At 43.6% G+C, this 72,089-nt stretch overlaps 2 protein-coding genes across 3 annotated transcripts in view; one reads left to right on the plus strand and one right to left on the minus strand.

Moving 5' to 3' along the window:
* LOC311233321 (uncharacterized protein) overlaps nucleotides 1–4,172 on the plus strand; it is a gene marked incomplete at both ends in the record, with an annotated part of 62,777 nt that extends 58,605 nt beyond the window's left edge. Inside the window, one exon of the mRNA XM_084320283.1 lies at nucleotides 4,094–4,172. Coding sequence (XP_084176409.1) covers nucleotides 4,094–4,172 — 79 coding nt within the window. The remainder of the gene's footprint in view (nucleotides 1–4,093) is intronic.
* A 21,210-nt stretch (nucleotides 4,173–25,382) lies between these two features.
* On the minus strand, nucleotides 25,383–53,485 carry LOC311234990 (putative nuclease HARBI1). Of its 2 annotated transcripts, XM_084322300.1 has the most exons (5): nucleotides 53,278–53,485; nucleotides 49,678–49,791; nucleotides 40,016–40,129; nucleotides 36,215–36,321; nucleotides 33,761–35,336 (listed from the first exon to the last, which is right to left on the minus strand). In XM_084322300.1, the coding sequence occupies exons 1-5, from the start codon at nucleotides 53,300–53,302 to the stop codon at nucleotides 34,302–34,304; spliced, it is 1,395 nt and encodes a 464-aa protein (XP_084178426.1). In that variant the 5' UTR covers nucleotides 53,303–53,485; the 3' UTR covers nucleotides 33,761–34,301. The 2 variants fall into 2 exon arrangements, with proteins under 2 accessions (XP_084178427.1, XP_084178426.1); XM_084322301.1 differs by lacking the exons at nucleotides 33,761–35,336; nucleotides 36,215–36,321 and adding an exon at nucleotides 25,383–26,208.
* Nucleotides 53,486–72,089: the final 18,604 nt, after the last annotated feature.

Below are 72,089 nucleotides of genomic sequence, written 5' to 3' on the forward strand. Positions count from 1 at the left end.
GACTGCCATGCCACCGTCTGCTTTACTTCTCTGTGCGGTGGATCTTTTTATGCGAGGCGGTTTGTTATTCCAAATAAATTTGTATGTGGAGGTTTGTAATCTTTTCCAGTAGCCCTCTGGAGGAGGTAACGGAAGCATTGAGCTGAAGAAATTGATTCTTGGTAATACATCCATCTTAACTATTGATACCCTTGCCTGTACTGAGTTTTTAAGTTTTGCCCACCTGTCCAGGTCGTCCTTGATTTTGTTCTGTATTTTTGTGTAATTGTGCTTCACCGTTTGTCTTATGGTGGGGAATATTTCCACTCCCAAGCATCTGAAATGTTTTACCATCGGTATCGCACCTGGGAGGGTTATACCTTTTTTTGCAGGGGTGTTAAGTGGAAGGAAAGCCGACTTCGGCCAATTTATCTTAAATCCCGATAGATCACCAAAGTTCTCAATCAACTTGAGCAGATGAGGCAATGTGGTGTTGGGGTTTTGCATGAACAATATTACGTCGTCCGCATATAAACTAATTTTTTGTTGTGTGCCCTTGATTACGATTGGTTCTATGGATTGGGATTGTCTTATATATTGTGCTAAAGGCTCTAATGATAAATTGAATAGTCCGGGACTAAGAGGGCAACCCTGTCTGGCAGAGCGTGATACCGGAAAGATTTTGGAGATGATTGTGCCTGTTGTAATCATGGCCGATGGGTCCTTGTATAGTACTTTAATCATATCAATGAAACCTTTTCCTAACCCCATCCTTTCCAATACTGCCCATAGAAACGACCATTCCAACCTGTCAAATGCTTTCATAGCATCCAGGGATAGTATCGCCTTAGGTGTGATGTCCTCTTTGTCTGTATCTAGTACGTGCAGTATTCGCCTTATGTTATCATTGATCAGGCGACCTTTTATGAAGCCTGTTTGGTCCGTATGAACTAAAGACGTCATATGCTTTTGCAATCTGATGGCTAATATCTTAGAGTACAGTTTGACATCGGTTGATTCACATTCCTTTACAGCTTTGGGTAGGGCGTTCCACATTGATGTGGCATAATTGCGAAACGTGTTTAGTCCCTTGTTTGAGCCGAATATGGGTTTAACATGATTTGTGGAGCTCCCTCTGGTGTTGTGATCGTGGTATTCACTGACCTTTGGGAAGTATTTTGACATGTACATGGGTACCTTGGTCGTGTAGTGTATCTTGTAGACCAGGCACATTGCAAGTTGGTGTACTCTGTCGTCTACTCTAAGCCATCCTAGGTTGTCAAAGTGGGCAGGGGTGAGGTGGGTTCTAGGAGTAAGGTCAAGCAGTAGTCTGACCAGTTTGTTTTGAGAGAGTTACTAACGTAAATAACGGATACCTCTCATTTATATAACTTTGTGAAGGAAACCCCCCTTTTTACCTTGTTTAGCACCTAGCTGGAAGGCGAAGAGGTATGTGTTTATTTATGGATTGTGTTATTTGTGTTATATTGGCAATCTTCATATTTTATGTATTGAGCTGAACTAGCTAAGATGCTAACCAGTGCTACACCTTTCACTGCAAACGTGGTTTGGATAAACGAATGACTGTATGTCTGTTTCCACTTTCAGCTCTTACGTTGTCTAATGGTGAACTAGTGTCAATAAATGGTTGGCATACCACACCATGGCCATCAGTCTCACGGAGTTCATTTTGTCTGAAGTAAAGTCCAGCTTGGAAATGCTACAGTAAGAGCTCTGGCCCCTCATCATCCCTGCCGCGCCGCTGCACCGAGGAAGCCTGGTCTACGACGACGTACCACAAGGCTGAGTTGCTACTCACGACGGACAACGGACAATTCATCAAGCAACTCGGCGCCATTCCATGGGTCTTGTAGACAAAAGGACTTCACGTGATGATAGCTGGCTAAAGGTTTAATGCGATGGTCAGACAAAGGAAAAGGAACACTTATTTCATTAAAAGGGTACAATTCATCTTCAACAAGAACATTCATAGCTGGCTGGAGGTTTGATGCGACGGTCAGACAGAGGTATGGAACAATTACTTCATTAAAAAGGAACAATTCATCTTCAATAAGAACAATTGATGCTCACATTGACAGTTTGAAGAAGAAATCGAAGTCAACAATTAAGAACCTTTCTTAATTTAATGCAGAATTCTAAGGTACCCTCCACACTAAAGGTATTTGTATAGAAACCTTGTTTTTGCACTGTGATTATAACTACTGTTGGTTACCTGATCGACTTTGATTGTAAAATGCTTCTATGGATAACTATGTGCAGTCTAAATTGTAACATAACTGGGTATTCACGGGAATGAAAGGAAATGTTTATAATATTCATCATTCAGCACATGTGTTAGGTTTTGGTTCTCTCTGAGTGGTATACATAATTAGGATTCTTTGTGCAGTAAAAAATAGTAAGGTATTGTAAAAAAGGTAGCAGACAGGGGTAGGTGGAAGGTGCAATATGGTTGTACAAATAATCAAACACACAGTCAAACAGCTTTAGCTCCCCGCTGGACAATGGCCAGGGGCATTTATTTAAACAAAACAGAAAATTAAGAAACAAACAAAAATCAAGTTCAAGTTCAAGTTCAAGTTCTTTAATAGTTGTCATACAGAAGTACAGAATACTTTCATACAAAATGCTTCTTACTGTTACGCTCCAGAGACTGTGCTAGACAAGATAGTATCAAATAACATAATAACATAATATAGCATGAATTTAGAAGAAGAAAATGAGGTCACAGTGTTCGGTATAGACATATGTACAATGTTCTGAGTTACCATATAATATACAATACACAATACTATGCAGTGTACTAATGTACAGTACTATCTAGTGCAAAGCAGAAATGGGATGAGGTACAATTTTAGGTACAATTTACAGTAAGGTGTACGAGTTGTAGTGCAATCCTTCATCCATAAATATAAAGTGTGGGGAGTGGGTGCTACAGTGTGTTTGTTTAAAGTGGGTGTGTGCTATAAGTGTGTGGAGTGGGTGCTACAGTGTGTTTGTTTAAAGTGAGTGTGTGCGTGTGGATGTGTGTGCTATGTGCGTTTGGTGGTTGTTGTTGTGTAGTGTTCATTCATTGTTCGTTTAGCAGCCTGATGGCCTGGGGATAGAAGCTTCTTCTGAGTCTTTCTGTGCTCGCCTTGAGACTCCTGTATCGCTTGCCTGACCGCAGCAGTTCAAAGAGGCAGTTGTTCGGGTGACTGGAGTCTTTAATGATTCTCTTAGCCTTGCCCTTGCAACGCTTGTAGTAAATGTTCTGGAGGGTGGGGAGCCCCCCTCCAATTGTGCGTTCGGCTGAACGTGTCACTCTTTGTAGTCTGCTTTGGTCTTGTGCAGTGCTATTCCCAAACCAGGAGGTGATGTTGCCGGTCAAGATGCTCTCTATTGTACATGAGTAGAAGTTCTTAAGGATCTTCTGGCTGACTTGGAACTTCCTTAGGCGCCTGAGGAAGTAGAGGCGTTGTCGTGCCTTCTTCACAACACTGTTAATGTGTGTGGTCCATGTCAAGTCCTCGGATATGTAGGCTCCGAGGTACTTAAAGCTGTTGACTCTCTCAACCGGTGCCCCGTCGATGCTGAGGGGGCTGTAGTCCTTGACCCCCGACCTCCTGAAGTCCACAATCATCTCCTTTGTTTTGCTGACGTTCAGGGAGAGGCTGTTTTCCTGGCACCATCCCGCCAGGACCTTGACCTCTTCCAGGTAGGCCCTCTCGTCGTTGGCAGAGATCAGGCCCACCACCACTGTGTCGTCAGCAAATTTGACGATTGTATTGCTACTCCGCTGAGCCACACAGTCGTGTGTGTACAGGGAGTAGAGGAGGGGACTCAGAACACAGCCCTGGGGGGCCCCTATGTTGAGGGTGATGGATGAGGAGGTGCAGTTGCCTGCTCTCACCACCTGGGGTCTGCCAGTCAGGAAGTCCAAGACCCACTGGCAGAGGTCATAGCCCAAGCCCAGGTCCCTGAGCTTGGCTATGAGTATCATACTGGCTCCCAGTGAATCACCGAATTGTCTTTGCTATAGTCCAGTCTTTAACTAGGCCGGGCCGCTGTCCGGCTTACCGGCTGTTTAACTCACAGTTTGGTTGTCTCCCCACAGCTCTCCCACTCTCCATTCCAAGACACCCTCTGATGTTCTTGGTCTGTCCTCTTTGAGAGGCATGCTGATTGCTAATTGAAAGACAGCTGTGTGTGTGTCTGCATGTGTGCAGCTGTCAGTCTTCCTCTCTCCATTGGGGGGAGCCAACAGGCAGGAACATAGCATCCATTGATCACCATTCCCCTCAGCCAATTACATACCCCCCCCTTCAGTCCCTGCTTGGGAGAGGCAAATAAGGTCCAGAGGGCATCCCTCTGGGACAGGGCGTCTGCGTTCCCGTGTTTGGCTCCCGACCTGTGGATCACAGAGAAGTCAAACTCTTGCAAGGAAAGAAACCATCTACCGACTCGAGCATTAGTCTCCTTCTTTTTGGACATCCAGACTAGGGGTGCATGGTCAGTTACGAGAGAGAAATGTCGGCCCACCAGATAATATCTGAGACGCTCCAGTGCCCACTTGATAGCCAGTCCTTCCTTCTCTACCGTAGCATATCCTTGCTCCCTTTGGTTCAGCTTCCTACTGATGTAGAGTACTGGATGTTCCTCACCTCGTATCTCTTGAGAGAGTACAGCTCCTACTCCCACCTCTGACGCATCCGTTTGCACGATCATCTCCTGCGTGAAATCCGGGGTGACCAGAACGGGCCGTGCACAAAGTGCCTCTCTGAGACCCTGGAACGCCTTCTCTGCCCCTTCCGTCCATTCCACCATGAGGGGCTTGGTGGCTTTGGTTAGGTCTGTGAGGGGAGCAGCTATAGAGGAGTAGTTAGGGATGAAACGAGAGTAATAGGAGGTAAGTCCCAGGAATGTCTTTACCTGTCTCTTAGTTGCTGGTCGGGGCCACTCTTCAATAGACTGAACCTTACGCTCCTGTGGTTTCACATTTCCTCGTCCGATGGTGAAACCAAGGTATTCAGCCTCCTCCAAACCAAGCTTGCACTTCTTTGGATTGGCTGTTAAACCTGCTTTGCGGAGAGCCTCCAATACCGCAGCTAGCCTGTCCAAGTGGCTCTCCCAGTCCTCACTGTGGATTACCACATCATCCAGATATGCAGCTGCATACTCACGGTGAGGTCTCAACACTTTGTCCATTAGCCTTTGGAAGGTGGCTGGGGCTCCATGCAGGCCAAAGGGCAACACAGTGTATTGGTACAGCCCTGTGGGGGTAGCAAACGCAGTCTTCTCCCTGGAGTCAGCTGCTAGAGGCACCTGCCAATACCCCTTGGTTAGATCCAGGGTGCTGATGTACCGGGCCTCCCCCAGCCGGTCAATCAGCTCGTCAACCCTAGGCATGGGATAGGCATCAAATTTAGATATTTCATTAAGCTTCCGAAAATCATTACAGAACCTTTTTGTGTTGTCTGGCTTAGGGACCAGGACGATCGGGCTAGCCCATTCACTATAGGACTCCTCTATGACGCCCAGTCTCAGCATCTTCTTGACCTCTTCTTCAATGATGACCCTCGTGGCTTCTGGGGTTCTGTAAGGCCGCATTTTCACCTTCCGACCCGGCTCTGTCTGGATGTGGTGTTCCACCAGGGTGGTCTGGCCTGGTACACTGGAGAACACACCTGAGGCTCTCTGCACCAATTCCTTCATCTGCTGCAGCTGCATTTTTGAGAGCCTTGGCCCATACGTCACCTCGACACCTTCATCCCTTGGTGAGGAGTAAGGGAAGACACAAGGAGAAACACAAGATACCAGCACATCTCTGGCATACCACATCTTAAGCAGGTTGACATGATAGATTTGAATAGGCTTTCGGCGTCCTGGCTGGCGCACTTTGTAGTTAACTGGGCCTACCCTTTCGGCCACCTCATATGGTCCGTGCCAGGAGGCCAGAAACTTGTGGTCAGTGGTGGGTACCAGTACCAACACTTTGTCCCCAGGTTGGAACTCACGTGGCTGTGCACCCCTATTATAGACCCGTCTTTGGGCTTCCTGGGCTTGTGACATATGTTCCCTTACCATTGGCCACAGTACCTTCATGCGGTCCTGCATCACCTCCACATGTTCCACTAGGCTGCGATGTGGGCTGGGCTGCTCTTCCCAGGCCTCTCTAGCCACATCAAGTAGGCCCCTTGGTTGCCTGCCATACAGGAGTTCAAATGGTGAGAATCCTGTAGATGCCTGTGGTACTTCTCTAATGGAAAACATGAGGTAAGGCAGCAACTGATCCCAGTCCCTGCCATCCTTATCAACCACTTTCCGGAGCATGGACTTCAGGGTCTTGTTAAATCTTTCGACCAAACCATCCGTTTGTGGGTGGTATATTGAAGTTCTAATTTGTTTTACCTTGAGGAGCCGACACATGTCCTTCATGATCCTAGACATAAAGGGGGTCCCTTGGTCCGTAAGTATCTCTCCGGGTATCCCAACTCTGCTGAACATCTGGAGCAGCTCTCGTGCAATGCCCTTCGTTGTCATGTTCCGGAGAGGAATGGCCTCCGGATACCTGGTGGCATAGTCAAGGACAACAAGGATATATTGGTGTCCCCTTGCAGATTTCACTAGCGGTCCCACTAGGTCCATGGCAATCCTATCAAAGGGCACCTCAATAATCGGCAATGGTATCAGTGGATTTTTGAAGTGGGGTTTTGGTGCCATCTTTTGACATTCTGGGCATGTGCGACAGTAGTCTGTTACCGCTCTTACCACTCCTGGCCAATAGAACCGTCCCCTGATACGGTCTCTGGTCTTCTCGACCCCCAGATGGGCCCTGAGGACATGGCTGTGGGCCAGGTGTAAAACTGTGGACACATACTGTTTGGGCACCACTAGCAAACATCTTTTTTGACGGTCCACCATCTGAGCATAGTAGAGAAGTTGATTTTTTATCAGAAAATGGGGATATGAGAGTTTACTCACCCCGGGAGCCAGTTTCCCTTCTATCTCTTGCACATTGCTCCGAGCATTCAGCAGATTGGGATCCCCCAACTGGGCCGTACCAAACTGTCCTCTCAACCAGGGTAAGGGCTGGGCTCCCTGCTCGGCTTCCCCCGAGCTCACTTCATCTGGAAAGGAAGCAAATGGGTTCTCCAACTCCTCTTCTGAGCTGGGCCCTGTGGAGCTCTGGTCATCGTTCTCCGGAGCAACACACACCAGCTTGGAGGCCTCTCCTCCTGGGGAATACACCTTTGGGGAAGTTAGTATACGTTTGCGTCCTTTTGAGGTTACATTACATCGAGTATATTGAGTTCTCTCGCTCACCTTTTTCCTCCGGTATAGTTTCTCATAGAGGGGGCAGTCTCGGCCAACCAGCACCGGGACGGGGAGACAGGGAACCACTCCCACCTTCAGTTCACAGGTACCCTGAGGTGTGGTGAGCTGAACCTTACCCACAGGATATTCCCTGGTATCCCCATGAACACAGGACACAGGTATCGACTCACCAGGTTCCAGCTGGTCAAGGAGATGGGGTTGGACCAGTGAGACTGAACTACCTGAATCCACCAGTGCTCCTGCATCCTTTCCATTTATTTTTACTGGCACCATGTGGGGAGGGGAGCATTCGGTGGCCCAACAGGAGTCCAGTAGGTGGCAAGGCCTCCCTGAGCCTCCACTAGCCGAGGCGGCAGTAGGCATGGATTCATCCCTTGTGGGGCAGTCCCAGACGAGGTGTCCCACCTCTCCACACTCAAAGCACCTCCTCCTATCCTCAAGCACTGGGAACCGTCTGCGTCTCAGCACCTGGTCTTCTTGCTCTGGTTCTTTTTCCCACACTCGGGCCTTCTCTGGGACTTTCCTGTTTTTCCCAGCCTCTGGTCGCTCAGTCCTTCCTGACTTTAGCAGTTCAATTGTGACCTGGTGGCTTTCAACAAGATTGACCAGATGATCAATCCCGGTTGGGTTACCATGGCTCACCATTTTCTTGGCATCATAGGGTAATGTATGGATACATTTGTCCATAACCACTCTCTCCAACACACTCACCCCCTCTGGGTCATTAATCAGCCAGGATTTGCCCAAACGAGCTAGGTCATACAGCTGGGCTCTGGCAGACATCTCTGGGGTGTATTTCCACTCATGAAATCTTTGAGCTCGAGCATGCAGGCTGTAACCATACCTAGCCAAAGTCTCTTTTTTTAGACGGGTATATACCTTAGCTTGTTCAGGGGAGAGGTCAAGATAGGCATGCTGCGCAGGCCCGGTGAGAAAAGGTCCAATGAGATCTGCCCAGGTGTCCTCAGCCCACCCCTCCCTGGTGGCTGTTCGTTCAAATGCCAGAAAATAGGCTTCCACATCATCATTTTCAGTCATCTTGGGGATAAACCTGCTCGGGTTGGGTTGACCCCCAGCTCCACTGTGATGGGTAGGGCCTGGCGCCATACCTTTCTTCATCTCTGCATACATGAGAGCATTCTGCTGCCTTTGTTCTGCCAGGATCTCCCGGTGCATAGTCTTCTGCTCCTCATTGGCCTTTAACAGCTGTATCACCAGGTTCTCCATGCTGTTTTTTTTTTTTTTTTTTTTTTTCAAAAATCAAGTCTGTTTACTATTTGTCCATGCAGCTTTTAACAGTGTTTGATTATTGTACAAACATATTGCAATGCCTGCATTCTCCACCAATGTAACAAAGGTAGCAGACAGGGGTAGGTGGAAGGTGCAATATGGTTGTACAAAATAATCAAACACACAGTCAAACAGCTTTAGCTCCCCGCTGGACAATGGCCAGGGGCATTTATTTAAACAAAACAGAAAATTAAGAAACAAACAAAAATCATACTGGCTCCCAGTGAAGCACCGAATTGTCTTTGCTATAGTCCAGTCTTTAACTAGGCCGGGCCGCTCTCTGGCTTACCGGCTGTTTAACTCACAGTTTGGTTGTCTCCCCACAGCTCTCCCACTCTCCATTCCAAGACACCCTCTGATGTTCTTGGTCTGTCCTCTTTGAGAGGCATGCTGATTGCTAATTGAAAGACAGCTGTGTGTGTGTCTGCATGTGTGCAGCTGTCAGTCTTCCTCTCTCCATTGGGGGGAGCCAACAGGCAGGAACATAGCATCCATTGATCACCATTCCCCTCAGCCCCTTACAGTATATTTGATCTTTTATAGTAATAGTAAAAACAACGGTTTATTATTCAGATCAGATTTAATTTTGCATATTTAAAAATGGAGCAAGCTGAGACTGAGCACCTTTCTCCACAATTAGAGCTGGAAAATCAAATAGATAGCCTACAGCTTAAAATTTGTAAGCTTGAGGTGGCTTTCGAACAAACGCTAGAGACTACTGAGATGGAACGTATAGAGAAGGAAATTCTAAACAAAAAAGAAATCCTAAATAGCCTCAACGGTCAAAGTCAGGAAGACGGCGAGGAGCACCTCCGACGCTCAGGCCGAATAAGGTATCCAACCCCTAAAATGCTTGAAAAGCAACAAGAAGAGGCACAGAGGAAGGAAAGAAAACTCGCCTCAGCGTATGAAAGGTGGAAAATTGGAGTCCATGAGTCAAGAAAGCAGCTCAAGTCGGACCTTAATGAAAGGGAATTGGCATTAATGTCCGAAGCTCTGGAGGAAGAAAAAGAGGCTGTGTTGAGCGCCTACCTTGAAATACGAGGTCACAACACACCATCAGTTGAACTAAGAAGCCTCATCAATACATGTGAGGCAGTTACAACAGAGATTAAGAAAGTCGTCTATGAGAGGATTTTTGACATTGACGAAGAATTTGATGGAGAACAAGTACAATGTCGTCTCAAAGAACTGCTTAAAGGCAGCTATACTCTGTCCATCTATGGATCCACTGTCTCGAGAGTGAGTCACAAATCATTCATCACTCATGACAGCGCCACTTTGACAGTCAAACTGGTGGACGCTGTGGCAGATCTTGCCGCTAAGGAGGTGGAGTATGAAGGGTTGCTGGAAGAAAGGAAGCAAACAGAGAAAATAGAAGATTTAGAGGGGCAACAAAGAAAGCAGCTTGCAGTTGAGAAGCGCGAGCTAGAAGATTTAGAGGGGCAACAAAGAAAGCAGCTTGCAGTTGAGAAGCGCAAGCTTTTACGCCTCCAGGCAGAGAAGGACGTGAAGACAGCCCGGGCCAGGCTGCAAGTTTACACACAGGAAGGCAGCGTCCACTCAAATAGTCCCGAAGGAATTCACTATGCCTCCTCGGCGGCAAGCAGACAACCCCCCAACGTCGCAACCTTGTCGACTGATGTAAATGTATCATCCCTAGCCAAGGCCTTCCAAGATAGCATAGCTCTAAATAGACTTCCAGTTCCAGAGCCATCTGTATTTAATGGCGATCCTATCCAGTTCCTTGAGTGGAAAGCCTCATTTATGTCACTCATTGACACAAGAGCCGTCTCATCTGCTGATAAACTTTATTATTTGAGGAAGTATGTAGGGGGCCCTGCTCGTAAAATCCTGGAAGGAACCTTCTATAGAAATGACAGCGAAGCCTACAAGGACGCGTGGGACAAACTAAACCACAGATATGGCCAGACCTTCGTTGTACAGAGAGCCTTTAGAGACAGGCTCGCAGATTGGCCAAGAATACAACTAAAGGATGCAGAGGGACTAAGAGACTTTTCAGACTTCTTAAACGCCTGTCAAGACGCAATGAGGCATGTGAAGAGTCTCGAAATATTGAATGACTGTGAAGAAAATAGAAGGCTAATCCAAAAGATGCCAGACTGGGCAATGTCAAGCTGGAACAGAAAGACTACCGAAGCCTTGAACAGGACTCAAGAGTTCCCCAGCTTCAAGGACTTCGCCACATTCGTGGCGATGGAGGCAGAAATCGCTTGCAATCCGATCACCTCATTCCATGCTTTCCGCACCCTTGAGTCCAGCACAGAAAAACGAAACAACAGGGACCCCAACAGGAACAAAGCGTGTGTTCTCAGCACTCAAACTGAGGCCGACAGTGACAGGCAAAGACCAGCCAAGGGAAACGTAAAGCCCCCTTGTGTGTTCTGTCAAGACAATCAACACAGTCTACATGGATGTCCCAAGTTCATCGCAAGGACTCTGGCGGAGCTACGGGAATTTGTGAAGGAAAATAAGCTCTGCTATGGCTGCACAAAATTCGGTCATAGTGCCAAGGACTGCCGTCATCGACATTCCTGCAACACCTGCGAAGGTAAACATCCCACTTGTCTTCATGATGACAGCTATGTGAGAAAGGAAAGGCCTGCACCACGGGAAAACATTTCCCAAAGCAAAGCTGTTCAAACGGAGGCTGCCGCAACGTCACTGGCAGTCACTACTGCTGGAGCAGGACAAGCCACCAACACGTCGATGATTGTGCCCGTGTGGGTGTCCTCAAGGAACACGTCAGGAACGGAAAAACTGGTCTACGCCCTGCTGGACACACAAAGTGACACCACTTTCGTCGACCAGAAAGTCAGTAACACTCTAAAGGCAGACTCCTGTCCAATTAAACTGAAGTTAACTACCATGATAGAACGAGACACAATAGTCAAAAGCCAAAGAGTTTCAGGGCTTCGTGTACGAGGCTACAGCTCCTCCCTGCACATCGATCTTCATCCTGCCTATACCAAGGATTGCATACCGGTGAACCGCACCCACATTCCAACAAAGGAAACGGCCAAGAAATGGAATCATCTCTCCACAGTTGTAGACGAGATTCCACCGCTACAGGATTGTGAGGTTGGTCTTTTGATAGGATATGACTGTTCAAGGGCCATGGCACCAAGACAAGTAATATCAGGAGGAAATGATGAACCTTATGCAGTTCGAACCGATTTAGGATGGAGCATTGTGGGGTGCTCTTCACCGCGCCTTGACACTCCAAGCCAGGCGAGAGAATGCTTCCGGATCGCGGTCAAAGAGCTCCCACCAGTCACCCCTGCAGATGCCATTCGCGTTCTGGAGTCCGACTTCAAGGATGCCAAGGAGGATGGAAAAACAGTCTCCCAGGATGACATCCTGTTCCTAGACAAACTAAAGAACGGCATCAACAAAGAGAAGTCAAATGGTCTCTCCACAGTAATGGAGCGAGAGGACGTGGAGTGCCTCATAATCAAAGACCTACAGAGACAAACATATCCAGAGGAACTGAAGTTACTGAAGAAAGGCTCTCGGCTGCCACTAAATAACAAGTTGCATCGCCTTAACCCCTTTCTAGACAAGGATGGTGTAATCAAGGTGGGAGGAAGGCTCTGTGACTCCAATATCCCCATGCAGTCAAACACCCTGCAATCAAGTATGGTGTAATCAAGGTGGGAGGAAGGCTCTGTGACTCCAATCTCCCCCATGCAGTCAAACACCCTGCAATCAAGGATGGTGTAATCAAGGTGGGAGGAAGGCTCTGTGACTCCAATCTCCCCCATGCAGTCAAACACCCTGCAATCAAGGATGGTGTAATCAAGGTGGGAGGAATGCTCTGTGACTCCAATCTTCCCCATGCAGTCAAACACCCTGCGATTATTCCGAAGGAACATCACATCACGAAGATGATCATCACACACTGCCATGAAAAGGCTAAACATCACGGTAAAGGCATAACCATAAACAAGATCAGATCAAAGGGCTACTGGATCTTAGGGTTTGGTTGGGTCGTGGCATCTCATCTCCATCAATGTGTGACCTGCAGAAGGCTCAGGAGAGACACAGAAGAACAAAGAATGGCCGATCTCCCTCCAGAGCGTGTGGATCTATCTCCCCCATTTACCTACTATCGCCATCAGGCAATGCTGGCACACGCCAAAGAGAAACCTCCAGATAGGTGATATAGTGATGATGAAAGATGATGATCTGCTGAGAAATGAATGGAGATTAGGTAGAGTTTCTAAAACTATAGTGGATAGAGATGGTCTGGTTAGGAGAGTGACAATATGTCTAAGTGACTAGATGTTTACTAAGTAAGGCACCCTTGCATCTCTTAAAGATGTATTTGACTTGATTTTGTTTGAAGTGTTTGACAACTTTAATACCATAATTTTTGGTTATTGCTTATGGTTTATTGAGAAATCATTGTGTTTGCTTATGCATGGTTTCCTACAATATTTGAAACAACAATGATTTGATGGGAGTGTAAAGAACCAAATTCCTCTGTTTATAACGTTAGACTTGATTTTACGTGGAATTGTTTTTTTGCTGTCTTTTATTTTGAAAATACTGGTGGTCCCCCTCGGAGTAGCCTCCAGCTGCATCCCCGGAGAAATCCGCTCACTGGCAACTTCCGCCAGCCACAGGACACGCCTGCCGCTGACAGGACACTGAGATTAATGCACAAGAGCTGTACTGGCCGCGTTAACAGAAATTATGTTTGTGCTTTCTTCTAGATAACGCCTTCAACCATCATTTGGCCATGGGACTGGTTCTCGGCAATGGAAATGGGGGACAATGCAAAACTGCACATTGGAATATTGACAAAACCATACTTGGTAATTTACTGTACATTGGAGGGGGTTGGGTTACAACACAGGAGCAGAGTATAAACAGTACAGGAATGAGAAACAGTCTAAATGGGTTTTCGATATACGTTCGGTAACTTCGCCCCCCCCCTTCTCATGTTGATAATGGAACAAGGAACTCTCCAACCGTATTGTACCCATTCTGCAATCTGTTAATAAAGTTTTCAATCAATCACTCTCTACAACCGCACGTCACGCCAGACGCGTCTATACTTTCCGTAGCCGCATTTCTGCAGACCCCTCTCTGATTGGTTGAGCCCATTTCTGCAGACCCCTCTCTGATTGGTTGAGCGAAGCCCCTCTCTGATTGGTAAAATGAAGCTTGGGGGTAGACGCCGGCTCGTGTGGTGAGCACAGACCATTGCTATAGTTTCCCAACAGGAGTAAAGTCCGTAGCAATCCTGGGTTAATTAATATAAATGTTATATTGTAACTGTCTAGTTATACATTGATTCCGAAACATGTATGTTCCAGGCTGCAATAAAAACTTTGAATCTGAGAGTGCTGGCTTCCTGCTTTCTTCTAACTGTCTAGTTAGGCATTAACTGTGTTAATCTAAATGTTACATTGTAACTGTCTAGTTAAGGCATTAACTGGGTTAATCTAAATGTTAGGTATTGTCACACCAGGATCAGTTGGTATGATGAAACACATGTTATTATATGTTTGATTGAAATGTTGTGTCTTACTAATAATAACTAATTCCTTGGTCAATAGAAGTCTCTGTGATACTTTCTGAATAAGATGTTCCCAAAATGTTTGGGAACATCAAATGGGCAGGGTTAGAAGAAAGACAGTGTAAACAATATAATTAACTCTGAATATAATAATGAGGAAAAAGAAACAGGATACACAACAAGGTGCATGAGATGAACGCTAAATAACAACGTTATGTTATATAACGTTACAATGTGCATAACGTTATAAAACGCGAAATAACATATAACGTTATGTTATATAACGTTACAATGTACAGTTTCTGACAGCTGGCTGTGTTGTCACGCGAAATAACGTTATACGCGAATCTGGTAGTAAATTTCTTTTTATCTTCTTGATATGATAACATTACGCTCGCCTTTTGCCGCGTGACGAGCTAAACCAATCAGAGAGGGGCTACGCTCAACCAATCAGAGAGGGGTCTGCAGAAATTGGCTCAACCAATCAGAGAGGGGTCTGCAGAAATGCGGCTACGGAAAGTATAGACGCAGCGCGGACGTACTTCGAGATACGGCGGCAGGCGTGTCCTGTGGCTGGCGGAATTTGCCAGTGAGCGGATTTCTCCGGGGATGCAGCTGGACCCTATTGCCCCCTCGCGCTGTGGATACTCTTGCGTAACAACGATATCCGGTTACCTTTGCAGGTTCAGAGAAATGGTTGACGGGAGAGAGTTACTAACGTAAATAACGGATATCTCTCATTTATATAACTTCGTGAAGGAAACCCCCCTTTTTACCTTGTTTGGCACCTAGCTGGAAGGCGAAGCGGTATGTGTTTATTTATGGATGTGTTATTTGTGTTATATTGGCAATCTTCATATTTTATGTATTGAGCTGAACTAGCTAAGATGCTAACCAGTGCTACACCTAGCCCCTTACGTGACTGCGGTTTGCAAGCCTGGGGCTTTTGTGACCGCAGTCACTTGTTTATGGGACGCGACCACTTTAGAAAATACCAACCAAGCGTGAATGCGGGCTTGGGGGTGTGTCAAAAATATATTAGATATGAATTTCAAAGATACCCAGCGTACAATATGGGTTTAACACAGCTTTACAGTGTGGTCTGGAAGCTCGGAGTTGCTAATAAACAGTTTAAAACATTGTTAGGAAAAAAAAGTGGTACTCACAACGAACTTTGGCAAGATGGCGTCTTCTTCTTCTGCAACTTTTTTTGTCGCATGGCTGGTGCGTCCAGCAATCACTGCGACAAAAAAAGTTGCAGAAGAAGAAGACGCCATCTTGCCAAAGTTCGTTATGAGTACCACTTTTTTGGTGGTATTTTTATGGTCGCGTCCCATAAACAAGTGACTGCGGTCACAAAAGCCCCAGGCTTGCAAACCGCAGTCACGTAAGGGGCTAGAGGGGGCCCTGAAATAGTTATAAAATTGTGAAACAGCGCTCCCTGGATACTGTTACATTGGTCAACATAATGCAAAACCACGTAGCCAACGTTTAAAGAAACATCATAAGAGAACCTCTGATTCCGTTCTATCCTTCCTCTGGCTTTACACAGCTACGCGACACTCCACTGTGTATGTATTCCTTTGTTCTACCGCTTCTGTCTGTGACTTTAGTTGTGAGGTAGCGTTGCTTTTTTCTCTCGCGTAGGTTTTGAGTTTTCTTTCGCGTAAACTCAGCTTCTACTGTGAGTTTGTTTCACAGAGGGGGTTTCTGCTTTATGTGTGTGTCGTCAACAACAGCAAATCAAAAGTACGTAAATAATCTTCAATTTAGCATGTCTAAAAAATATATATATATATATTTAGAAAAGCAAGTAATGAAGAGCTATTTGTCATACAACAATAACAAAAGCCAACACATGTTGACATTCTGATAATGACGCTTCAAATGCGTTGACTAATAGGCTACAGACATATGACCATAATTTTGATAATTGAAGATTCCAGTGCTGATGTCACAACAACTACAGGCCATTGAAAGTTATGAGGTTCTAGTTGTTTTTAGAAAACCCGAAAGGGTATATTAGCCTTAGGTTGCAAAGCATGTTTTTTTTCTCCCTTAAATCTGTGTTTGTTATTATTGTAGTTCCAGTCAAGAGCACTTGGCCTGTGTCGTAAATTGTTTAAATCAAAATTCCCAGTTTACAATACTACAGGATGGATCAAATCATCTAGTGGTCTCTGGCAAAGGAACAGGACACCAAAAGCAACCTTCCCCCTTTCACATAGCTTCTATAGCAAGGCCACAGAGGTAATTTAGATAAAACAGAACAAATGGCATAGGAGGAAAATCTTCCCTCACCCAACGGAGTGTGATTGAGTAGGCCCACTTTAACTAACTTTAGACCATAAATATGGCCGCCTGAAGGCTGGATGGAAGTAGCCGGAAGAATGTTTGTTTACTTTAGCTAGAAAACCAACAGGGCACTCAGGAAAACCTCTGTTGGGCTTGAGTAAGTAATCTATTTCAATCTGTATGGGGTCCCGCGTCCAGGGACACCTGGTTGCCTCATGGCTATAAGGAACTGTTTTTAAGTAATGGCCTAAAAGTTGGACAAAGCAGTAAACTCAGCAGAAACTCTGGCTGGTGAGATAGAGGTATAACTGGGGTTACAACAAATCTAATACATAGAATAGAGACAGAATGATCAGGAATATTCTGCCCAATAGAACAAACAATCTAAAGACGAAACCATTTTAGTTTAAAACTAAAACAAGAAAGATATGGATCAATTCAGAGTAAAATTAAGCTGTAAAACAGAATCACATTAGACTATTGTTTAGAGAGCATGAGTAGTTGAAAACAGTGATAAAAGATAGTTAGAACTACCAATTTAAACTTATAGAGGAACTAAGTTTGATCAGATCCATAAAAAACAGGTTAAAAGATATATACTAGGCTATAGAAATCGGGAGAAAGAATGGTATTACTCTAGTTACTAAATAGAAAGTAATCTAAACATGAAATTCCGTATAAAACAATGCATTTCATAAAACAAGTGATTTGATGTAAAACCGCTTATAGAAAATAGGATTGCCCCCTCGAGAAAGATCACGTCAGGGTCACCTTGTAAGGCCGTTTCTCAAGAACAGGATGACGTATTACCACAAGGGCTAACTTCTATAAGTAATTCAGCCAATAGAAAAGCCAGGTCCCTGGTTTGACGTCACGGGACGACGCAGGAAAGTGGGAGGTGTTTTCTCTTCTTAACTGCAGGTGAAACTGAATGGAGACACACAGACACAGACGGCAGGAGAATCCACCACCGACCAGTTCGAGAACAGAGACGCGAACGAGAAAGCCCTCCTGAAGACTGATAGAATAGAAATAATTGATGCTAGGCGGTTAGGTGGCGTAGCGGAGATTGCGTTCGTCACCAACCCCGAAGCTGTGGGCTGGATTCGCCTGTTCAAATCCAGCTCACAGCTCCGGGGTTGTCACCAGCTTGGCTGGCCGTTCACACTAATACAATTGGCTGTATTAGAGGGTGGGAGAAGCTGGCGGGGTGGGTCCGGGTCGTTGTAAACAGCGACTCCTACAGTTCGGTCGGGGCGCCTGCTAAGCGCGGATAGGACCTGAGTGGGATAGTGTGATCCTTCCACACGCTACGCCCTCTCAGGGAGGATCCGCGCTGCCAGGTGAAAAGAAGCGGTTGATTGGCTGGACGTGTGTCGGAGGAAGCACGTGATAGCCTCCACTCTCCCAGATGATCTGACTGTGGGGGGTAAGTGCGCAGCGACCAGGAAGGGATTGGGAATTGGCATACGACTAACATTGGGATGGGAGAAAATCGGAGGAAAATGGAGGGGGGAAAAAGACCAATAAAAAAAAAAAAAAATTTATGCTGTAAACCTGATGATTAAGCTGTTGTTTTCATTAAACTCTCTGTTGTTTTCATTAAAACAACAGAGAGTTCTGGTTTGAACCTGACGCGCCTGTCTTCGTCTCAGACTTATTTCCAAGGAGCCAATCAAATGAATGAACAACGTGTTATGCGCAGAGTAAGCTATTCCACTATACATTGAGAAGAACGATCATATTGCTATAGGTACAATTGAAGTAATACACGTTACCTGTTCTTCCAGATAACTCCCAGAATGCTTCAACTTGGGAGCCGGCTGCGTGAATACTTTCCCCAAGGCAGTTGTCCTTCCGCGTTCGGTTTACGCGGCCTGATTGGCCACTGACGCTTCTCTCAACGCCCAATCGCGTTACTCCTAACGCTCGCTCCTAACTTTCAGAACTTCTCTCAGTTCCACAAGTCCATCACATCAGCTACCTACGCGTTACTCCTAACGCTCGCTCCTAACTTTCAGAACTTTTCTCAGTCCCACAAGTCCATCACATCAGCTACCTACCTGCATCAATATACTACTAACTATCAACTAACTCGCTACCGCCGTGCATCAATATACTAACTAACTAGCACATCAATGCACTAACTACTACCGCTGTGCATCGCTATACTGCTACCGCCGTGCATCAATATACTAACTATTGATGTGATGTCGATTGATATGAATAGCTAGTTACGTTAATATATAGCCCCTTACGTGACTGTGATCTGCAAGCCAGGGGCGTTTGCAGATCTCAGTCACGTAAGGGGCTAGTTAATATAGAGAGATGTTCGTATCACAAACAGTACTGTATTTGCAAATCTGGTATGTCATAAATGTATAGATGTAACAGTACTGTCTATCTGTATGTCATGTATGTCATATATGTTATGAATCTGATGAATTGAAAATGGGGGACCCTGATGTAAACAAGACGACAGTCTTTCTCTGGTCTGCAACCCCTTAACAATTGTATGTATTGAGCTGTACTGTACTGTACCCATTCTGCAATCTGTTAATAAAGTTTTCAATCAATCAAAACTACGTTATTTATATTGATGTCGATTGATATGAATAGCGCGTTAAAGTGATGGTAGTATATTGAGCAAGTAGTTAGGCGATAGTAGGGCTAACGCGATTGGGCGCTGAGAGGCCAATCAGGGCGCGCAAACCGAACGCGGAAGGACAACTGCCTTGGGGAAAGTATTCACGCGAACCGGCTAGCCCAGTTTAATTTAGGCTCAGCTGCTTCAGAAAGTGCCAAAGGGCAGAGCCTACTGCCTAAACAAACACTGCATGACTTTCTACAGTATGTCAGGTATGTTGGAAGAGAGGGAACACACTGTGTAAATTGAACATACAGCCTGCTCCTGTACACATCTCATCAAAATGTAATTTCTCTTAAAGGAAAACTCCAACATTTTGGGAAATTAGCTTATTTAACATCTTCCCTGGAGTTAGACAAGAAGATACATACCTTTTTTGTCTCTGTGCGTGCATTTAGCTTAGGGAACAGTTGCTCCGTTAGCATAGCTTAGCTTCATCACTAGAAGTGAGGCGGATCCGGAGCCTTACAGTGTATAGTTTGATTGATTGATTGAAAAGTTTATTAACAGATTGCAGAATACACTCCAAATACAACTCCAAAACGTTCATGTAAACATGTTGTGACCTGTGTATTCACCACATGGAGAAATAAAAAATAATTGAATTAGACAATTACGTTTTATAAGCAAATATACTCGGAACAATTTTTTTGCCCAACCACTCCTCTCTGAGCGCAGCCAGTGATTTCAACGTGACGCCGTGTTTGTTTACATTCTCATTCATTCAAAAGATCCGAACCGATTGAAGTTTATGGATACCATGACTTGAAATCCTCTTACCTTGACGATTAAAAGCCTCCCCAATTTAGAAAACAGTAATCCAATGGCTGGTATATTGTTATACCGGACGCTCTGAGCTAACCGGAGCTAACGCAGAACAGGAGGATGGTAAAGCATATATAATGACTTCCTTTCTGGGGTTGTCAAAATAAAAGTGTGACGTAATAGCAGCGGAAAACGTTTATTTTGTACATTATCTAACGTTAACACGAACCTAAACTAACTTTAGGTTAGTTGTAACGTTAGTTTAGGTTCGTGTTAACGTTAGATAATGTACAAAATAAACGTTTTCCGCTGCTATAAACGTTGCACTTTTATTTTGACAACCCCGGATCTTTTGAATGAATGAGAATGTAAACAAACACGGCGTCACGTTGAAATCACTGGCTGCGCTCAGAGAGGAGTGGTTGGGCAAAAAAATTGTTCAGAGTATATTTGCTTATAAAACGTAATTGTCTAATTCAATAATTTTTTATTTCTCCACGTGATGAATACACAGGTCACAACATGTTTACATGAACGTTTTGGAGTTGTATTTGGAGTGTATTCTGCAATCTGTTAATAAACTTTTCAATCAATCAATCAAACTATACACTGTAAGGCTCCGGATCTGCCTCACTTCCAGTGATGAAGCTAAGCTATGCTAACGGAGCGACTGTTCCCTAAGCTAAATGCACGCACGGAGACAAAAAAGGTATGTATCTTCTTGTCTAACTCCAGGGAAGATGTTAAATAAGCTAATTTCCCAAAATGTTGGAGTTTTCCTTTAATGGTTTGTGTCTCTTTATGTCACTGTTGCCTATGTTAGACAAATAGCTGGGCTAAAAAAGGAAGATGTTTTCTGCAATCTGCGTGTCCCCAACCAACTACAAACAGCCAAAGATGACATCAACATTGTTATCCTCACAGGTATTACTGCATGGCCAATGGCCATCAATGCATTTCATAGCAATAATCCTTCTTGTGAAATTGAATGTAATGATTCATGTCCATGATGACCTTCCTGAAAACTAGCAGGCATATCATGTGGGGGACCCTGATGTAAACAAGACGAAAGTCTTTCTCTGGTCTGCATCCTCTTAGCAGTTTTTTGTATTGAGCCGTACTGTATTGTACCCATTCTGCAATCTGTTAATAAAGTTTTCAATCAATCAATCAATGTGATATACTACTAGTGGTCAGTCACACTGTCATACTAGTGGTCAGTCACACACTCATACTAGTGGTCAGTCACACTGTCATACTAGTGGTCAGTCACACAGTCATACTAGTGGTCAGTCACACTGTCATACTAGTGGTCAGTCACACACTCATACTAGTGGTCAGTCACACTGTCATACTAGTGGTCAGTCACACACTCATACTAGTGGTCAGTCACACAGTCATACTAGTGGTAAGTCACACAGTCATACTAGTGGTCAGTCACACAGTCATACTAGTGGTCAGTCACACAGTCATACTAGTGGTCAGTCACACAGTCATACTAGTGGTCAGTCACACAGTCATACTAGTGGTCAGTCACACTGTCATACTAGTGGTCAGTCACACAGTCATACTAGTGGTCAGTCACACAGTCATACTAGTGGTCAGTCACACTGTCATACTAGTGGTCAGTCATACTGTCATACTAGTGGTCAGTCACACTGTCATACTAGTGGCCAGTCACACACTCATACTAGTGGTCAGTCACACTGTCATACTAGTGGTCAGTCACACACTCATACTAGTGGTCAGTCACACTGTCATACTAGTGGTCAGTCACACTGTCATACTAGTGGTCAGTCACACTGTCATACTAGTGGTCAGTCATACTAGTGGTCAGTCACACTGTCATACTAGTGGTCAGTCACACTGTCATACTAGTGGTCAGTCACACACTCATACTAGTGGTCAGTCACACACTCATACTAGTGGTCAGTCACACTGTCATACTAGTGGTCAGTCGTAAAGGTATTGGCTCCATACAACTCCTTCTCTCTTGTATTAAGGTCAAGGGCTGTTCTGCGTAGACCTTAAGCCCTGGAGAGGCACAGTGTCCACACAGAACCAGAACTGGCATGTGCAACTCAAAGAAGAGGACCAAAACTTCACCAACACCTGCATTGAGCAAGTGGAGGATCCCCTCAAAGCTTATCACGGTAAAAAAAAACAATTACCAAATACTATTATGAAGAGCACGACGACTAGCCTATAGGTCAACGCATGGCGTTTTGTTTTAGAGGTCAGATCTACAGTCCAGTACGTTGTTTTCATCCAGAGATGTCAGATAGCTTAGAGAGTATGATTGAGAGCAGCAATTCATATGGAAATGAGAAAACACTGGAGGATGGCTTTGCTAAACTTTCCAAGTGGAGGCTCTTCATTTCAACGCCTATCATTATGTTCACATAAGCTAGGGTGACCAAACGTCCTCTTTTGCCCGGACATGTCCTCTTTTCACGCCCTGTCCGGGGCGTCCGAGGGGGTTTATAAATTCATGGAGATGTCCGGGTTGCGTCTATGCTTTTACCAACGCGTTCGTGTTTCCGGGTTCCCGTTTTGCGCTCTGATTGGCCACTGACCTACGCTAGTACGCCCCCCTCGCTATGAGCGTAGAGAGAGAAATATTCAACAGGAAGCGATTTGCGAGTACAATACACCATCACGCCAGAGTGGATAAAGAAATGCTCCAGAAATTACATGGGACCACATGTAAGTCGGTGCGTCCATTGCCAAGGAAAAGACGCCTGCTTGACCAGAGATATCCAGAAAGACTAAAGGGAGCGCGTTTTATAAATTTTCCAAAGCCTAAAACACAGTTGGAAAAATGTTTAAAGTGGATTAAGGCTTGTGGACGGCCCCATACACAGCTGAATGTGGACAAGATCAACAAGAACAAGGCTGTATGCTCGACGGTAAGCCCGAAAAATATACTTCAGTAATATATGCTTCAACATTTGAGTTAAACAGAAGTCATCACTTGTTATCTTATATATACTGTATATAGATAGATAGATAGATAGATAGATAGATAGATAGATAGATAGATAGATAGATAGATAGATAGATAGATAGATAGATAGATAGATAGATAGATAGATAGATAGATAGATAGATAGATGGCTAGCCGATCGTTAGGTAGCCAGCTAATCATGTCTCCTCTCCAGACCTCAATCAATGTTGCTAATGCTAAGCTAGCTAATGCTAACGCATGGTTTAACCTAACGTCGCCAAAAAGAGTCTCCTAAAACATTCCGATCAGTTCATGAGCTGAAGGAAAACTACATATAGCTACAGCTACTTAGTCAACACCCTTGGAAATTATGAATTGGAAGTTGTCCAGTTGATTCTAACAACCGAACTAACGTTAGCTAAGTTAGTTCGGTTGTTAGAATCAACTGGACAACTTCCAATTCATAATTTGACTCCTAATCAGGGGAGGAAATTAGGCCACTTTACTCGCCAAATGCGAGTATTTTTTACGTTTGGCGAGTGATTCATGAAGACCACTCGCCAGTCTGGCGAGTATACAAAAAAAAAAAACATTCTGCAATCACTGCACTGGCAAACGGTGCGCGTCTTCTGAGTGCTCGCTTTAGTTGACAGTGCCACGAGAGCACTGCACAAGACCACCCGCGGACATATAATGTTTAATAAAAGTTTGCGCAGTACTGGCCAACCCACGGACATATAATGATAAAAGTCCTGCGTTACTAGGCTAGCCATCAGGAGCACTCTCAAACGGATAACGTTAAACACAGCAGAAGATGGAAAACAGACAGACTGACCAACGGGGAACTGCATCCAACCCTAGTACAACCCTCGAGTATAAGTTACTAAGGACACATTTAAATCACAGAGGTGTAATGTTAGTCTACTGGAAATGTATACAGTGGTTAGCTTCTAGTTTTAGCGATAGCTGCTTGCTAGCTAACGTTAGCCCCGTGTGCTCAAAGCAGCCAGCTAGGTGTATCTGTTATGACTATAATGTTTCCAAAAAAGCACCGGACTACGACGTAAGGTTAGACATTTTATTTCATGCTCAAAAGCCCCTGGCTTGCACATCGCAGTCACGAAAGGGGCTAGCTAAGCTCAACCAGTGCACTGTGTACAACAGCACACCAACCCAACTGACGTTATCACAACACTTGACGGTACTGTCGTAAGACCACCGTGCTGTCTTAAAGGCACAGTGTGCCTACCCAGATGCATACACAACATTGACGAGGCTTGACAACCGAGGTTCAAAGTTAACTTGATTGATTGAAAACTTTATTAACAGATTGCAGAATGGGTACAATACAGTACGGCATTTTCAATTCATCATAACATATGACATACAGATAGACTACTGCTACATCTATATATTTCACATCTATCTATACACTTCACAACATACTTCGGTTTTTTTCTTTCACTGCCCAACCCAGTCCAACCCAGCATCTTTCACTGCCCAGTTCAGCCCAACCCAGTCCAGAATAGATACCTCTTTCATGTTAATATGTTTTATGCTAATATTGTGAAGAGTAGAGATTAATGTTTTATGCTAATACATATTTTAAAGAGTAGAGACACGGTGTGATTATTTTACTATGATTGAAAATCTATTTAGACGAAGACATACAAAGAAGTAATTATCACAATTAGCGATTTTTTTTGTCTGGTAAAAAATCTGTTTGGCTGGTAAAAAAAATCAGATACTCGCCAGTTGGCTGGTAAGCCAAAAAGTTAGTTTCCTCCCCTGCTCCTAATGTAACAGTACTGTATCTGTATGTCATAAATGTCATGCTATATATCTGTTGTGTATGTCATAACTCATAAATGTCATTATGAATTGAAAATGGGGGACCCTGATGTAAACAAGACGAAAGTCTTTCTCTGGTCTGCATCCCCTTAACTATTGTGTGTATTGAGCTGTACTGTATTGTACCCATTCTGCAATCTGTTAATACAGTTTTCAATCAGCTAGCATGAGTAACCTGAATGCCTTACAATATCTGTGATCCACTTTCTCTTCTCTGTCATGCCTATCTCACCTTATAGCATTTTGTTGGCGGGGATGGACCTACTGTGCAATATCCAGACCCTATAAAAGCTGATGGGACCACATGTAAGTCTGTGCGTCCATTGCCAAGGAAAAGACGCCTGCTTGATCCTGACAACCCCCCATCTAAAAAATAACTACTGCAGGAAAATACTAACTTGTAAGTCCTGAAGACTGGGTATTGTCAAAGTCCTTATAGGCGGTATTGTCTGAATATTGTGATGCGTTAGTGAAGATGTGAATCACTAACTAAAAACACCATTTGCATGTGTGAATCAGATGTCATTTAATAATTTGTTATAAATGCTCATATCTAGTATTAATTTGTGAACCAAAGATACTGCAAGTTCTTGTTACAATCAAACAACAATACATAAATAATACTGAGACCAAATGTTATGATTATGAACAACATGGATTTATTAATTAAAGTGCATTTATTTGATTATGATTTTGATACTTCACAGTATCAATCCCTCTCTGGATGTCATCAACCACCAATCAGAGCTCAGTTATACAGCTACACAGACGTGCACAGCTACTCAGACTGAAGGAGAATGTAAGGGTCTACCTTTCTTTTAGGAACTGAGAAGCATGATCTTTAAAAAATTCAGCAAGTCTGTGCAGTAATCTTTCCATAAATTGTATGTCTGGGAATATTCTTTCCACAAAGATATCTTTCTGCGTAAAAACTATGAATTCACAGAATTGGCAGCCTGTCACCATAAGTTGTCCTTGTATTTGCACATAATAGTCGTGCGTCTTCTTCAATGAAATACTGCCCCCCTCATCTTTGTGTAAACAGAAATCTGGGAATTTGTCGCAAGCCTCCAATATCAAACAGTTTCTTGCCTTATAAGGACATTTCACTTCGACTATCCCACTCTCGCCATTGTCACACAACTTCCCGTCAGGTGTGGCTCCTAAAAAATCAAACTCTGAATTGACAACAAGACCACACTCTTGAAAATGTCTGGCGGGATAAACCTCCAGATATTTGGCCTTGGCCTTTGCCTCATTCCTTTTCCCATACTCCAAAGCCGGGGCACAAATGGATGTTAACCGGAAAACACTCTCCAGAAATGTTGTTGTTGGGGCAGATTTTCTGTTTACCGCTTTCGCAAAGTTTGAAGCAGTCAGTCGTGACCTCCGCTCTTCAAACCAGTCATTTGACAGAGCCTGGGCCCGAGTGCGTTCTTCCAGTGCTACCAGGTTTGTGTCTGCAGTATTCAGATCTTTGTAGATCGCTGGAAGCTTCACTGGAGATGGCTGGTGCGGAATCGGGTCTGTTTTCTTCTTGAGATTTCTTGTCTGTAGAATAAAAGCAAAATGTTATTATTGTGATGTCATGTATATGTGGAAACTCCCTAACAATAATTGTAATATTTCTGTTTCCAGGGGTTTGCCCTTTAGAAGTATTGGGCACTGCTGTGGAAGGTGCAAGATTGAAGTCAGAGCTGGAGAAGAAGAAGAGGACGATAACCTGGTTGAGAGGGCAGCTTGGTTTCTCAAAGCATTCTCCTGTGTCTGTTTGTGGTCTTGGGGAAATTCCTTGTGGTAGGTCGGCTGAGCCCTTTGGGAAGTGTATCCGTGCACTTGCACACTTTAACCTTAGACCTGGATACTTCCCGTGGGGGTCTGGTGACACTAACCCTAACTAACCTTACTGTCATGCACTTGTCCTAATAAACTAACCTACACTCAGGGGTGTAAAAAGTACCCATAAATTATACTTAAGTGAAAGTATGGGTACCGTCTCAAAATCTGACTCAAGTAAAAGTCAACGTATCTGGCTAAAAACACACTTGAGTAAAAGTAAAAAAGTCCTACTTTTAAATGTACTTAAGTACTAAAAAGTAAAAGTACATTTTTTTTAAAGGGATAGACCAGGGGTCTCAAACTCATTCCATCGTGGGCCAAGTTTTCATTTTAACTATACATTGCACCAGGTGAGTTAGTTGAAGAGGTGAGCCAATTAGTGAAATCATCAGCTGGTGTTTAGGCAAAGCTGGAATGAAACCAAGCATACACTCTGCCAACAATGGAATGTGTTCTGCGATAGACAATGCTGAAATGAAAGAACAGAGGACACTTTTTTTGGATTAAAATTATTTAATGCACTTCTCCATTGAAGGTAAACTAACATGGACGGAATTCACATCACAGCATGAATAATATCACAATATTAAAAACAGAATGGTGTATCCTGAATAATATCACAATATTAACCACAGCATACTGGATTATCTGAATAATATCACAATATTAAAGGCAGAATACTGGAGTACCCTGAATAATATCACAATATTAAAGACAGAATACTGGAGTACCCTGAATAATATCACAATATTAAAGACACTAATACTGTAGTACCCTGAATAATATCACAATATTAACCACAGCATAATGCGGATCTGACTGTCTATTCTTCTGATAGCAGGTGTTTAATCAAAGATCCCCGCTTTCTAGTGTTGCACAAGGACCAATCAGCATGGGTATGGGCGGGTTCATTTTCCATTGATGGGGATTTGATTACTGTTTACCTGTGGTCACAGGATTAATAACATTAACGTTAGTTCTGCCAGATAAACAATTAAAATATACTAATTAAAATGGTTGGACCTGTGAGATTTGTACTTTGTACTTTGTAGGTCTGCATTTTATATGTAAGGAGTAAAAACTATGTTTTTTTTCTCTGAAATGTAATGGAGTAAAAGTACAAAGTATACAAACCTAATAATACTCTAGTAAAGTACAAATCCCCCAAAACAGTACTTAAGTATTGTAACAAAGTACAATTACTCAAGTACTTTACACCCCTGCCTACACTGTAGCACTCAACACTTTGATGAACATTGTTACTCAGCTGATAGAGTTGTGCCCTTCCTGATGACTTGTCGTACAGAACTTGTAAGTCGCTTTGGACTTCATTGGCGTCATTTAAACAGAGTACAGGCACTTCTGATATTACGACCAGGCATGCAGTCGTGCACACACGCGGTTACACGGCGTGTTAGTAGGTCACTCAGGGCAGAAGTGCGCGCAATGATGTGCACGCGCGCACTCGTCGCGCCGTGTGATAAGTACCCGGCCGTTGTAGAAAGCAATGAAGCTACCCGGCCTAGACTTTGCATAATAATAGGATACCTACGAGAAGTGCCAAAACAAAATACAAGCCCTGGCTGTAGGCTATTGGTGGGGGGCTGCTTGATCTCCCGACTGGAAGGATGAGACAAGTTGTGCTTCAGTCTGAAGGAAACTGTCCTTCTGTAAAATAACTCTAAATTACATTGTTAATTTAGTTTGTATTTACTTTTCTAGTTTAAGTTAATTCAATTAAAGAAATTGTAACTACAATTATATTTAAAACATTGTTATGCATAATAATCATCTGTTCTGTGCGCAACTGAGGGCACATGTATGCGCATGGACGCGCGTGCGCGTGGTGTGTGGGCAGTTCCCATATTACGACTGCATCACTGATTACGACTGCACCCCTGGTCACAGCCAGCAAAAGGAACGTCGTCCAACTTTCTAGAGTACTCCATCTTTGATAAAAGTTGTTTGCTAAGGTAGAGAAACGAACTGCGTTCTGCTTGATTGATTGATTGATTGAAAACTTTATTAACAGATTGCAGAATGGGTACAGTACAGTACAGCTCAATACATACAATTGTTAAGGGGATGCAGACCAGAGAAAGACTTTCGTCTTGTTTACATCAGGGTCCCCCATTTTCAATTCATCGTAACATATATGACATACATGACATACAGATAGACAGTACTGCTACATCTATACATTTATGACATACCAGATTTGCAATTACAGTACTGTTTGTGATACAAAAAGTGTCCAGAAAAAAAGAGTATATACATTTGACGTAGAAACTGTACATTGGATTGGGTAGGTGGGGGTGGGGGGGGGGACTGTACATTGGAGGTGGTTGGGTGGGTGGGGGGGGGGGGGGGGGGGGTTGGGTAGGAGTGGGGGGGGGGGGGGTTGGGTATGGGTGGGGTGGGTGGGGGACACTGTACAACTGTACAAACAAAACTGTACATTGGATTATTGACAAGACCATACTTGGTAATTTACTGTACATTGGAGGGGGTTGTGTTCGGACATTTACAGGGGCCAGTTTTGAGTTGCAGTCTCCCTTAGGTGTTTTTTGAGAGTGTTTTTGAAAGTGGGTAGTGATTCACATTCCTTTACAGCTTTGGGTAGGGCGTTCCACATTGATGTGGCATAATTGCAAAACGTGTTTAGTCCCTTGTTTGAGCCGAATCTGGGTTTAACATGATTTGTGGAGCTCCCTCTGGTGTTGTGATCGTGGTATTCACTGACCTTTGGGAAGTATTTTGACATGTACATGGGTACCTTGGTCGCGTAGTGTATCTTGTAGACCAGGCCCATTGCAAGTTGCTGTACTCTGTCGTCTACTCTAAGCCATCCTAGGTTGTCAAAGTGGGCAGGGGTGAGGTGGGTTCTAGGAGTCAGGTCAAGTAGTAGTCTGACTAGCTTGTTTTGAGATGTTTGTAATTTGTTTTTTAGTGCCTTTGAGGTGCTTTGGTACCATGAGGTGCAAGCATAGTCGTAGTACCCTTGAATGAGTGCTCCTGCTAGAGTCTTCAGGGTATTCTTGTTTACCAGAGAGGAGATCCGGTACAAGAATCGCGTTCGTTGGTTGACTTTTTTTATTACATTGGATGCCATTTTGTCACAGGAAAGATTAGCCTCTAGGATGGAACCCAGGTAGGTAATTTCATCTTTCCTTGTGATAATATTGTCACCCACTGTAACCGAGAAGCCGTCGGTCTTGCTGAGTTTGTTATTTGAACCGAAGAGAATGGACTCTGTTTTGCCCATGTGTAATGATAGCTTGTTGTCGGCGAGCCATATGCAGATTTTGCCTAGTTCCGAGCTGAGGGCTTTTTTTTTTGAGGCCTAACGTTATATTTACCAAATTATTTGCAGTTATTATATTGGTGTTCATTAGTTTATCATTGTTTATTAGATTTATTGTTAAAGTGAGCAACACGAGATAGACTGGTCTTCATATAAGGTACAGTAAGGTTATAATATAGACAATAACACATGACACTAGATAGACTGGTCTTCATATAAGGTACAGTAAGGTTATTATAGACAATAACACATGACACTAGATAGACTGGTCTTCATATAAGGTACAGTAAGGTTATAATATATAGACAATAACACATGACACTAGATAGACTGGTCTTCATATAAGGTACAGTAAGGTTATAATATATAGACAATAACACATGACACTAGATAGACTGGTCTTCATATAAGGTACAGTAAGGTTACATAATATAATATATAGACAATAACACAGTGGATACAGACCTGTCTGGCTCTCCTCTCGTGGTCTTGACTCTAATGAGAGACGTGTCCCAGTCATTTGGAGTTGTGAGGTTGATTATTATTAGTAGTAATGTAGTTTGTATATTATTAGTAGATAGGTTGTATATTATTAGTAGAAATGTACAGTCTCCTCCCCACCGTATGTATATTTCTCTCCCACCCACCCCCTCCTAATGTACAGTCCCCTCCCCATCATATGTATATACTCTGTCAGGATCTATGGGTAACAGTACTGTATATTTGAATACCGTTTATGTCACAAATGTATCAGTACTAAATACCTGTATGTCCCTATGCCATAAATGTCATGTATGTTGTGTATGTCATAAATGTCAATATGAATTGAAAATGGGGGACCCTGATGTAAGGTACATTTTATTTATATAGTGCTTTTCCAGATTAAAATCACAAAGTGCTTTACAGGCAGCAAAAGGTTAATCAGAATAGAATAACCACACATGTTACATCACATACAAGATTGTAGAATACTTCAAAAAATAAATGAAGTAAAATACAATCACACATACACACGTTATATATACCACATACACGATCAATTAAAAGCCTCACTGTATAAAAAGGTTTTTAGACCTTGTTTAAAAGACTGCACACTAACAGCAGACCTGATTTCATAAGGTAGCTGATTCCATAGCTTGGGTGCTACGAAGCCCGGTCACCCTTGGTTTTCAGTTTGGTCCGGGGGACGACGAGCTCTCCTTGGTCGGAGGAGCGGAGAGCCCTATTAGGGCAGTAAGGGGTTATAAGCTCAGCAATGTAGCTTGGGGCTTCACCCTTTAAAGCCTTGTAGGTGGTGAGCTCAATTTTAAAAATAAAAATGTAAACAAGACAAACGTCTTTCTCTGGTCTGCATCCCCTTAACAATTGTGTGTATTGAGCCGTACTGTATTGTACCCATTCTGCAACCTGTTAAATAAAGTTTTCATTCATTCCAGGAGCCATGCTGTTGTCTGGTAAGATGGAGGTCGTTGTTCCTGCTCCACCATGAATTTCAGGCCAGCACTTGTTGCAAAGAACCCGGACACATTGAACCTGTTGTGGAATATTTTAAATTAGTCAAACAGTGAAACTGTAGAAATTCAGATGAGTCAAATTGTATCAAAAATAGAATAGTTTATTATCTGTTTTTATGGCCATAGAAAGATTATGCACAAGATGTGTGTTGTTGTAGAGTGCATGAGCAACTCCATAACTCTATCTCCCTGTTTTGTTTTCTAGGATAAATTACCACTATAATGACGTGTATGTGTCCAGTCTGAGGTGAGCAGCAGTGGTGACAGAAAGGCCCTAGCACTACAAACAACAGGATTGGAAGACTGGACCTCTACATGGACATATTATAGGCCTATAATAATACAAAATGTGTGGAATGCAATTGCTTGCCTTGTATTTTTTCTACTGTTGACCAAACTTCGTTCTTGGCTTAATTGAGTAGTATCAATGGTTACAGTATGAAATGTAAATGCTAAGAAATGCAGAGTAAACAGCTTGATATGATATTCACTGCATTTTCACATGTGCATGTATGAATGTCTTATATAGCATTATGATGTGTAGAAGCACAAGTCTCTCTGCCACTCCCCTGAAATGCTATTATATATATTGAATATAAATAGCCCACATATAATGTGGGCTGATTAATACAATGATGCTTGATTGTGTAACAACTGGTGATATGGCTAATGTAAAATAAGTCATAAATCTAATCATAAATGTATAGATGTAGCAGTACTGTCTATCTGTATGTCATATATGTTACGATGAATTTAAAATGGGGGACCCTGATGTAAACAAGACGAAAGTCTTTCTCTGGTCTGCATCCCCTTAACAATTGTATGTATTGAACTGTACTGTAGGCCTACCCATTCTGCAATCTGTTAATAAACTTTTCAATCAATCAGTCAGCTAGCACAGCTAGCATTTAACGTTCGAAATTGCCGTCATCGCCTAGTGATATAATGTAAATATTAAAGTAGCAGATATGTAAATGATATATCGCAACAGTGATCAATGCACATTGTATTAATAAGTACCAAAAATTGCTGTAACAGTAGTAGCAGAGCCGTATAATTAGTTCTGCCGTTCTGTGCCGTTGGCCTATAACTGTTCCGCAACTGTAAGTTACTTCCGGGGTAGGCCTGATTGGCCCCGACAGGCACGTGACGCGCAACTTTCTCTGCCGCGCGGCACGCTCCGCGGAGCGGAGCGGCAGAGCTTGCGGAATTATGTAACCGTCCTAATCCGCCATGATTTTCATTCGGCGCTTCAGCTCACCTGGCAGAGCAGCGGTCCTGCGATCCTGCGGTCCGTTGTTGACGAGTTCGAATCCCATCAAATTTTTTTTTAACGTGTATTCTTTCGCCGGTTAAGGTTAGGCATGGTTATGGTTAAGGTTAGGCATTGTTTCGGAGTTGGTTAAGGTTAGAACGGTTAAGTTTAGGCGCTGTTAAGGAGCTGGTTAAGGTTAGAGTTTGTCTTAGAGAATGGCAATATTCTTTCTATGGTTAAGGTTAGGCATGGTTAAGGTTAAGGTTAGGCATTGTTTCGGAGTTGGTTAAGGTTAGAACGGTTAAGTTTAGGCGCTGTTAAGGAGCTGGTTAAGGTTAGAGTTTGTGTTAGAGAATGGCAATAGACAGCCTATTTCCGCGCGACAGCTCTCAGCAGCCTCGTTGCGCGTCCTGAGTTTGCTGCGTCACGTGCCTGTCGGGGCCAATCAGGCCTACCCCGGAAGTAACTTACAGTTGCGGAACAGTAACACGCATCCGGGACACGATAGGCGGTGGTATTTGCCCTTTTCGAGCTCAGACCCATTCCCAATGATAACGTCAGGCTGGATGGATTAAAAATGAATGGATATCGCTAATAAAAGAAATAACGATTAAAACCAGAGTTTTCTCGGGTCTTGGCATGGCGAGTTAACCCGACTAATCTCGTGGTTGGCCCTGAATTAGTTAATAATACATGGAAAGATTAATAACACAATTCATATACAAGACGGCAGATGAAATCTAATATGGCTGGCATAACAATGTTTTTTTTCTTTGGTAAATGCTGTGTTAGGTTTTTGTGTATGCTAAGCATAAATAATATACATAATACAAAATGTTAGTAACATGTGGTGTCCTTTAGTAAAATGTAGTACCATGTAGTATCATTTAGTACCATGTAGTACCCTGTTGTATCCTGTAGTACAATGTAATATGTACTACCACTACCAGTACGATGTAATACACTGTATATGCTTTTTATAGTCTGACCCATTCATTTTCTACTTGACTGACATACTGTATGGATATAAGGAACCTGACCTGACTAACATTTGATTAACACTTGTGCTACAAAACAACAACACAAAATGTCAAGAGTTTGGATGCCAAAAACCTTTTTATGTACAAGCATAAACATTGTGTAACGAATAACCACTAAACTGATAAGCAGACATAAAGGAGAAGGGGAAAAGTAAACAACAAAAAAACAACCTTTGCAGGTGGAAGCCTCAACACGAGTACTTTAAGAAAATAAATCAAGTTCAAAGAACAGGACAACACTCAATAAAGAGGTATTATAGAAATAACTGAAATAAGCCACAAAGGCACCTCCTAATAACGGAGTTCATACAAATAACCTAAATAACAATAAAATAAAAGGGAGTTGTAGTGGACTAATGACCGTTCAAAAGGAAACAAAAGAAAACTGTCATAAAAAGAAACACACTACAGTAAAATGCTGAATAAGATAAGATAAGATAAGATATTCCTACAGGAATGCAGACCTACAGGGTCGACCCGGGTTCGCCTCCCGCTCCCGGACGGATTTATCGCATGTCCTTCCCCACATCTTCTCCCGTTCTCCCTCTCCTCTGTCGGTCCTGTGACCATAAGGTGTAAAAATGCTAAAAATAAATCTTAAAATGTTCCTTTTTTTTATTAAATAAAAAAGCCTGGCCGGAAGGGTAGCAAACACGAAATGAAATGAGAAAGCGGTCATAAAAAGAAACACACTACACATGTCCAGAGATGAGGGTAGCAAGTCTGTCCCTTGTTGCGTTCCCGGGGGTCTCATTTTGTGCAAGGGGCTCACCAGCAGGCTGAGGGTCGAGGTTATCCTGTGCCACATCTATTGGCTCATCATCTGGATCCAACATGTCACCGTTGTCCAGGCACACATTGTGGAGAAAGGCACACGATCCAATGACCAAGGGAGCAAATGTTGGACTGACCTCCAATGCCCTGAAAAGGGTTGACCTCCATCGTGTCTTCATCATCCCAAAGGCTCGTTCTATGATGGAACGAGCCCTTGAGTGACGGTAATTGAAATTCTCCTGCACGCGACCACGTACAGGTTCCTTGTAAGGGGTGATCAGGCACACTGGAGTCTCCAGACAGGGATAAGCCCCATCACCAAGGAGGAAGTACCCAGCGGTGGCAGGGTACTTACTGGCCACATAGAAGGAGCTGTTCTTCAGCACCCGGCTGTCATGGACCGAACCTGGGTAGGCCACAAAGATGTCCAGGAATCTCCCAGCTGAATCGCAAATGGCCTGCATGTTAATGGTAAAGATACCTTTATAATTTAAATAATCTAATCGGTTCCAGGAGGGGGGTTTGATCCTGATGTGGCAGCCGTCGATTGCACCCACTGCTTGGTCAAAAGCGGCATGCCCCGATAGCCGACCAAACCCTTGTCCAACTGCAGCCAGCTCCTCTGGAGGAGGGAAAGAAATGGCCCGCCCCAGGTTGTCATCGATCCGTTGGGCTATGTTATGGACAACCCGGTGCACTGTGGACTTGGGCACGCCAAATACTCTGCATACCACCCTATAGGACAGTCCGTGAGCCAGCCAATAAATGTAGATCAGGACTTCCAGGTGCTGACCCCATCCGTGATCCTGTTCCCTATGTAGGAGGTTCTGCACGCTGTTCATTGCCTGCCTGGTTAAGCTGAAATCCTGCTTCAGTTCCAACTCCACATTGAACCACAGACGGAGGATGGGCACATGGTGGTTCAGTCTGGCATAGGAGGCAAGACGGCTGGTCTGTAATGGAAAATAAATTGATGTATACATTAGCACTAGTGTGAAGTGAATGGGTTGTTTCTCATGAGAAAAAAATATCCGATATCAATCAATTAGATTGTAAATTAAATTAATAATTCTAATGAATAGTGATACTAATACCAAAAGTGAATGAATGTTGTTTACACTAGGGATGGGCATTTAAATAAAAATCCAGATAGATTGATCGCATACTATACAGAGTGATCGTGTATTACTCGTAAAGGGGGGGAAAAACTGTATGTATATGTTTAAGGAAACCAACAAACAGTTATAATCATGTGAAACAGATATGTAATTTCTTTTTAATTATTAAACTTTATTTTTTTAATATTTTTTTTTAATAATTTAAGATTGATTTTTCTCATAGCTACGAGTAATCGATCGATTACTCACGCCCATCCCTAGTTTACACCAGGGTCCCCCATTTTCAATTCATAATGACAATGACATACGCAACATACAGATATATATCATGACATTTCTGACATACATGACATACAGGTATACAGTACTGTAACATTTGTGACATACAAGATATGCAAATATACAGTACTGTTAAACAGAGATCCTAACAGAAAATATATACATACAAGGGAGAGGAAAACTGTACATTAGGAGGGGGTGGTGTCATAGATTTCATAGTTATATGAAATCATCATTATAGCTAACATGTTAACATTACCTATTGCGACTTTACACAATGCAGAAAAAAACATTTCCTATATGGTCTCTGTTTACGTTCTGCGAGCAGCAAGCGAGTCCTACCGTTACAACACTTGCCAGCTGACAGTGGGACGTTAGCTACTTGATACGTTTTGAGACAACAAAACATAAGCTTGCCAGAAACGGTTACCTACCTCGTTCAAACCCAAAACTGTGATCAGGCGATGAAAACGTCTTCTACTCGCAGGATTGCTGTTACGCAAGTGGTGAAAGAAGAATAATAAGGCGACTGCTACCGCTGCTGCTGGCACCGGCATGAAGGATGGCAAGTGGCAAGTGTTGGAAGTAAAAGAAGGAAAAAAAATTTAATAAAGAAGAAAATAAATACTTTATTGACCGCCTGGACAATTATTCTCAACAGAAGGTTACCACTGGGTTATAATAAAAACAACAAACAACCACTGGCAAGTGTTGGAAGTTGATCTGAATACAAACGATACGTCTCTCATAGATTTCTGGTAAATGTGAAAGAGGAAAGAACTGAAACGTGTGAACAGTTAATTCATAACTAGCGCGCTCTTCTCAATTGTGTTTCCATCGCGCTAACCTCGGTTGGCATAGCAACCGCCAGCTCCCAGGCATGAGATTGACAGCAAGAAAAATGCAGCGTGGGCGAGTTGCGTCATTACGCTGTCGGTAACTGTTTACGTTTGTGAGTGCTAGTGCTGTCCCATTTCGTAGTGCAATTCACCCCTTATGGCTCCGCTCTGAAGGGTGACTCGAGGGGTAGGGCCAAGCTGTAGGGCCAAGGGGAGGAATGGGACGCAGCATAACACTCCCAAAATGTAGCACTGAACGGCACAGGAAGTCCTTCATTCCGACAGCCATCAGACTTTACAATGCATCACTGTGCCTCACTGCATCACTGAGCACAGAGTGACAGTTACCATCTTCCTGGACTTTTACTTTTAAAACAAAATTGTCAATATTACACTTACAGTACACTTAACTCTTTGACTGCCACCGACTTTCCCCATCTCTACCGCCTGACGCCAGCATTATTGACCATTTTAGAGATGTTTGCAGACCCATGAAAGAATGAATGAATGAAAACTTTATTTAACAGATTGCAGAATGGGTACAATACAGTACGGCTCAATACACACAATTGTTAAGGGGATGCAGACCATAGAAAGACGTTTGTCTTGTTTACATCAGGGTCCCCCATTTTCAATTCATATGAACATCGTGTGTTCTGTATTATAGCTACAGTATGGAGACAATAGTATGGCTCATTTGACAGGCATTGTTCATAGTCCATTACTGACTAATTAGTTCATTTCTACACACTGTAGTTTGTTACAGGCTACACGCTAAACATCGCCCCTTTTTTAGGCGGGGTGGGGGGGTAACTGTACATTGGATTATCGACGAAACCTTATTTGGTCCCAAGAAGAGGGTCTCGTGTATTATTGGGTTAGGACATTTACTGTACATTGGAGGGGGTTGGGTTAGGACATTTACAGGGGCCAGTTTCGAATTGCAGTCTCCCGTAGGTGCTCTTTGAGAGTGGTTTTGAAAGTGGGTAGTGATTCACATTCCTTTACAGCCATGGGTAGGGTGTTCCACATTGATGTGGCATAATTGCTAAACGTGTTTAGTCCCTTGTTTGAGCCAAATCTGGGTTTAACATGATTTGTGGAGCTCCCTCTGGTGTTGTGGTCGTGGTATTCACTGACCTTTGGGAAGTATTTTGACATGTACATGGGTACCTTAGTCATGTAGTGTATCTTGTAGACCAGGCCCATTGCAAGTTGCTGTACTCTGTCGTCTACTCTAAGCCATCCTAGGTTGTCAAAGTGGGCAGGGCTGAGGTGGGTTCTAGGAGTAAGGTCAAGCAGTAGTCTGACCAGTTTGTTTTGTGATGTTTGTAATTTTGTTTTTAGCGCCTTTGAGGTGCTTTGGTACCATGAGGTGCAAGCATAGTCGTAGTACCCTTGAATGAGTGCTCTTGCCAGAGTCTTCAGGGTATTCTTGTTTACCAGAGAGGAGATCCGGTACAAGAATCTAGTTTGTTGGTTGACTTTCTTTATTACATTGGATGCCATTTTGTCACAGGAAAGATTTGCCTCTAGGATGGAACCTAGGTATGTAATTTCATCTTTCCTTGTGACAATATTGTCACCCACTGTAACTGAGAAGCTGTCGGTCTTGCTGAGTTTGTTATTTGAACCGAAGAGAATGGACTCTGTTTTACCCAGGTGTAATGATAGTTTGTTATCAGTGAGCCAGGTGCAGATTTAGCCTAGTTCCGAGCTGAGGGTTTTTTCAGAATAACCAGACTATACTCGGGTATGGCGCAGAAAGAGTTCATGTAGATCTCTATTTTGTACTGTATATTTATATTAGAATGTACATACATTACATGTGAATCACAGACCGTATTTTATTTTATTATTATTATTTTATTCTTAGGCTTATTTTATTCTTCTCAATTTTTTGTTATTCTTATTCGTGATTTATTTTGTCTACCTAAATGTTTACTGTGAGTGATTTGTAGTGCCAAAATGTCCCTCTGGATGATTAAAGTATTTCTATTATATTCTATTCTATGATAATTACGTATGTTAAACACCTTTAATTCAGGCCTGCATAGTGGTGTTTAGTTTAACAGCTCAGGCAAGGTATGCGTGTCAGGATTTTTGAGGGTTTTATCTTTACACAAGGTTATAGCTTGCCGGTCGACGACGCCCTGTGGCCAGAAATATGTTGGAGTTGCCAGGCGACGTCACAACTTTTGATGAAGTTCGATCTGGGTCAAAGGAGAGGGCGCTTAACAACGACAAGATAGTAACATTCTTTTAAGATAACACAGGATAGAAGCTGTGGGAGACACACAGAGGGCCAGTTGTTTTCTCAACACAGGAGCAGAGAGAACAGCGGGGGAGGGGGGAGGCCATACAGAGAGGTAGAGAGAGCGATAGAACATAGCACATGGCTGAAGAATATGGCTGGTTTTCGTTGTGATTATAACAGGATAATTAAGTATGTTAAACACCTTTAAGTCAGGCCTGCAAAGTGGTGTTTAGTTTAACAGCTCAGGAGAGGTATGTGTGTGTCAGGATTTTGAGGGTTTTGACGCCCTGTGGCCAGAGATATGTTGGAGTTGCCAGGCGACGTCACAACTTTTGATAAAGTTCGATCTGGGTCAAAGGAGAGGGCGCTTAGCAACGACAAGATAGTAGGGCTGTCCCCGACTAAGGATTTGGATAGTCTACTATGATTGGCCAAAATTAGCAAAAAAAAAAAGAATTTGAAAAAAAAAAAATATAATCTTTTTTTAAATATATATATATATATATATTTTTATCATTCCATTTGGGCTGTGGGGGTGCTTAATGTCTGACGGAAGGCTTCTTGTCCTCTGCAAAAGCATGCAATTGGTCCACTGATGGATACATCTTGATATTTGTCTAGTCTAGTGTGTTCATTAGATGGGTGAAATCCCCATTCAGTGCCTCTGTGCCTGTTTTCTTAGGCAGTTAGCCTCTGGTATGCGTGCCATTAGCGGTCTTTTAAGATACACAGGATAGGTCCTGGGGGGTATGGCGGTCGGGGGGGGGGGGGGGGGGAATGTCTACTGTCTTTTGTGGTGTTTTTTTAAAAATTTTACTCTGTATTTTGTATTTATTAAAGTTTTTATATTCTGTATTTATTATTTTTAATTGTCTTGTCATTATTATGATTATTATTGTTGAAGTACTGTCCTGTGTATTATTGTTGTCACTGTATTGTGTTGTGTTTAATTGAAAAATAATAGAAACATTTGATTAAAAAAAGAGTGAAAATACCCCACTTTGTAAAGAAAATCACAGATTGGGAATTTATGGAACAAAAGAGGAGGGAAAGCTGTGGACACAGAGGCATACAACTATGCTGCAACAGAGGAAGGACAACAAGAGAAAAGAAAGACAAGAAAAGGAAAAGTAACATACTGGTATCCTGATGGTCTATGGGCTCCTCCTTCAGCCCAGTGGAAGAATCCATGGGTGGGTCCAGCGTGTCCTGAGCCTCTTCTTTTTTAATCATCAGTAGGTCGCTGGGTGGATCTGGGGCAGAGGGAGACACAACTACATGTTTACAGTGGCATGATTTCCCCACTTTCTGAGTACAACCGTGAGTGAAGCGCTGGCCAGGGAGTATTGCAATCACTCCTGTCTGTCTGTGTATCCATATCAGCTATAACTCCTACAATGCTGATCTCATTTGGATGAAACTTGGCACATATGGCTGAAGGATATTGCTGGCTTTTGTTGTGATTATAAGAGGATAATTACGTATGTTAAACACCTTTAATTCGTTTAACAGCTCAGGCGAGGTGTGTGTGTCAGGATTTGTGAAGGTTTTATCTTTACACAAGGTTATAGCTTGCCAGTCGACGACGCCCTGTGGCTAAAAGGATGTCAAATACGTGAAGTCAGAGACATTGAAGCTCTAGAAAAGCTCAGACTTGTTTGGCCAAAGGACATGGCTGATTAAACGTAGGGCCAGGAAACACAATCTCTGGAGAAGGAGAGAATCCAAACCAAGTCCTTGTGCCGAGACCATTCATGACGTTCCAGTGGTTCAGTGAGTGGTGAGTGAGCACAGCTGTCAAGACAGCAGTTGATTTTAGGTCAATTCTAGTGAGGTGCCTTGCTCCATGGGATTTCAGGGATGAAATATAGCGCTATCCTAATAACACATTTTCATAGTAGGTGTATATAGGGAGGTGTAGTCTGCTTTTGAACGCCCCCGAGGTCCACCTGTATAGGGATTTATCATTGGGAAAAAGGATTATCGGCTATTGTAACAATTCTGCCTCATGAATATTGAAAAGCTTTCCATTTTTGCACAAAACGAGTTCCCTTCTATCACTAACATTATTGTTTAAGCATTTTTGGTTGAAATAAAATTTGGCGATTTTTTTTTTTTCGATTAATTGCAAATATTTTCATGTTGAGCTATAGATTGTGGATGAATACGCACAGACAGATACACCATGCAAATGTTATTGCTTTATTTGTTTTAAACAAGACTAATTAGAAATGGCCAATGGGGAATTACGTTGCGTTTTCAAGATGGTGGACCGGCCGGAAACAGCAATAACGTAACCACTACACCCACTACACCTCCCTATAGCGGACGGTACCCAGATGGGTAGGCTTTGCCCCCTCTCACAGGTTGAATGCCTTTCTAGTTTCCTGTGTAATTACATATTTGTCAGACTGGATGTTATTAAATCTTTAGACTAAATGTAATAGTCAAAGTCAAATGTATTGTAATTTCCCATAATGTGCAAGACATACAGAAAATTTTATTACGTTCCCCCCTCCCACGGTGTATATAAAAGATTAAAAGATCTCGACAATATAAACATAAAGTAACATAGGACACAATATACACACACAATATACAGGACTATATACAATATAAACAGTAGCTAAAAATGCAATGAAAGTGAAATAAATAAGAGGTAAAAGATAACTTTGTACTACTGCTGCTAGAATTTTTGCACTTAGTAAAATATTCTAGCAGCAGTAGTACATAGTAAAATAGATAAAGTGGCAGTGAGTTAGTAAAGTAGCAGTGAGCGTCTGACTGTGGGATGGTGTGTGTGTGTGTGTGTGTGTGTGTGTGCGTGCGTGCGTGCGTGCGTGCGTGCGTGTGTGCGCGCGTGCGTGCGTGTGTGTCAGTGGGGGGGGGGGGGGGGGGGGTCATAGTTCAGATTCTGTGGAGGCTGAGTAAGAGAGGGGGGAGAGCTGGGAGAGAGTTCAGCTTCCTGACAACAGACTTATGGATGAAGCTGTCTTTCAGTCTGCTAGTCCTAGCTTGGAGGCTCCTCATTCTCCTCCCAGAGGGAAGGAGAGTGAAGAAGCGTTGTGAGGGGTGGGTGATGTCGCCTGTGATACGTAGTGCTTTGCGGGCCAGGCGTGTCTTATAAATGTCCTGGAGGGAGGGGCGGGGGGCACCAACGATCCTCTCAGCTGTTCCGACCGTGCACTGCAGGGTCTTGCGGCAGGATGCCGTGCAGCCGCCATACCACGCAATTATGCAGCTGATGGTGCCCCGGTAGAAGGCTCCAGCTCCTCTCAGTTTGCGGAGGAAGTAGAGGTGCTGTTGAGCTTTCCTAGCCAGTGAGATATCATGGTAGATGCGCTATCCCGTACGCCTTCCCCATGGATATTGTTGTTCTCGTCATTCATGTCTGTCTGCCCATTCTAGTTATTTACTCCTGTTCTCTAAACTCATTCAGTGCCAGTCACGATGATAGTCGGGTTAACTCGCCGACCGTTCAGCGCCAGACCCGAGTATAGTCGGGTTTTAATCGTTATTTCTTTTATTAGCGATATCCATAATTTTTTTTTATCCATCCAGCCTGATGTTATCGTTGGGAATGGGTCTGAGCTTGCAAAAGGGCAAATACCGCTGCCTACGCCTTCCAGCTGGTATTGCACCCCATTGGGAATGGTGTAGTTTCTTTTCTGGGACGATCCGAGCCGTGCAGGCGGGGTTTAAATACTCAGGCGAGGTAGGCCTCAACAACGCACAGAACAGTAACCCTGCCCGCCCGTCAGTGTGTAACATTCGATAATGTGGTACAGACCTCCACGAGCAGTATTTGGAATGGCGATCAGATAATTGGATTATTTCTTTTGTATTACATCAGATACAAGGTAAGAACACTATATATAAATTTGATCGTTGATCTGATATTTATTTCTACCCCGATCGACGCTGTCTCTGTGTGTGTATGTGTGGCTGTGTGCCGTTGGTGGCAGGGGGGGGGGGGGGGGGAGCCCCGCGGTCCAGGCCACTTTTCATTCTTGCACGAGGAAGGATAATAATGATGATCTAGCATTGATTTCAGGAAGATTCTATAATCAGGCGAAAAATGACAACGTGTTTTGTGTATTCCACTAAAGGGCTATTATTGCGTCTTTTCCTGGGATTACTAGAAATCACCAAAACTATACTCGTATTCAAAACGGTATCAAACGGAAATGTACCGATGAAAAAACAATCCGTTTTGTACATGTTGACTGGAAGCAACTCACTGATAATCGACGGGTGTATTTGACCCATAGCTATAATTTAAGATATATTTTAAGCACTCGCAAATCTCGCAGTCCCCCCATTGATTAAAGCGTGGCGTTCTAGCGCCATCTCGCGGATTAAGCTCCGGCGCTGAATGAGTTAAAAGGCTTCTCTAGTGCACCATCTAGAGTTGCTGGGCCTCATTCATGAAGCGATATAAGAACAGACTTCGTTCTTAACTAGCATTTCCTCTTATTTTGTTCTTACCTGGGATTCAGCAATGTTTTCTTATTGTTGCTTTTCTCTCAGGCAAGACCAAATTCTAAGAGTGGTCGAGAGCACTCTTACCCAGATAAGAAACTCTTACCCGATGAGAAACATTAAAAAAGCCTATTAATAATAATAATACATCAGATTTATATAGCGCTTTTCCTAATGCTCAAAGACACTTTACAAAACAAACAATATAGTTTTAGTAGATAGATACAATAAAAAAATAATATATAAAAAGGTGAGAGAGGAAGGAGTTCATGGGTTGAAAGTAGGGGTGCACCGATGTATCGGTCGGGTATCGGTATCGGCCGATAAGTGCCTTGTTGACTGCAATCGGCCTATCGGCCGATAAGCTCGAATGTGCCGATGGCAGTAGCCGATAATTATCCATCAATTTGTGTAGCGTCAAGACAAAAAAAAGTTCACTCGCGACCTACCTGCACAACGCCGCCCCCGGCCCACACACACACAAGCTACTGCATCAAAGTTACTACTTATGATTAACAAGGCATTAGTTTTGTGGCATTAACATTATATAGTTAGTGTTACACGTTCATAACATCAGCATATTATTTACCCGAACGTAGCAAGCGTTCATACTAGCTCAGTTCCTTCCGTTGCTCACAGAGCCCTGAGTTTTACCCATTCTGCAATCTGTTAATAACGTTTTCAATCAGACACATGTATAGAAAGGCTTTGTTTTATTATAACATTAGTTGCAGTAAAATCATTATGCCTCATTTAAGTCATCCTGCGGAGCTAAAAGCTAAACGTCGGCCGCGCCGTGTTGTTGTTCTAGAAAACCTCTGTCGTCAAAATCAATGGCGGACAAAAGCAGGAGTAAAAAATGCAACACGCTTGCCGATTGGTGGTAACAGCAGAGGCGGGTGCAAGCGGTGTGTGACGTAATTGGCAGAATCGACTGTCAATCAAAATGTCATTGGTTGAGACAATAGTATCTCGCTGCAGCCCAGCAGGTAGACCATGCTGGGAGAACTAGTATCTAGCTGCAGCCCTGCAGAACATACTGGGAGAGAGATAGTGCTATTTCTTGATGTTTCCTTTTTTTAAGTAAGTAAAGAGGCCTATGTTCATATCGGTGAGCACAATTTGTAAGACAAATATACAGTAGTTTCATAAAAAAAAAAAAATTACAAAAAATATTTATATTTAAAAAATATTTAAAAAAGATATTTTGCCACAAATATCGGTATCGGTATCGGTATCGGCCGATTGTGTTAGTTGAACAATCGGTATCGGTATCGGTGGCAAATTTTCATATCGGTGCATCCCTAGTTGAAAGCAAACCATTGGTCAATTGCCCCAAATACGACTTTATAAACCCAGAACATTTCAATAATAATAATAATTATTATTATTATAACTTATTGCGTGCGTTCTTCTTCTGAAATGGATTATATATTGCTGTTAGAACAGTTAGATGCTGGCTGCCCAGGCCGTACGCATAGAACGCATACAACATCTCCTCTCCTCTCCTCTCCTCTCCTCTCCTCTCCTCTCCTCTCCTCTCCTCTCCTCTCCTCTCCTCTCCTCTCCTCTCCTCTCCTCTCTGCTCCTATAGTTCTGAGTGCATTCCAGTATTTCCCAACCTACTGCACGATTGGTTCTTGACAAGCGTCGTCAAGTCGTTCAGTATTGACAAAGCCTACTTTGCTGGAACGATTTATTTCGCACTATACAATATGCGGTATACGTATAAGTACAAGTATAAGTCTTTATTTGTCATCAGATTAACACACACACACACACATGCGATGAGCGACCCACAGGAACACACACATGCACTGGAGTCGCGAGTCGTGTGTGTGTCATTTTGAGATCTGTCGCAAATCGCTTCCTGTTGAATGGATCAGACAGCGATCAGACGCTGAAACTCGGCTGTTTTACACACGCCTCATTCACCTTATAAGGAGATGGTGGGCTTGTCTGTATGCAAATGATTGTAGCGCGAACGCGCATTTGAATTTAAGAATGAGTGGAATTCACCATGCAACCGACCTGGGTAAGAACCGATTACGACGTTAAGAACGGCTTTATGAATGTGGCGGTGACTTTTCTTATTGTTCTCTTAACAGACAGGTAAGCAAGAATATAAGAATAATAAGAGAGTATTGTTGAATGAGCCCCGCTGAGGCTGGGGCTGAACTGGCTGGATGGGGAGTTGACAGGCATGTCTGTGCGAGACAACTGTCAGGTATAGTTGAGTGTGGTAAATGGTTATTTCATGGGTAGATTGTAAAATTTGTTGATGGGAAATGTCATTTTTGTAAAATGTATTGATGGTTGACGTAAAATGTTGGTGTTGAGGAGAGGGTGACCCTAGGGTCCCTGTTTTATGGGAGGGGGTGTGACGACCCTCCCCCACATTGTTTGCTTGCTCTGCTTGTGTCCTTGTTTCACAGGATTGGTGGGTGGAGCTGGCAGAGCTGGCCTCATCAGGGCAATTGGGGCACACCTGGGCCGGTTTATACATGGAGGCTTTTTTTTGTCTTGTCTCTCTCCACCTGTTTGGTTACTTTTGTTTGTTTGGAAGCATGCTTTTGTTTTTACACTTCCAACATTCATGCACACACACTCATCCATGCACTGCCTACACCCTGATACTCATTCTTATTGGCTGACATGTTTTGTTCTTTTCTATAGTTATATTTAAATTAATTCCTTTTTGTTATTTCTTAAATTGTGCCAGCGTCTCCCTTTTTGTTACAAGCTTGAGCCAGCTCGTAACACTAACTTGAGTGTAGTCTTTTGAGAAGAGACCCAGGGCTTTCGATGGGCTTTCGAATAAAAAAAGAAAACTACATTTCCCAGCTCACGCCAGCCCCTGCTTCGATTTTTTTTTACACGTGATCTCAAGAAGGTGCTGAATGAGCTCATTGGCCATTTTTCAAGTCTGGTCATTTTTAGCATGGTGTTATTCACCGTCAAATATGAAAAAAAAAGTCAAAGAAATGTTATATTCTCCTTTGGTTCATCACAATTTACTCAAGCCTAGTAACGGACACAATATTTCTGACACTGGGAATTAGGGCTGCTCGATATTGGCTTTTTTACCGATACCGATATTGTCCAACTCTTAATTTCCGATACCGATATCAACCGATATCAACCGATACCGATATGTGCAGGGTTCCCCCCCCCCCAAAATTGAATAATTTCAGGTAATTAACTTGTTGTGGAATTAACACAACATTATGCATACTTTTGACAATAAATAAAATCAGAATTTGTTCTTACTTGCTTGCCTGGGTAAATAAAGGTTATAGAAATGTAAAAAAATTATAAAAATAAATAAAGAATATATATATATTTTTTTGAAAACCGATACTGATATTTTCCGATATCACATTTTAATGCCGATATCGGCCGATAATATCGGTAGGCCGATAATATCAGACATCCCTACTGGGAATACATTCCCTGATATCCATAGATGTCCCTAGATACCAAGAACATGCAAATGGCCCTTGTAGAATTGGAGCGAGCAATCTCTCATTTACTTATGTATTTTAGGCGGATTTTCTGAAAATAGGGCTAGGGCTTAAGAGGTTAACACATGAATAACTGAGAATTGTCAAGACATGTGGTTATACAAGACAAAGAAACGTTTTTATTATGTATTAATTGGTAGACAAAAAAGGTTTAACAGCCTTTTGACATGCTAAATATCAGATTTACATTGGATCTAGTTCTCATCAAATGTTGTGTTTCTACCTCTAGCAGAAATCTGTGGGTCTTTTCCATATTTTTTCATAAAGGGGAACTATCTTATAAATGGCCTTTTCCAGTGTTTAGCATTGTTTTCTAGGAATGTGGGTTTGTATCAATGGGGTCTATGTCTCTAATTATCATTTTGGCGCATTCGTCCAGTTCACGTCACGAGATTCTCCCTCACTGAACTAAGCCATTCTGAAACGTATGCGTACCTCTGACGTGTAAGAATTCTCATCTGCATAATAACGCTCCCTCTATGTTTGTAGCCACCAGACACATGTCAAAAGTCGAGCGTATAAGACGTGCATGCAATATAACGTTATGCTTCTCTTTTTGTTGGGCATGCTACCTAATTTACCTGAAGAAACTAACGTTATAGCTCGCTATCAAGTCCTAAATCGTGCAGCTGGGTGTCTGTCACTCAAATCGCATTGCGAGTATGGGCGGAGCCCAGCCAAAAACAGCTTGAAATCTTGAAGTGCAGAAAGTGGTGCTTTAGAGTACTTGATTAGAAATACAAAACAATGATTTCTTTTGGAAAAAAAAACTTACATAGTCTCACAGGAATTGTGTAAAATTGCCAAAATAGTGAAAGAAATAGTAAAACCGTTCTCCTTTAACACATCCAGTGCCGTTAACGTAGATCTACGTTTCTGTGGCCCAGCGGTTGAGTGCCAGAAACGTAGATCTACGTTTCTGTTACTGGGACTGCCTACCAGTTAAGATATTCTGGAAAGAAGTGACCCAGCAATTATCAAATCTCTTAACTCTGAATATACCTGTACACCCCTCTGTATTACTGCTGAATGATGTTTTTTAGTGTGCAGTACCTATACAGCTAAAGAGATTGGTTTTGTCTGGTATCACAGCGGCTAAAAAGCTGATAGCATCACGATGGTTTCAACCGGAAAAAATTTGCCGGAAGGTCTGGATTCTTACATATCTCGAAGTGATTTATCTATCCGGGGGGGGGGAGCGAGCGAGAGCATATGTGTGTAGGGTATTAGATAGCAGGTATTAGGGGTATATCTTGTATAAGACATTTATCTAAATGGTGATTTCATTGGATGTGCACTGTTAATTAATGTTTGTATATCTAAATTTAGGTTGTCATGTTTGTTTATGTGTTTGTTTAAAAAATTATTAAAAAAAAAGAAAAAAAAAAGAAAAAAAAAAATCTACGTTTCTGTGTCGTTATTTATTTTATTTGCTATTTCCATTCATAATTCATCCTGCTATGCTGTAGGATTGAATGGCACTCTCTCTGAGACCGCAATGGTCCGATACCGCCGCCTAACACCTTGCGGCCGCTATTGGACTCCATTTGAAAATATGTGGTTTGTTTTCTGGGCCGAGCTGCGGCGTGCAGGCGGGGTCTAAATACTACGGCAAGACAAGCGCTTATAACGATGCATCGACTAGGCTCCCCCCCCCCGTTCATGTGCAATGCTGGATAACGCTGGATACACTACCGCGACCAGTATTTGGAATGGCGATCAGATAATTGGATTATTCTTTTTGCAGTACATCAGAGTCAAGGTAAGGACTATATATTACCAATCTTGCGTTTATCCGATCATTCCTTCCCCGCGATCGAAGCGTGTATGTGTGGTATGTGTGTGTGGTGTCCCGTTGGCAGTGATCACAGCACAGATGGGCGCCCCGCTCCAAACCCTCTATCATGCGTGCATGATGAAAGATAATACCAATAATCTAGCTTGATTTCAGATTGATTGTTGATCCAAGCGATGAATGGCAACGTGTTTAGTGAATTTCACTAAAATGCTGTTTTCGCATCTTTTCCTGGGATTACTCAGAATCACTCAAACTATACTCATATTCACCACGGTATAAAACGGAAATGTACGGATGAAAAAATTATGTTTTTTGCATGTTGACCGGACGAAACTGACTGACAATCGACAACGTTATTAGATCCATAGATATAATATTTAATATAGTTTTAGCACTGCAAACACGGCATTACCCCCATTGAACAGAGCGCTGGCACTGACGGCCCACAGCGCCCCCTGCTGAACGGCACTTGATGTATTAACATACTAAATATAGTGGTTAGTCATTCATGTATAAAACCCATTGATAACTCAGACAAAAACATTAAAATGATGTTAACGCTGTAGCCTCATATGTTGACTGATTTAAAAAGCTCAGCTAATACTTTGCAAGCTGTAAAGTAAATTATAAAAATTCACTGTGGAAATAAATGCGTTAAAAAGATCTGGAGTTTCTGTAATGAAAAACGAGGCAACTTAACAGGAAGCAATGAGAACTAACAAAACAAGACCACTGACCCATTTAGCTAATGCTTAATACATCAAAAGCCTTCTATCCTTTTAGCTCTCCTGGCTGCAATTCAATCCAACAGGGGGAACACAGGAGACAGATACTCCAGAATGAAGTGCTACAAATAGTTAGGCTAAACGTGAACACATTCATTTGATACAATAAAAAATTAGGAGAGAAAGCTATGGAGACAAAGACAGAGACATACAAATATACTGGAGCGGAGGAAGGAGAAGACAAAATCAAGAGAGAAAGAAACATGACATACTGATATCCTGGTGGTCTGTGGGCTCCTCCTTCAGCCCAGTGGAAATATCCATGTGTGGGTCCAGCGTGTCCTGAGCCTCTTCTTTTTTAATCATCAGTAGGTCTCTGGGTGGATCTGGGGCAGAGGGAGACACAACTCAACATATAATGTGTCTACAGGTATCAGCAAGTTAAAAGTAAGATTTTTTAAGACCTTTTAATGCCACAGTTTAATTACATTTAAGGCATTTAAGTAAATATGCATATTGTCAGTTTAAAATAATCGGTAAGGCAAATGACAATTACTTGTTGCGTTAAAGAACATTTGTTCAAATGGTTATTAATGTGAAAAAATATATTTGTCAAGGTAGAACAACCATTTCCATACTGAAGGTAATTTTTTTTTTAGACCACAGCTGTATTCTTATGGTGGTTCTGTTTATACATGGGTTTTAAATAAACGGGTAAATCCCAGGGGAGTCAAATTTTCCCTACTGCATTGTTTGGTTTACTGCTTCAATAAAGGCACATTAGTCTGGTGTTTTCCCTTGTAGCTCATTGCCTGTTCCACCACACTCTTTAACCAGAATAAACATTACTATTTGTTCAAGTGCATATTTGCAACATATATACAGCTCTCATGGCTACTATCACAGTGCAATTAAATCAACTAGAAGTTACACTTCACAAATACCATTAATCCACTGGGCAACATAGATAAACATAGTTTCAAGTTTCAAGTTTCTTTAATAGTTGTCATACAGAAGTACAGAATACTTTTATACAAAATGCTTCTTACTGTTACGCTCCAGAGACTGTATGAAATAAAATAACATAGTATAGCATGTAAATTAGAAGTAAAAAAAATGAGGTCACAGTGTTCAGTATAGACATATGTACAATGTTCGATACTTTTACATTTAACTAGTTGTAGTAGTTTAAGACTGTTATTAACTACATGTGTTAACTCAAACTTCTTACTTTAAACTTTTACTAAGTGCATTTGTGAAATGTACTTCATAAAACCTTATAACCAAATTCACGGATAACAAATAACTTTGTGAACGCAGTCTGTAGATTATAATGTTACAATCGCCATTTTCTAAAATGGATATTAACTGGATATAAAATACTAAAATCGGTTAGCAATACTCATTACATTCACGCTACATACCGTTTAGTTTTAGGAGGTAGTGTTTTTGTGCTTTTCAGTGTACTGAAATATTATATTATTATAACCTGAAGCAACGCCACCTGGACTCATTGGTTCCGCTCTTCTCTTCCCTAATAAACTAAGGCTTCTTCTCACAATAGATGTGAAATTAAATACGTAAACTTCTCACTATTGAATATTGTAATGTTTTGCTTGTTACAGGTCTGGCAAAAAAATAAAGTACTCCACAATGATTAAATAATAATAATACAAATGATTGTAAAACATAAACACACAATATTCACATTATTTTTCAGGGTACTACAAAAAAGCACAGTACCAAGGCAAGAGGGGCTCTTTCGCCAAGATGTCGCTGTTTGACGGCATTAGAATGAATGAATGAATGAATGAATGAATGAATGAATGAATGAATACTTTATTTAACAGATTGTAGAATGGGTACAATACAGTACGGCATACACACAATTGTTAAGGGGATGCAGACCAGAGAAAGACGTTTGTCTTGTTTACATCAGGGTCCCCCATTTTCAATTCATAGTGACATTTATGACATACACAACATACATGACATTTATGGCATAGGGACATACAGGTATTTAGTACTGTTACATTTGTGACATATAAGATATGCAAATATACAGTACTTACCCATAGATCCTGACAGAGTATATACATATGATGGGGAGGGGACTGTACATTAGGAAGGGGTGGGGGGGTTTGGACATTTACGGTGGACAGTTTCAAATTGCAGCCTCCGGTAGGTGCTCTTTAAGAGCGGTTTTGAATGTGGGTACTGGGTAGGGATTCACATTCCTTTACAGCTTTGGGTAGGGCGTTCCACATTGATGTGGCATAATTGCGAAACGTGTTTAGTCCCTTGTTTGAGCCGAATCTGGGTTTAACATGATGTTGAGCTTCCTCTGGTGTTGTGGTTGTGGTATTCACTGACCTTTGGGAAGTATTTCGACATGTACATGGGTACCTGTGTGGTATAGTCAGGGGTCAGCCTGTGACTGCAACTTGTTCCTGTTTGCGGACAACTCAGCCCTGCTGGTCTCTGACAAGAACAAGTTGCAGGTTGAAAAAACCCTCAGCTCGGAACTAGGCAAAATCTGCATACGGCTCGCTGATAACAAACTATCATTACACATGGGCAAAACAGAGTCCATTCTCTTCGGTTCAAATAACAAACTCAGCAAGACCAACGGAGCTCAGTTGCAGTGGGTGAAAATATTGTCACAAGGAAAGACGAAATTACCTACCTGGGTTCCATCCTAGAGGCAAATCTTTCCTGTGACAAAATGGCATCCAATGTAATAAAAAAAGTCAACCAACGAACTAGATTATTGTACCGGATCTCCTCTCTGGTAAACAAGAATACCCTGAAGACTCTGGCAAGAGCACTCATTCAAGGGTACTACGACTATGCGTGCACCTCATGGTACCAAAGCACCTCAAAGGTGCTTAAAACAAAATTACAAACATCACAAAACAAACTGGTCAGACTACTACTTGACCTTACCCCCAGAACCCACCTCACCCCTGCCCACTTTGACAACCTAGGATGGCTTAGAGTAGACGACAGAGTACAGCAACTTGCAATGGGCCTGGTCTACAAGATACACTATACGACTAAGGTACCCATGTACATGTCAAAATACTTCCCAAAGGTCAGTGAATACCACAACCACTACACCAGAGGAAGCTCAACAAATCATGTTAAACCCAGATTCGGCTCAAACAAGGGACTAAACACGTTTCGCAATTATGCCACATCAATGTGGAACGCCCTACCCAAAGCTGTAAAGGAATGTGAATCCCTACCCACATTTAAAACCGCTCTTAAAGAGCACCTACGGGAGGCTGCAATTCGAAACTGGCCACCGTAAATGCCCAAAACCCCCACCACCTCCTAATAGACAGTCTCCTCCCCACCGCATGTATATATTCCCTCCCCGCCGTATGCATATTCCTCTCCCACCCACCCACCCCCTCCTAATGTGCAGTCTCCTCCCCATCATATGTATATACTCTGTCAGGATCTAGGGGTAACAGTACTGTATATTTGAATACCGTTTATGTCACAAATGTATCAGTACTAAATACCTGTATGTCCCTATGCCATAAATGTCATGTATGTTGTGTATGTCATAAATGTCTATATGAATTGAAAATGGGGGACCCTGATGGAAACAAGACAAACGTCTTTCTCAGGTCTGCATCCCCTTAACAATTGTGTGTATTGAGCCGTACCCATTCTGCAATCTGTTAAATACAGTTTTCATTCATTCATTCATTCTGTTAGCCACGACGAGAGGTAGATGATCTCACTGCTGTTAGAACTAGATTTAATTTAAAAGCTATGTAACATAAAATGGTCGGTCTGTCTTTTGAAATAAGACCCACAGTGTAAGAATAATGTCCATGAGAGCTTTTGATTTAACAAACCTGTTCTCATCTTAGGCGTCATCATAACATGTCAGACATCCAGCAGCCTGGTCATCGATCTCTCCTTCATAGCTACTCTTCTAGTTATTTATCAAGACTCCAGATATCTCTACAGAAGCGGCCATGTCTCGTTGACTATCGGTATCAGTAGTCAATAGTATTTGTATTCGCGTAACTAACTAACATGAACATTTAATTTTCAAATAAATCTACTTAGTATGTCTGAAACTGAACCCAGGCAGGTACCGCGACAGTAGAACAACGCTGCCTGTGATAGGACAGTGTCAGGGACCCACTGAGTATGGTGCGCCGTGATTGGCCGGTGTCAGTATCGAGACAGTAATACACAGTTCATCTTTAGCCTCGTGTAGGCGATAGGCATATTTATTTATCAGGCGTAGAGAATATCTAGACAGCGCCTCTATAACAGACGGTCCTGCACAGTAGCGCAGCGACCGGAACAGGAAGTTGAGACGCTACTTGTAAATACACCTGCAGTCGTCCGAGACTTATTTGTATATTGTTTTCTTCTTTATTAAACTGGATGGAACAAATGGAATATCGTTCTTATTTATATACAAATATCTGGATGTAGTCCAACGGATATGATCAGTGGACTGTGGATCAGAGGAGGACGACGAGGTGCGCAAACAGACCGGAGAAAGTCGGATAGTCGACGGAGCCGTCGGCAAACAACACGGCACCTTGTCGACTTAAAGGACCAGGACACTGTTAACGTCGACAATTGGTATGGATTTTTTTTTGCTTTCATTGGATTATAGTGGACTTTTATTATTAGTTCCAACGGAAGATGCCAAAAGGGATTATTTTTTTGGAGCTACAGCTGTAGTCTGAAGTAATTTTTATACATTGGAAGCAAGCTATTAATTATTCATCCAAATAACTGACAATGGTGCTTATAAATGCAGAGTGCCCTATTGAGGATTGTGACTATGTAGCTGAGCATGTAGCGGCGGCCGTGGTGGCGGCCATGTTAAGTGTACACGCCACTATACATGTCGCAGGCGCAGCCCCCTGGGCGCCGGGCGCAAATGCTAAAATGGAGAAGCTAAAGCGTCCCTCCATAGCACTGGCCGGAACGGGCGAGGCCTGGTCATACTTTGTAACCCGCTGGGGTGAGTATAAAACAGGCACCAAGCTGGTCGGGCCCGACATAGTTTCACAGCTACTGGAGTGCTGCGAGGAGGATCTGAGGAAGGACCTCACACGCGCGGCAGGCAGGAGCCTAGCGGGCAACGACGAGGAGGACGTCCTCGCTGCCATGAAGGCACTCGCCGTTCGCGCAGAGAACACCATGGTAGCTCGGGCGGCCCTGTCTAACATGCGGCAGGGTTATGAAGAGCCCATCCGGTCGTTCCACGCCCGCATCAAGGGGCAGGCGGACACGTGCAAGTACCAGATGAAATGCACTAGGACAGGGTGCGACCAAGTCAACGACTTCACGGAAGAGATCCTACGTGACGTGATTGCCCGTGGCATTGCAGATTCGGAAATACAGCTCGACCTGCTCGGTGAGAAGAACCAGAACATGCCACTAAAGGACATGATCGAGTATATCGAGGCTAAGGAGTCTGGAAAGCGCTCGGCATCGCGCCTGCTTGACCCTCAGAGCGCGGACACAATCAGCAGTTCGTACAGGCGGGTGAGACAACAGGACACCCGCGCCAGAGGAGGAGCCAGGCTAGAGAAACCAAAGGCCAAACCCGAAGGGGTATGCATCCACTGCGGCGAGGTGGGCCACGGCAAAACACCCCAGTGGCACGCCAGACGTGCCGAGTGCCCAGCATACGGTAAAAAGTGTCGGAAGTGTGGCCGCCAGAATCACCTCGAGAGGGCCTGCCTGGGTGGCCGATCGACTAGGCCCCCACCCGGAGAGACAGACTGGACGTGTGACGAGCAGACAGCAGCATTCGTTGAGCTATGCACAATCAGCACAGATGGCGAGTTACGCACGCTTCCCCTCGCTCACCACCTGTACGATGATATGTGCGACAAGTGGATGAAGCGTGCGTCCAGCCCGCAGCCATACGTCAACCTCACTCTCACCACCGAGCACGAGGATTACAAGGCTCTGGGTTTTGACCTCCTAAAACGCACCCGTGCAGTATCCCTGCCTGCTATGGCCGATACGGGATGCCAAAGCTGCCTGATCGGCATTAAAGTCGCTCAACAAATGGGCCTAAGCACAGAGGACCTCATCCCCGTATCCATGACCATGAAAGCTGCGAACAATAAGGGAATTCGGATCCTCGGAGCTGCGGTAGTCAGATTCGCCGGCAACAGTGGTGACGCTCGAAGGTTGGAGACACGCCAAATCGCGTATGTGACGGACACCTCAGACCGCATATTTCTCTCCCGCGCAGCCTGCGTGGACCTGGGAATGATCTCCGCCCAGTTCCCAACACTCGGGGAGGTGAATCTGGCGACATCAGAAGTATGTGAATGCGGACATAGGCAACAAAACTAAGTGCATAGACGACACGCTACTATGGTCAGATACGATCGAGGAGAGCTACTTCCAGGCGGTCCAGTGGCTGGACATATGCGGCCGGAATGGAATAGTCCTCAACAGTGATGCCGGTAACGCGTTACTAAGTAACGCGTTATTGTAATCTGATTACTTTCCCCCGAAAATAGTAATCTAACGCGTTAATCTTTAAAAGCCAGTAATCTGATTGCAGTTACTTGTCCAAGTGGCTGTGCATTACTATTTCGTTACTATCTCATCATAAATTCATAATACAGGCGGAATGCAGTATTTTATTTCGTTTTCGACAGTCAAAAATACATTTTGAGCTGTTTTTCTTTTGGGAGTGACGTAGTGTGGCAGTGAAAGGGTTACACAAGAATGTGTCCCGCGGGCCGCGGCGTGACTGGACACTCTGTCTGTGAGTGACTCTGCCTTGGTCCAATCACATTCCCCATCCACAGTCTGCGAATCAGAGGCAGAGTAGGGCGGGTCTTCACAGCACGTCATGTGACATATGAGCCAATTGTGTGACAGCAGGGCTCCGTCGTCGGAGAATTCCAGTGTGAGTTTCTGTTCAGACTTCCATCCCAAAACGCTCGTCAGTCACTACTTCACGTTCATATGCGGAGGAAACAAAATACTGTCTACCGCTAAAAACAGCACATCCAATTGCATTGAAAGCATCTGGAATCACAACACTAGCCGACGCTTCGACTAGGTACAGGAGGAATCGGAGGCCAGCCAAACAGCAAAAGAGAGAGATAGTTTCTTTCCCTTTTGATTAATGTATATTTGATGGTGGCAGAGCAAAAGCTCTTATTTGCCAGATTTACAGTTAATTTACATGTTAAAGAGAGACGAATTGAAAATGGGGGACCCTGATGTAAACAAGACGAAAGTCTTTCTCTGGTCTGCATTCCCTTAACAATTGTATGTATTGAGCCGTACTGTACTGTACCCATTCTGCAATCTGTTAATAAAGTTTTCATTCATTCATTCATTCAGACTGATTGTATGTTTATAGAGAGACATTTATAAAAACAATTTAATAGTTACAGTTGATATAATTGAATAGTTCAGCCTGCATTTGTTAGATGTGAATGGATACACTGGTTTTGTAAAACCACTGGCTGGCTGCTCTAATGCTGTGAGCATCATAGACTGTTGCTTTACCATACTTGATGGTACAGAAGCTGAAGCACTAGTTTAACAATTTACGTTATGTGCAGAGAAACAAGTTAAAAACAATTTATGCACTTTCAATAAAGCGTTTAAAAAAAACGGTTGGGGGAACGACGACGACTTCGTAACCTAGTTACTTTCAAAGTAACTAAGTTACTCTGATAATCAAGTAATCAGTAAAGTAACTTGGATTACTTTTTAAAGGAGTAATCAATAATCAGTAATCGGATTACTTTTACAAGTAATCTGTGGCATCACTGGTCCTCAACCCGGAGAAGTTCATTTTTAGCGCACCCACGGTGGACTTCGCTGGCTTTACAATCACCATGACTGATGTGCGACCGTGCAGTCGCTACCTGGAGGCGATACACGACTTCCCACAACCACGTAATGTCACGGACATCAGGTCGTGGTTCGGGCTGGTCAACCAGGTGGCCTACGCCTTCAGTATGGCCAAGCGTATGCAGCCATTCCGGAAGCTCCTGAAGAGTGGAGAACGCTTCGAGTGGTCCGCGGAGTTGGAAGACATATTCCGTGAGTCAAAGGATGTGATCATCGAAGAAATTGAGCGTGGTGTCCGCATTTTTGACAAAACCAGGCCAACATGTATCGCCACGGACTGGTCAAAGGAGGGCATTGGATTCTGGTTATTCCAGAAACATTGCCGATGTATGCCAGTCAGACCCTTCTGCTGCACTGATGGGTGGAAGATAACCCTGGTTGGCAGCAGATTCACGCATGCGGCGGAGTCCAGGTACGCGCCCATAGAGGGCGAGGCTCTTGCGGTCGCGGACGCATTGGACAAGGCACGCTACTTTGTGTTGGGATGCGAGGACTTGATTGTAGCTGTAGACCATAAGCCGCTGCTGAGACTCCTTGCAGACAGGGCGCTCGATGACATACCAAACCCACGCCTACGGAACCTCAAGGAGAAGACCTTGCGTTATCGTTTCCGCATTGTGCATGTCCCGGGCATGAGGAACAAGGCGGCGGACGCCATGTCACGTAGGCCGGTTGGCACCACACGGCCATCACTTATGGACCTTCCAGATGACAACGCCCACCTCCCACCCAGTACGCACACTGATGTACTGTCCTTCCTACGCCAGACCGAGCCAGGGAATGACGACGACACTGAGGAGGATGACCTGGCATGGTGTGCTGCGGGCCTTGAATCATTGCGGTCAGTGACATGGGATCGTGTCAGGGAGGCCACCAGCAGCGATGGTGAGATGCGCACCCTGGAGGAAATGGCGACGGACGGCATCCCCGACTCAAAATTCGAGATGCCGACGACGATCCGTGACTTCCACCAGTACCGTGAGAACATCACATCAACTGATGGGGTGGTCTTGTACAAGGACAGGGTGATTATACCACTCTCTCTCCGCAGAGAAGTGCTGAGCGCCCTACACGCTGCCCACCAGGGCGTATCGATGATGACCGCCCGCGCAGAATCCTCTGTGTTCTGGCCAGGCATGTCGGCTGACATCAGCGCCACTCGGAGGAACTGCGAGCACTGCCACCGGATGGCACCTTCACAGCCTGGAGCGCCGCCAACCCCGCCGATCCCAGTTGTTTACCCTTTTCAGGCGGTGTGTTCGGACTTCTTCATGCACAGGGGCGTGCACTACCTCGTGACGGTGGACCGGTACTCAAACTGGCCGATCATCTCGAAGGCGACGGGGGGCGCCGCCGGCCTCATAAATCACCTACGTCGGGCCTTCGTGACGTACGGGACGCCGGAAGAGCTCACATCAGACGGGGGTCCAGAGTTCACCTCCACCGAGACCAGGTCATTTCTATACAGATGGGGCGTACACCACCGCCTCTCATCTGTGGCCTTCCCCCACAGCAACTGCCGCGCTGAGATTGGGGTAAAGACAATGAAACGCCTTATCACTGACAACACCGGCCCAAAGGGGGAGCTTGACACAGATGCTGTGCAGAGAGCGATCCTGCAATATCGTAACACACCTGACCCTGACACGAAAATATCTCCGGCAATGTGTGTCTTCGGCCGCCCGATACGTGACTTCATCCCGGTTGTACCTGGGAAGTACAGACCACACGAGACCTGGCGTGAGACACTGACGGCAAGGGAGGAGGCTCTCCGCAAACGCCACATCCGCACAGCGGATGCCTGGGCAGAGCACACAAAACGCCTCCCGCCACTCATGGTAGGGGACATGGTCCGTGTACAGAACCAGACAGGGCCCTACCCCAACAAATGGGACAGGACTGGCAGTGTTGTGGAGGTACGCCAGCATGACCAATACGTGGTCAAGGTCGACGGCTCGGGCAGAGTCACACTTCGGAACAGGAGGTTCCTGCGCAGGTTCAGCCCTGTTCGCAACAACCTTCCACCTCCTCGATCAATTTACGACGACCTGGCGACCCGTGTCACCGTACCACCAGCACTCGTTGTCACACCACGTCTGCCTGACCCCAACTGCGACCTTGTGTCCCCCACATCGCCACCGGTACTCACGTTGGCGAGCCAACCCCGGCGCGGGACGCCGCCTGCTTCGCACACGGTTCTCCAGGCGTCACCACCGGCCCCTTTGGACCCGGGAGCCGATCCCCCACCGGGGCCCACTGTGTCGTCCCCTGCACCTAGGGCGGACTTACGCCGATCCACCAGGGCGACCAGAGTGCCTGCCTGGCACAGGGACTATTCCATGGGCTAGTCACATAATGGACACATGATTTATAGTCACATAGCCTGGGTGTGGGTTATACAGGTATTTGTCCACGTTTTTGTGTGTTTGTTTATTGTTATTTCTCAGCCTTTACACAGTATGTTAAAGACTCTGGGGGAGATAGAGAATATCTAGACAGCGCCTCTATAACAGACGGTCCTGCACAGTAGCGCAGCGACCGGAACAGGAAGTTGAGACGCTACTTGTAAATACACCTGCAGTCGTCCGAGACTTATTTGTATATTGTTTTCTTCTTTATTAAACTGGATGGAACAAATGGAATATCGTTCTTATTTAAGGCGTTGTGCTGCCGCTCTTTATAGGAGATGCTTCCAGCTGCAGAACCACATCTCCAGCAGGCTGGGGTGCCGCAGGCTGAGCTCCTGCAGGCTGAGGTCCCGGATGCTTCCATTGGCTGATTTGGATCACGTGACCGTCCCACCCAATGGCTGAATTGGAGTGTTGCACTGCGGGCATTGGCTGATTTGGGTCACGTTGCACTGCAGGATTGATTGATTGATTGATTGATTGATCCACACAACACAATACATAAAACAGTTAATGCATAGATCAATACAAAAGTTAAAAACAAGGATTTAGTAGCAAATAAGATACTTTCACAGATGCTATAGATAGAAATAAAAAACTAAACAATTAACAAAACATACAATAAATATCAATTTTTAAAGATACAAAATGAGAACTTGTAGGCTAATAGGCAAAAACCCATACACAAATGCAATACACATTAAGGCAACAGCTGTAATTGAGTTTTTAGTTTCTTTTTAAAAATCGATTTACTAAAAGTGTAGAGATAACTAGGTAGGTTGTTCCAGAGTGTTATGCACCTATAAATAAAAGACCGCTTTAAAGCATTGGTTCTAGGACGAGGGAGTACAAACTGACCATTTCTGGCCCCTCTTGTATTATGGTCTTGTATAGAGCTTCTGTAAACAAGTTGCTCAAACACAAAATATGGAGTCTTGCTGTTAATGACTGATTTACACAAATCAAATGAGTTAGACGATAACCTTTTTTCAACTGTGAGCCAGGAGAGACCAGCATGCATACGGTTGACATTGGACCTTAGTGAGCAACCCAAAGCCAACCGTGCTGCCCTGTTCTGGACTACCTGTAGTCTCCTGATCTCACCTTTGGTGGCAGATGACCAGATCACAGAACAATAATCAACATGACACAGGACTAGACTCTGAATAATCTGACGTAGAAGAGGACGATCAACAAAAGAAGCACATTTTCTAACAATGCCTACAGCTCTTCCCATCTTTGAGACACTGTTAGTGATGTGGTTTGACCAAAATAGAGTACTATCCAGTGTCACTCCAAGGAGCTTAATGCTTTCAACTTGCTTGATGATACACTTGGAGCAGTGGAGGCAGCGGGAGGTGAAGACGGAGGTGATGTTTGGTAGAGGAGTCCCGACGATCCTGCCTGCCGCCTTCACCACCCTCTGTAGAGCCTCTTGCTCTGCCTTTGTGCAGCTGGAGAACCACACAGACACACCGTAGGTCAGCACACTCTCTATAGTTACTGTCTGTACAATACTGCTGTAGGCCTATAATACTTATGTAAATAAGTAAGGCAATTGAAATATATCTGCAGTACAGCTCAATACACACAATTGTTAAGGGGATGCAGACCAGAGAAAGACTTCCGTCTTGTTTACATCAGGGTCCCCCATTTTCAATTCATCATAAATGTACAGTTCCCTCCCCCTTGTATATATTTACTGTATGTCACAAATGTAACAGTACTGCATGGTCTGCATCCCCTTAACAATTGTGTGTATTGAGCTGTACTGCATTCTGCAATCTGTTAATAAAGTTTTCAATCAATCAATCAATCCGGGCCTGTGACGTCACTGTACCCATTCTGCAATCTGTTAATAAAGTTTTCAATCAATCAATCAATCAATCAATCAATCAATCAATCAATCAATCAATCAATCAATCAATCAAACAATCAATCAATCGGTCACTGTACCCATTCTACAATCTGTTAATAAAGTTTTCAATCAATCAATCAGGGCCTGTGGCGGTCACGTGTACCCATTCTGCAATCTGTTAATAAAGTTTTCAATCAATCAATCAATCAATCCCGCAGTGCAACGTGACCCAAATCAGCCAATGCCCGCAGTGCAACACTCCAATTCAGCCATTGGGTGGGACGGTCACGTGACCCAAATCAGCCAATGGAAGCGTCCGGGACCTCAGCCTGCGGGAGCTCAGCCTGCGGGACCCCAGCCTGCTGGAGATGTGGTTCTGCAGCTGCATACTATTGCTTTATAGCAATAACAATAGAAAGGCTTCACATGTGGTTTGGAAGTTCGATGTGCTCTGCATTACATTGTGCCGATTGTGTACATTGTGCCTATTGAGCTGTACTGTATTGTAATTTGTACCCATTCTGCAATCTGTTAATAAAGTTTTCAATCAATCAATCAGTCTGTGATCTTGGATCCTCAATTATACGGCTCTGCTTGGATCCAGTCACTGGCTCAGCAACAGCTCCAGACATGGTTTCAGGGTCTGCTTTTCAGACACACAGACTGCATGAACATGTTAGAGGAGGCAGACATATACGATCAGTTTATGACAATAGTCAGGGAATAAAGATCAGATATTTGGCCAATCTTGGAATAAATTCCTTACCAAGAAATGTCTTCACCAATGTGTTTGTAAAGGTGTCTAATAACACATATACAAAGATTTTAATTCAACTCCCATAGGAAAACCTGTGACAGCTGCTGAAAGTTGGAGTACCAGGAATCTTATCTGTAAAAAAAATTTAAATGTTTATTTTTGCCGTAATTTAAGCACATTGTGAGGTGTCAAACTAGGGGGTTTCCATGATTCTGAATCGATTGCAAACATATATTTTGCACTAAAAGCACTCCTTGGTGGGAAAACGGCCACGCCCACCTTTCCCGCTCATCGCCAACCCTTTTTTTGTGTGAAAATAAATATGGCTGGGTGCATGTAAATTAAAAACTAGCTTTATTTGTTTATTCACGTACTTGCCATGGTAACTATTCATTGTTTACTGGTAACTGTTGTTGTATGTGAATCACTACCCACTTTCAAAACCACTCTCGAAGAACACCTACGGGCAGGGGTGCAGTCGTAATATGGGCCAAGGCCAAACGCCACGTGCATGCGCGCTCCCGCGCACGCACGCGTGCACGCGCTTACATGTTCCCTCGGTTGCGCACAGAACAGATGATACTACTTGTCTCATCCTTCCAGTCGGGAGATCAAGCAACCCCCCACCTACAGGGCTTGTATTTGGTTGTCGGTATCCTATTATTATGCAAAGTCTAGGTGATAAGTGCCGGCGGCCGGGGTATACAGCGCGACGAGTCATTTTTGTGTCGTCGCGCCGGCACTTATCACCTAGACTTTGCATAATAATAGGATGCGCGCACTTCTGCCTCAGTGACGAAGCCCAAACGTCGTTTGACCGCGTATGCCCAGCACTGCACCCCTGCCTACGGGAGACTGCAATTCGAAACTGGCCCCTGTAAATGTCCTAACCCAACCCCCTCCAATGTACAGTAAATTACCTAGTATGGTTTTGTCAATATTCCAATGTACAGTTTTGCTTGTTTGTACAGTGTTTCTCCCCCCCCCCCTCCAATGTACAGTAAATTACCTAGTATGGTTGTCAATATTCCAATGTACAGTTTTGCTTGTACAGTTGTACAGTGTGTGTGTCCCCCAACCCCTCCTACCCAACCCCCCCCCACCCAACCCCACCCAACCTCCAATGTACAGTTTTTACGTCAAATGTATATACTCTCTTTTCTGGACTCTTTTTGTATCACAAACAGTACTGTATTTGCAAATCTGGTATGTCATAAATGTATAGATGTAGCAGTACTGTCTATCTGTATGTCGTGTGTGTCATATATGTTATGATGAATTGAAAATGGGGGACCCTGATGTAAACAAGACGAAAGTCTTTCTCTGGTCTGCATCCCGTTAACAATTGTGTGTATTGAGCTGTACTGTATTGTACCCATTCTGCAATCTGTTAATAAAGTTTTCAATCAATCAATCAATCAATCAATCAATCAATCAATCAATCAATCAATAGTTGGTTGGCATTTGCAGCAAGTGAGTGGCAGGTGTCAGACATGCCCAAGCCATTTGCAACCCTCTCCTGTGTGGATCATGGACAGACACAATAGACTCCACATATATCAAATAACAATATTTACCAGTCAGCAAGGTTTTACATCTGATTTGTAAGTATTATCTTAAAAAGTTTAATTATAACTGGAAAATGTATATGTATATAAATAATATATAGGGTGTGTACTATCATCAAATGATTTTACTTGTTAGTTGGCTGGCCACAAGTGCTGGGTGCAGACTCTCAGCCACTTCTCTGACGTTAACATGCGCATGGAGGAAGGTGTCAAGAAATATGGTCGACTCCACAAAGACCTTGCCAAAACACAGATGAAGAGAGATACTGAAGTGACTGAACTTGCCCTCAAATGGTTCGAGGAGAACAATCCCTTCAACCACAACCGAGACAAGCAGTTGCTTGTGTCTTTCTCAACAGGATTCACAAGCACTGCAGATGACGCAGTCGATGCTGAAAGAGCGGCTGAAGTAGGGAGGGACATGCAGATAAAGCTGGATGGACAGTGTTGTGTATGTGGATCACAACGGTGTTCACCGGGCCCTTTAAGATGGCACGGTAATGTTGCGACAGTGCTGTAAAATACCGTAAAGCGTTGTGGTAACGGGAGATGATGTGTGTGTGTTGTGCACTGGTGGAGCAGGTAAAATAAACGGTAAAACGTTACGTCGCAGTCCGGTGCGTTATTTGAATACACAATAGTACACTAACAGTACTAACATCGACCATGAAGGTGAGGTTCAAGGTACAGGCCCTGTCATCACTCTGATGAGCCCTGATTCACAAGGTCAATGAGAAGATTCACCTAAACGCACTCAAGTTGTTCAACCGACTGATCATTTTCTCCCAACAGGATTTGACAATCGAGACAATCTTAAGAGTATGAGCTGACTCCCTTCCCCTTGTCCTTGTTCAGTAACAAAGATCAATGAACAAGGCAGGCTTTTCCAAGACCAGCCTGAGGGAGTTGACCGATCCACTTGACCTCACTAACCAGCCCTGGTCCAGCCCGGTGGTTGATGGCGGATGGCTTCTCTACATGGTGAAGTGGGAACAAGTTCAGACTTGGCAGGAGATTGCTGATAGTTACATGAGCTACGTGCAGTGTCTCGGCAGTCGCACTCAGAAGATCATTGTGGTCTTTGATGGCTATAGCAGCTCTCCAAAAGATCATGACCACATCCGGCATACTAAGAACTCCTGCTGTGATCTACAGATTAGCCGGGATATGATACATTTCACACCAAGGGCAAAGTTCAGCTGGTAATGCTGGTGCACCATAGCTCAAGCACCAACCATGAACCATCCACTCTTCTTAACCACATCGAAGGGCTCTTAAGATGTCATGAGGATCCAAGTGGCTCTCTCTGAAAATAATGCTATTTGACAGGTTTTGTGCAGGGGACATTGATGAACACATGGACATCTTCCTCGACATACTGTACATTCTACTAAGGATGCTGTGACCAGGGCTGGGATTGGGATTTTCCAGCACATTTACCACGCATCAGGTACTACTTTGTGTGAAATACGATACAACATTTGTGCCTCCCTCCCCAGTGATATGGACCCTTTGCAATTTGCATACAGGTCAAACAGGTCCACTGACGATGCAGTCTCTCAGGTACTACACAACACCCTCTCTCACCTATAGACAGCCAGAAGGGGGGCTATGTGAGACTGTTGTTCATTGACTATAGCTCAGCGTTCAACACCATAGTCTCCACCAGACTGGTGGACAAGCTGATTGAGCTGGGTCTGAGCTCCGCTCTGAGTGCCTGGATACTGGACTTTCTGAGTGAAAGGCCTCAGGTGGTCAGGGTAGGGGGTCAGACCTCCAACACCATCACCCTGAGTATCGGGTCCCCCAGGGCTGTGTTCTGAGCCCCCTGCTGTATTCACTCTACACACATGACTGTGTGGCCAGGTTCAGCTCCAACTCCATAGTGAAGTTTGCGGACGACAGTGGTGGTGGGGCTGATCTCTGACAATGATGAGAAGGCCTACCGGGAGGAGGTTGATGTACTGGCACGCTGGTGTCAGGACAACAGCCTGCTCCTGAACATTGGTAAAACCAAGGAGCTGATCGTGGATTTTAGGAGAACACAGCAGGGGACACACACCACTGTGGATAAACGGGGCTACCGTGGACAGGGTGAGCAGCTTTAAGTACCTGGGGGTCCACATCTCAGAGGACCTGACATGGACACAACCCACATAGACTCAGTCGTAAAAAAGGCGAAGCAGCGCCTATACCACCTGAGACAGTTAAGGAAGTTCAGAGTATCGGGGAAGATACTCCAGTACTTCTACTCCGGAGCTGTAGAGAGCATCTTGACTGGAAACATCACTGCCTGGTATAGAAACAGCAAGGCACAGGACAAGAAGGCCCTACAGAGAGTGGTGCGCTCAGCTGAGCGTACTACGGGTAATGCACTACCACCCCTGCAGGACTTATATAACAAGAGGTGCAAATCCAGAGCCTGCAGAATAATGAAAGACCCTCACCACCCCAACAACAGCCTGTTCAAGCTGCTGCGGTCAGGCAAACGCCTACGCACACCAGCAACTAGGACAGAGAGACTTTGGCTCAGCTTCTTCCCCCAGGCCATCAGAGTCTTGAACACTGAACTCTCCACATACAAGCACACATGAGCACACACACAACACACATACTGTATACGCTCACACACTAACAGTCACTTTAGCACGAACACACACACACACACACACGCTGCACACGCTCACACTCAACGGTCACTTTACACAATGAAAAGGTCACTTTAAAAAAAAGAACGGGAGTGGTTCTTGTATAGTAATAGATGGATATAGCAAGATAGCATAAGGATATATAGTATCACTGTATATTGTATAGTATAGTATGTATAGTAGTGTACATAAGACCCAGTGCTTTATCCGTAGAAAAGGCCAACTTGCAGGTTGTATTTTTGTTCAATAAACAATGTGACTAGGCCAACGTTGACTTTCATGAAGAGGGGGGAAGAATTATCGAAATTGACCCAGTTTTAGCGTTTTTATCAAACATTTTGTCGACCAAACCACAAGCTCCACATGCATATTTTAATCCATGGTTTAATAACGTGCGTGTGTCATCTTAATGCTGACGTCACATGAGGTGCAGGGCAGCGAGGGGCTCTGAGAGTCACACACAGCTAGTGGCAGGAAGCAGAGAGCCTTGCTACTACTAGCCGAGGAGTGATGAATGAAAATGTATCTGTTTCACCTAACACTATTGCTCCGTGATCATAGCCATTCATCTCTAAAGCTAACCACTATTTGTAAACGCCACAACCACGTTACCATCAGTGGCGGCTCTACCACTAGGGGCGCTAGGGCGCCGACCCACCTGCTGGCCAGCTGCTGTTAAATCAGAGAAGAAGACAATGAAACTTTTTCGTTTTTGTGTTTTATAGCCCTATAAATAATATAAACATGTTTAAAATTAATAATATTTACTCATTTTAAGTATGTTTGTATTTCCAATGCACAATATAACGTTATTATCTAAATTAAAAAAAACATCGTTTTCCAGAGCAGGAAGTGACATCAAGTTTTTTTTATTTTTTTTATTTTTTCGTATTTCTCGGCCCGGGCTATACGCGATAGCGCTCTGAGTGCGCGTCACAGTTTGATCGCTGTCTCCGTCACAGCCAATCAGTGCATACAGCGTTGTGCGTTGAAATATGACTATTATGTTGGAATCCGAGCGCGATTTGAAGCGGTCTAGGGCAGCAGCGTGAACTTCCGTGAAGAATTTCCATAGCCGCATTTCGCGGAGACGCTCTCTGATTGGCCGACGCCAGTATTTTTTTCCATGGCAGAATTTCACAGAGACGATCTCTGATTGGCCGAATCCAATTTCTAATGTTCCAATTCTAGCTTCTAGCTTGGTTCCTAGGTTGGTCTAGGACTGTTGTTTGTCTTAGAGCGTGCCGTGCCGTGACTGCAAGTTCTTTAGACTGTTAAGCTTAGGCACTCTTTCAAAGTTGGTTAAGGTTAGAGTTTGTCTTAGAGCATGGCGATAGAACGCCAGGTAGTTTGCAGTCTGTTCGAGCGGAAATGGACAAAGGAATGTACTTGTTGAGTGTTAGCTCAGCTGAGCTAACACTTGGCTAACAAGCTATATGGCGGATTATACACGTTTATCAAGCTCTCCTGCCCTGGACGTTTCAACTAAACAGTGAGTCTCTCTCTCTCTCTCTCTCTCTCTCTCTCTCTCTCTCTCTCTCTCTCTCTCTCTCTGTGCTTAACGTTGATTGATTGATTGATTGAAAACTTTATTAACAGATTGCAGAATGGGTACAATACAGTACAGCTCAATACACACAATTGTTAAGGGGATGCAGACCAGAGAAAGACTTTCGTCTTGTTTACATCAGGGTCCCCCATTTTCAATTCATCAGGACATATATGACATACATGACATACAGATAGTCAGTACTGCTACATCTATACATTTATGACATACCAGATTTGCAAATACAGTACTGTTTGTGATACAGAAGGAGTCAAGAAAAGGGAGTATATACATTTGACGTAGAAACTGTACATTGGAGGAGGTTGGGTGGGGGGGGTTGGGTACACGTTTACGTTTGTAAATAGTTTTTTTTAGGAGCAGTACTGTTAGGCTACTGCTGTGCTGGCCATTCATGAAGCGAGACATTGCTGATTGTTTATTTATTTTATAACACAAGACTATGACTACCAACTGCCTAGCCAGCCGTGTATCAATCTTGGATGCAATAATAACGTTACTTACCACACTGACTATGTCGATGGCTCATTGATTTAACTACTGCAGCTCTCTCGGATTGAAAATACGTGGATTATGGCTTGTTCAATATCGTCTATGTTTGAATGAATGAATGAATGAGAACTTTATTAACAGATTGCAGAATGGGTACAATACAGTACGGCTCAATACACACAATTGTTAAGGGGATGCAGACCAGAGAAAGACGTTTGTCTTGTTTACATCAGGGTCCCAGATTTTCGATTCATATCGATAGTTTAATAGCTAGCCTTGGCTCATTTAACAATATGCAAAATATGTGTACAGCCCTGTACTCATACTGAAGTTATTCTTGGTATATAATAGGTCTGATTGTGTAACGAATCGATTCCACGTCGCGCTGTGTGTGAGAGAGAGAAGGAGAGAGGGAGAGATCTGCCTGTGTTTGGAGACGGGCGAGTTTTGTTTCTAACTTTTCTATTTATATTGTGTTTCAAGTTGTGAATTAGAGTCTAGACTATACTTTATTTGACTGGTTGTGTGTTGTTGTAGTAACAGCTGAGCGACTCGTTCATAAGAGCCGATTCATTGCCGTGAGCGTGAGTCGAATCGCTCACGTCTTGCCATGAGTCTTGCGTGGTACAGTACTGTACTGTACAAAATATTTGGTATAGCGCCCCTAGTGGCGAAGTACCCAGCGGCCGCCACTGGTTTCCATATTTGTAATAATGTAAATCATTGTGTCGTTACATATTGTGTATATAACGTTAGTAGCTAAGCCAGCTAACGTAGCTTAGCTTAGCTTGGTAGCCAGCACTCTCGAATCTCCCAACAATGCCCGATCCAAAATGGCTCTCCCCTCCCTGCACACCTCTGTCCTCACAAGTACTCTCCCAGGGAACCCATGGACACGACAACAGCAGTAGTCATACGGTGCCTGAGCTTGCAAGGTCAACGCTAGTTAGCCCACAGCTATCGTGGCAGTCCATTTCGCGACTGATGCACCGAGCGGGGCCGCGTCCACTCGAATCCCAACCGGTTCATGCCCATCAACATGCCGTGACGTGCAGCCCGCCAGCCGGCACGAATGCCCGATTCAAAATGGCTCTCTCCTCCCTGCACACCCCCGTCCTCACAAGTATTCTGCCAGGGAACTCACGGACACGACAATAGTAGTAGTATAAGGTGTTTGATCATTGTGTCGTTGTACATATTGTGTATACAACGTTAGTAGCTAACGTAGCTTAGCTTAGCTTGGTAGCCGCCATTCTCGAAACTCCTAACAATGCCCGATTTAAAATGGTTCTCTCCTCTTTGTATACCTTTGTCCTCACAAGTATTCTGCCAGGGAACTTATAAACACGACAATAGTAGTAGTTATAAGGTGTTTGATCATTGTGTCGTTGTACATATTGTGTATACAACGGGGTAACGTTACCCAGAGCCATATAGCCAGTAGTACTATGACCCGGACGTGCATAAGGCATATGTCGCCTCGAGTGACGTCACGGCCGTGCTAGCGTCTGATAAGCTTTTTGATTTGCTCCGTACATGTTATTCGTGCGTGGACCTTTTTAACCCTTTCTGAGTGGCATTTCCGGCGTCAAATGGAAAAAAATTAATAATTAAATTAGATACCAACTACCCATAATTGCAGAGTAGGGTTTAACCTGCAAGTTGGCCTTTAACACTGTATTGCACTATCGCAGGACCTTAGCATGTCTTTTAACATGCATTTTTTTAAACTTTATGTACATTATACCTGTTATGTCTTATTCTTATTACTTGTATTATTGCACAATCGCTGCGGGCATGACCACCCGCATTTCACTGTATGCCTTGTATGCCGTGACAAATAAAACTCTTGACTTGACTCTTGAACATGTTCTCACGGAAGGCGGCAGCCGGGCTGATCAAACCGGAGACTTTACCTCCAACAGAAGGTGCAGCTGCACAGCATTTTATCCGTGCCTATCTCCAAACACGGGACTGAATGCTTCTGCAGAGCATGTCTTTGAACCCCAGTGACTATGGATGGATGGTAGAGGTTCATGGTTATGAGCCAGTTCCAAAGCTAGACCCCATGGCTCCTGAGGAGCTACTATCACAAGCTGTAATTGTAATAGAGATTGCAGCAACTGGTGGTGCAGCTGCAAGAAGAATGGTGTGAAGTGTATCTCAGCATGCAGAAATTGTAAAGGCATTACTGTACATGCAATAATTGTATTCATGTAGAGTCTATAAGACTCAGACCTTGACTCATAAAGCATTTGACATTGTGGATCAGTATTGTTTTCTAACTTAATATTCGAGATATTGAAATAAACAAATAAAGCTACTTTCTAATTTACATGTACAAGTGGGCGTGGCTGTTTTTTGACCAAGGAGTGGTTTCAGTACAAAACAATCGATTCAGAATCATGAAAAACCCCTAGTTTGACATCTCACAAGGTGCTAAAGGCAAAAATAAACATTTAAACATTTTCACAGATAAGGTTCCGGGTACTCAACTTTCAGCAGCTGTCACAGGTTTTCCTATGGGAGTTGAATTTAAATATGTTTATATGTGTTATTAGACACCTTTACAGACACATTGGTGAAGACATTTCTTGGTAAGGAATTTAGTCCAAGATTTTGTTTATATTTCCCTGACTACAAGTTTTCAGCTGTTTTTGAGCAGCTTCGAGCAGTTTTTTTTACATGTAGGAGGTGCCGTTTTGGCAGTGTCAGTTGGCACCATTGGACTCGGGACTCCCACTCCATTCTAATTTTCTAACTGGGAGCTTCCGACCTCCAACTTTGAATAGAATGTCAATAAACCTGACCCTAATGGTGAGTTCAGTAGGTCTTGTCAGGATCTAGCAGGTTTTTTGCTATCCATAAAAGTATCTACAGTATCTATAATCTACCATATCTATCTATCTATAATTCCATATTGCAAATGACTTAAACAAGGGGCAGCCGAGTGGCGCACCGCATACAACGCTGCGGTGCAACGTGGCCGACCCGGGTACGACTCCCGGACCCGGTGATCCTTGCCGAATGTCTTCCCCGGTCTATCTCCCATTCCTCCTCTCTCTCTCTACCGGACTGCTCGGTAGCAAAAATCAATAAAAACATACAAAAACATAACTTGTCTGAAAGGACAATTAACATTTAAAATTACTTAACCCTTGTGCGCTGCTTATTTATTTATCTTATTTTGGTGTTAACAAAAACTCTGGGTCCGAATGGACCCGTGTGTAACTCAGTACCAACCACCCCAAAAAATAAGGATTATTATCCAGTTTTTTTTTGTACTTCATTACTAACTTATTAGCTCATCATAACGAAAATGGGTAAATATTTATGCAATCTGACTATAACAGGCTAATATATGAAGACACTTTATTGAGTAAACTGCTTTGTGGGTTTTATTATGTATTATGGAAATAAATCAAGGAACAAAACAACTCCACCTCCCTATCACTCTCTTCCTTCTCTCCCTCTCCACCTCCATATCACTCTCTTATTC

The sequence above is a fragment of the Notolepis coatsorum genome (genome assembly GCF_963971535.1).
Source record: "Notolepis coatsorum genome assembly, chromosome: 1".
Taxonomy (NCBI): Eukaryota; Metazoa; Chordata; class Actinopteri; order Aulopiformes; family Paralepididae; genus Notolepis; species Notolepis coatsorum.

Bases quoted from the DNA above. Each gene is read 5' to 3' on its own strand.
- LOC311234990 (XM_084322300.1), bottom strand. From the start codon at position 53,302: ATGATGACGCCTAAGATGAGAACAG. The intron at 36,322-40,015 runs GTATGTTACTTT...CGGTGCCAGCAG, and splicing joins CATAGACCATCAGGATACCA to CAGCGGTAGCAGTCGCCTTA. The intron at 35,337-36,214 runs GTAGGTAACCGT...TTTCCATTACAG, and splicing joins CAGTTTTGGGTTTGAACGAG to ACCAGCCGTCTTGCCTCCTA.